Genomic DNA, 67,079 nt, shown 5'->3' with positions numbered 1-67,079 from the left:
ATGGTGATTTCTCTGGCAACTCTCATAAATTCTCTGAACTTTCCAAAGCACGTTTTAATGTATGGAACATAAAGATTTATACTGATTTAGGGTAGAGAAAAATAAGCTTAACTGAAAACATTTTCACTGGAGAGTCTACCCTAGTTCCATATGGGTCCATTCAGATAAGTGAGGGGTAAAGATTAGAATATCTTGACTTCAACATAACACTTTTTGTAAGAAGATTTTGGCACACAGATCCCAAGTTTTTAACCCCTGCAAATCAAGAGGAAGAATGAAACAAAGAGGAGAACTGCATTTTCTTCTTATCCAAACCATTGAAGTCCATATAAACGAGGAAATATCACTGTATCACATAGTACAACAGTTACAATGCCTATAACATGGTAACAAAACTTCTTTTTCTCTGAAGTGTTGTTGTTTTATCAATTAATTCATGCTTGCAAGATACGCATAAGCTACAATAATATATCACAAAAATACCCATGAGTAAAAAACAAGTGGTGTGAGAATTCATTTAAAAACCTTCCCATGTATATCATGACAGTTTATTCAGACTCCCTTATGAAACTGAGCTTTTCACGATCCTTTTTTTGCCTTCAGAAAATTTGGTAATACATATAAACCTAATTATTTATCACAGCAAGTCTTCAATAATAAGGATAGTATATTTGTTACATCAGTAAGAGTTCTTTGACCCAGATTATTAACAAACATCATTAACTAATCTAGTAGAAGAAAGCACTGAAATGTAAAAAATTACTTCAATCCTCTTTTAAGACAAATTAAAATGTAGTGATGAATGAACTTCAGAAAAGTTTTACTCATCTATTTTGACACAAAATACTCTGACACTTAAAAGTATCATTCTCTAGCCAAGCCTGTCCAAACCTATTATATCCATAAAGCCAGCAGCCAAAACATAAACTAGACTTTCCATTTTCCTTTCTTTTTTTCTGAGAGACACCAATCTTTCCAGTACCACCAAACACCAATACAACAACTGCTTATTTTGCTTTCCAGGAACACTCACCTTATTTGCTAAAAATTTAACTTCCAAGTTCATCTATGTCACAACACTGAATTATGCTTTCACTTACTCATTTCATGACATTCCATCCCAGATATGCAAGTTAAGAATCTGTTTAAGTTCCCTACAGCAGCTTCTTACCTGGACATTATAGTCCTCTAAATATAAATGACTTCAAAGCTAGATAGGCAAAATGAGAGAAGCAATGTCTACTAGTGGATACCAAACAACCTAGCCACAAGCTCCAGGTAAGCTACTAGAACAAGCTAGGGAGCAACATAAGGATGAAGGCTTCCTAATGCATCCCCAGATCCTATGCCCCTCCCTAGGCTCCATCAGAGTGAATGGCTGAATGGACCTTCAAACCGATGGAGTATTTTTTGTTCGGTTGGCTCTCAAACCCCAATAGACATCTCTCAATTATTTATCAGGGCACACATCACAAATCTTTAGAATGCATAAAGAGATGTATCTTTACATAGCGAATTTCCAAAACATTACACTTCCAGAAGAATATTCAGCACCATTCTCAGAAGAAAGACCTGAAATCAAACTTTGCACAGTCACAACACATCCTACTATTTACAGCAGGTGTGTTACTCACACTGTGCATGAGGCCTGGCCAAGCCTGTCCTGCTGCTGCCCCCTACCCCGTGCCACTATGGTGGTGGTTCTGCTTTTGTCATCGCTTTCTGGCAGCACATACACGCGTGAACAACTGTTTTCGAGGATGAAGTACAAGAATAGTCAAATTTCATTAAAAATCTCTGACAAACACCTTGAGAGCTCACTAAGAATGGCGACCACTGCCACTAAACCAGTCTGATGCACTTGTTTCACAAAAACAAGGTAAAACTATTTTTAGTGCTTTGTTGCTCTCCATTTTTAATCAAAAATATGAAAAAGCAAAACGTTTTGTTGCTTATATTCATTAATTATATGACATAACTCATGAGGCCAGCTCAAAAAATAACGCCATCCATTTTATGATGTTGTCCCATGACATCAGAGGCAGGTGTTGGTGGTATGGCAGTAGAGGTTGAACCTTCCCATCAACATTCTGTTACGTGTTGTTGCTGTGGGGTAGATGGCAGCACAGGGGCAGTCTGACACATTGGTGTCTAACATGAAAATGTGTATCAAGCAGGGTGTGTCACTGAATTACCCAGGTGGAAATAATGGCAGCCAGTGACATTTGTTGATGCTTGCTGAACACTGATGGAGATCCAACATGGATGTCAGTGCAGTCAGGGTAGATGGTGCATTGCAGCAGTGGAGACAGCAACACTGGGCACTGGTAAGTCTTTCAAACACGTCCATGAGCGGCTGCAGCGCTGGGCACCGGGCAGCTATTACTCACATGCTACAGTGTGTCACTGGTGTAACAGTTTTATGTTATGACATCTGCTCAGAGCCGCTTATGAATAAAACGGTCTTTTTCTACGGAAGGTTCTTTGTGACCTAAAGTGGCCATTAATGGCAGAACCTCCTCAAGTAAGATATTCTGGTTTAAGCACAATTGCTTTTAATACCCGCCAGTTACAAGTGCAGAATTCTCCACAAACTTAATTCCCAACAAGGGAGAGAATGCACGTGTGCACACCTGCTTTCTCTAAAACCCAAGATACTCTGCTGGCATTCCCAAGCACCAGGGATAAGATAGGAATATGTATCTAGAGAGTTAGCGACACTTGATAGATGGTCTGTCTGCTCATATGTTACAAGTTTTAAGTGCAATTTAAAGATTTAAAAATCAATATTGCAGTCCTTTGTTATGACAGAGGAAAAACCTTAACTTTATAATTCTAAATACAAGCGCTTCCCCTTGAATATGAAATGATGTATCACACACTTCAAACAGGGAGTTCTATAATCATAAAGCTTTTTGTTACCGTTAAAACTGCAGTTCGGGTTTTCTGAGGCAGTAAAATGCAGTACTATGTGACATAGGTTAGAAAAGCTTTTAAAAATCAGGCTAGGAAAAATCATTCCAGCTGACATTAAAGTACAACAAGTGATAAGTGAGGTCCTGGAACAGGCTGCCCAGGGAGGTTGTGGATGCCCCATACTTGGAGGTGTTCAAGACCAGGTTGGATGGGGCCTTGGGCAACCTGATCTAGTCATTGTGGAAGTTTGGTGGCCCTGCCAGGCAGGGGGTTGCAGCTTCATGATCCTTGAGGTCCCTTCCAACCCAGGTCATTCTATGATTCTATGATAGGAGAGGATTCAAAAAGCACATGTTGCAGAAACCTAAATAACAGTGTTACATAAGAGAAAACGTCCTTGCTTAATGAAATTAATATTGCGACACCTAACTCACTGTTCCCAGCTTCAGCAGGCACTTATTCCCAATTTTAAGCCTATTCCTAGCAAATAATCCTATCCTGGATGTGTTTAAGAGCTGTATGGATGTGGTGCTCAGGGATAAGAATTAGCAGAGGGTTGTTAGAGTTAGGGTACTGGTTAGGCTTCAATTGGACTTGATGATCTTCAAGGTCTTTTCCAACCTGGGTAATTCTATGATTCTATGATTCTATCAAGTCTTTCTTCTGCATGTGTCTCTATTTACTTTGTTCTTGTTCCACAGCAGCTTGCTCCAAGAATAGCAGCATTAAAAAAGCAGTACAAAACTGGCAGGAAAATCTTACAGTGAAATGTACAGTAATTATCAGCTACAGCATTATAGTCATCAACAGGAGAAGAAAGATACTGTTTTTCCCCATTTCCTGATGCTACAGAGAGAAACATTCTCACTTCTGTTTGTGAATTGAGTTTCTAAGCTCACCCATCTCCCTTAGATTCAGTGGATGACATGTTGTGATGGGCAAAATGCCCTTCTATCTAATCAATACTTTCTTCTGCACAATACTTAGTTGTCTTACGTACAGCCTTAAAGCACAATCCGTATAAAAATAGGATACTTTGCAAGTAATTTTAGGTAAAGACAATAAAATGGTAAATTACACTGGTTTTAGCTGCCTAACTCATCACATACTGCATACTCATTTGCATATATCATGTTTCAGTCAACACAGTAGGTTCTAAAAATGCAAAGCAAAAAACACACAGTTCTGAGAGGATGGGCACATGGGTTCTACGTTACAGTCAAGAAATGAGGAACACTCCTGTTCAAGGATTCATAAAACAATCCACGCCATAAAGACAATATCGTAACGTTGGCATTTCTAAGTTGGATTGTAGTGAACAAAACTTTTTGTCAGTAGAACTACAAACATCAGCATTATTGCTTGTGCATCTTCACTAATGCATTCCAGGTAAGAGACAAAGGATTAAGTTTCTGTACAAAGTAAACTTCCTCTTGAATTGCTGAAGAATGAGAAGTTTAAATAGGCAGCGTGACAACTTTGAGATCTTTAATATTTGCACTGCCTCCGCTTGTGATGTACAATATCTATTTCCTGGATAAACAGAGAAGTTAAGTCCCCGGAGTCTGAATTGAGTTCCTTTCATAAGCCCTAACTTCATTTTTAAAAGTGATAAAAGAAAATGTAATTTGCTTTCCAGTTTTACCAGTAATCCATACATGTTCATACTGCAGACTGCAGAAACATCTGTGAGATCAATAATAAGCATCCTACTCATGCTTCATTTTTCTGCTTTGTTTAAAGAGAACAATCTCCAGCATTCACTCTACTCCACACTTTCTACAGTTTGAATAATGGAATACAGATAATGGAAATAGAAAAATGGATTGCAAGTGAAAAAATGCATGTTCTTTACACACAGAGAGGAGTCCCTCTGAGACAAAATCAAGCAGACTAATGTATGTATTTCTGAATGAAATAGTAAGACAGCAACGAGACTTCAAATTCTCAAATGTGATGGAACATCAGAACTACATTTGTCAGCGTGCCTCTCCTCAGCACTCCTCCTTGTCAATGGCCCCAAGCCCTTCATTCCCATCACAGGTTACTTAGCCAGCCTTAATTAGCAGTATGACTTGAACTTTCCTCCTACCTGCTGGCTTCCACTGAGGCATCCATTCTACTCCCTTCTTCGGCACTGGGTTCAAATCTTGCCTCCTATGTATTTTAACTTGCCACCAAACATCACAAAGGTGAGAGAGAGCTTTGCTGCTATTGCTCTGTTCCTTTTGATACCTACTTCGCACCTGAAAAAAACAACAAACATAAACATCATAGAGAAGTAATCACTCTGTTAACATACACAATAATAAAGTTTATTGCAGTCGACATGTCTAGAAAATTTACTTGAAGCTAAAAAATTGCCAGTGACCATGTGCAAGCTTGTATTTATTCGCTTATTAGTAGCTGTTTCTTTCATGGAGACTTAATAAATACTCTAAACAAGTTATAATGCTGATGCATTTTCAAACTTCTATCCATAATACACACATATGAACCTTCCCACCTATATTCCATTATATGTTGATGCCATGTAACAGATGGCAGCAGAGGGGCAGGCTGACAAAATGGCGTCTGACATACCGTGTATGACATGGCGTGTATGAAGCAAAGGTGTGTCACTGAATTCCTCCATGTGGAAAAAAATGGCATCCATTGACATTCACTGATGTTTGCTGAATGTTGATGGAGACCAAACAGTGGAGATAAGCGCAGTGAGGTGGTGGGTGGTGCATTTTGGTAGTGGAGATGGCAATAGTGGGTCACCTCCAGTGGTGTAGGTTATTACCAGCAAGACATGCAGGCTTTTGTTCACAGTGGGTGAAAATGCAGTGCTGCTGGTGGTGACTATGTTTAAAAGTAGTGTTTTGTAGCTGAGAATCTGCTCCATCAAATGACATTATTGTGTCCTTTGTATGTGTATGCAGATAAATAGAAGGCACTACATATTGGAAGTAACATGTAATTATGATATTGCCTTTATCTATCTTCCCTTTCTAAGCTTTTTACCTGATGTTTATGCTGCGATATTCCCTATGCGCTTTGCTATCACTGCTCTCATTAAGCCAGAGCAGAAACTCCTTTCACGGCTGCAAAGCACTTTAGTTTCCACGCTCCGCTTTCACAGACACCCCTTCTCCCACAGATTCACAGAATGACCCGGGTTGGAAGGGACCTCAAGGATCATGTAGTTCCAACCCCCTGCCTGGCAGGGCCACCAAACATACACCTTTACTAGATCAGGTTGCCCAGGACCCCGTCCAACCTGGTCTTGAACACCTCCAAGGACGGGGCATCCACACCCTCCCTGGGCAGCCTGTTCCAGGGCCTAACCACTCTCCTAGTGAAGAACTTCCCCCTAACATCCACCGTCACTCGATTTCAAACTCCATTTCACACACGTAAGAACCGGAGGCAGCACACAGCAGAGCTCCACCGCCTCAGGACGAGGAGCAGATCGCCGAACTCTCGGCTCCATGCGATCGGTGCTCGCACCGTGCCTCCCCTTCCGGAGTGCGGGGAGGGTGCGGGGCCGCATCGTTGCTTCCTGTCCGGGTGTCCTCCTCCCTTTCCCCGCAGGTACGCGGTGGGAGTGAGCGGGGAGGAAGCTGAACGTGACGGTGAGTAGCGGGGGGAAACGGGGCGGTGTTGGTCCTGTCAGCGACGAGAACCTCCGGCCGTAGCTCGCTGCTGTGAGGGGCGGCCTGTTGCTGCTCTGGAGCTCCGGTTGTGGCTGGAGGTCTCGCTTTTTCTCCAGTCACTAAATAATGTGGACTGAGGGAGCTGGGCTTGTTCAGCCTGGAGAAAAGAAAGCTTCGGGGTGACCTCATTGCAGCCTTTCAGTACCTGAAACAGTACACCTATAAACAGTACACCTATAAACAGGTGGGGAGTCAGCTCTTTACAAGGGTTGATAACGGCAGGATAAGGGGAAATCAGATTATTTCTGCAGCTTTTGATATTGCTGAGAAAAATGTGGCATTAAAAAGCACTTTTCCTGATACTGGTCAGGAAAGATCTGAATGGGCTGTAACATAAATAGAAGTTCTGCTATGATGTCTTACCTTGCTAGGGAGTTTGCTCCTTAGGATTGACATTTAGAGTCCTAACTTAGCTCAGTTCTTTAAGCAAGAGTAGTAACTTGTATCCTGATCTAGTGATTTCTCTCGGTGATCAAGGATCACCAAGCGTCTAATAGCAGGACATGGGGAAATGGTTTTACATTAAAAGAGGGAAGATTTAGGTTGGATGTTAGGGGGAAGTTCTTCACTAGGAGAGTGGTTAGGCTGCCCAGGGAGGTTGTGGATGCCCCGTCCTTGGAGGTGTTCAAGACCAGGTTGGACGGGGCCCTGGGCAACCTGATCTAGTAAATGTGTATGTTTGGTGGCCCTGCCAGGCAGGGGGGTTGGAACTACATGATCCTTGAGGTCTCTTCTTACCCAGGTCATTCTGTGATTCTGTGATTTTTCTATCATGACAGTCTTTTCTGTAGTCATTCTTTACACTCATCTCTGAGAGGGATCAGAAACATGCACAAGGTTGTATCAAAAAGTTTGCTGCTGCCTTCTAGGGTGCCATCCATACATTTGTATCTACTGAACAAGCATGTTTAACCTTTTTCCATTTTTATGGCTGCCCCACTTTGTGATTAACTAACAGTCCACAAGGGAGAAATTCCTACCTTCTACTTCTGGTTTTTCATCTGAAGAGCTTTGAATTTAAGCATAGTTTCTATGGTCCCTAAGCTACTGTTACAGTCCTCAAAGCTATTCTTTCAGAACTTTAATAGGAATCTTGGTAGTATCCAGGTTTAAAGAAAAAAAAAGAAAAAGAGCATGGACACAATGTCAGTTTTATGCATTTCCTTCCTTTTCAAGCTAAACTTCTTGTTCCTTGTATTGCATAATTGTTGAAGTCAATGCAGGTTATGTTTGCTACACTTACTGTGTTATCTAGCCTCCATATGCTAGTACGTTTTCCATTTGGAAGTGGTGGGAAGAGTATTTTTCATGTATAGCAAGTATTTTTAAGGGGAGGATCACAACCAATTAAATAGCTGAGACCAACTTAATGTGATTATTTACTGCTGGCTGAATTAGATTCTCAACAATGCTTAAAAATGTGGGGACTACTGATGGACCAGTGTGCTTATTTTTGAGGCTGAGAACAAGAAGAAAAGTCAAAAGTCATAATCTGCCCTGAACTTGGAATTAAAAATTATTTGCCCGTCAGTCTAATAAGCTGCTAACTTCATTTGCCAGGCTTCCCTTATCTAATTTTGTTTTCTGTTGCACGTAGAAATGGCTGCATGCATTTAATATTCAGTGGATTGCCAGTCGTGTATACTTAGTTAGAGAATCAGGTTCACTTTTGAGACTGACTTCTTTCTCTTCTTGTTTTAATCTTCAAATTCTTTCCATCAGAAGTTTGTGAGAAATAGTGTGTAAACGTGACAGTTGAGGAATAATTTCTTTCACTTCAATACTTAGCCAATAACCGTTCGAATCTGTAGCTTTTAGCAAATTCTCACTGGTAATGGACTAGTCTGCTCTATTTCCTTGTGAAAATGAAGTAAATTAGGCAGAGCCTAGTGCCTTCATACCACTGTTTTCACTGGGATTTGATCATGGGGATCACTCTTGCCAAGCAGCCACTGGTATAGAAAGGCCAGTTTGGGATACTCTGCAATTGATATTAGTTTTCAGTGTGCTGCAAATAAGACAGTCCAGCTAAACTCTTAAACCTTTCTACACTCCGTGTAAATTTCACGTTTCACAGAATCACAGAATGACCCGGGTTGGAAGGGACCTCAAGGATCATGTGGTTCCAACCCCCCTGCCTGGCAGGGCCACCAAACATACACATTTACTAGATCAGGTTGCCCAGGGCCCCATCCAACCTGGCCTTGAACACCTCCAAGGACGGGGCATCCACAACCTCCCTGGGCAAACAATGCGTTTGGACAAACACACTTTTGTTTACTGTTATTGTTGGAAAGCAATCTATGATGTCTTATCTGACACTAGTGTTTCTTTCAGTTTTCAGTCAGAGGACACAAGGAAAAAGGAGGACAGAAAGAAGATCACAGCAGCACCGAATGCAGCGAATGAGGAGTCATGGATCTGAAATTCACTTCAGCAAGAAAATACGTTTCCATCAGTGTACCTTCCAAATCTCAGACTATGTCACCCCATATCAAATCAGTAGATGATGTTATAGTCCTTGGCATTAATCTTAGCAAGTTTAACAAGCCGGCTCAATTTTTCATCTGTGTTTCCGGAGTTTTTATGTTTTATCTAATCTATGGATATTTACAGGTAAATGCTATGAATTTGTGTCTTATTGTACTTCTCCCTGTTTAAAAGAAATTCTTTCAAAGTAGTAATATGCTACTATTTTAACATGTAAAGGCATATGAAATAGATACTCGCTGCAGAATCAAGCTCTTAGAATATAAGAGCAGTTTAAAGCACATTTAATAGCAATTTATAAGCAATTATAATCTAACATTCTACAAAAATTCACATGGGGTTGAGGTTTGGCTCAGTTCATTTTTATAATTTGTTTCTTCTGTGCTCAAGACATACTGCACAATACGTAATTATTTTTAATGTGTGTTTTGATATGTGATTTTATCGTCTTCTCTAAACAAATTCTAGAACCATTCAGGCTGATTGAACCATAGAATGGCTTGGATTGGAAGGGACCTCAAGGATCATCAGGTTCCAAGCCCTGTGTCGCAGGCAGGGTTGCCAGCTGCTGGATCACGTACTAGTTCAGGCTGCTCAGGGCCTCATCCAACCTGGCCTTGAATGCCTCCCGGGATGGGGGGCATCCACAGCCTGTCTGGCAGCGCTCACCACTCTTTCAGTGGAAAGCTTCTCTGACATCAATTTTCCATTGGCACCTCTGTATCCACTTGAGTTCAGTGACTGCAGTACAGTAGTAACTCTGTTCTCTCTGCTCATCCTTCAGGACAAGGCTGAAGTGTATGTTACTGTTATTTGTTAAACAGAAGCATAGAGTTCAGGGAAATGCTAGGTATTTTATTATTTTCATTAATAATTCCTTCTCCTGACACCTTTTTTTTGCTTCTATCTTGGCCAGTTATGTTTCTGTTCCTATTTTTATTTTTTCTTGTAGTTCAAATGAGTCTTCTCAATAAAGCAGTGACTGAAAAGGATTAAATCATGTTTTCAGTGTGGTTTTCCAAAAGACCTAAGAAGACTGTTCAAATGAAAAGTTTACTTCCAGATAGTTAGGGAGTTATCAGTGAGTAAAAGCAGAATCTCAAAAGGGAAATACTAAGCAGATTCTGTTGTTGTTCTTGATGCACCTACAATTAACACATGTGCAACGCTTGTGTTTTTTCCATTGCAAATCATTCCAGTTTAAAATGTCCCTGTAGCCCACAAATTTATAAGCTCACAAGTTCTGTTAATTTAGGCACTCAAAATTTGAGTTCCACACTTCAAAGTGATGAGAATTACCAGTAAATATGTCTCTTAGTGGAAATATGCATTTAATGTATTTTGAGCTATTTACAGGTTCTCGCTAAAAAGAATTTGCTCAAGTAAATGAACTGGGAAGGAGACAGGAAACCATCTATAATTCGAGATAAATATTAATGGATCAAGTGTATTTCCCTGATGAATCGATCCATTAATTTCAGTGGATTTAAACCAGCAGTACATTTATTTACTGCATTTTGGAGAAACTAAATTGTCTTCTTCAGTACTGTGCAAGTTGTATGAGACAAGTGAATTCTAGTTAATTCTAGTAAGGGCTAGATTTGCATAAAGTAAAATACTATTTTGAACATGACATTTTGCTGTATGTATGTGACATTGGTGGGGTTTTGTTTTTATAGGAATTGATATTTTCAGTGGAAGGTTTTAAACCTTTTGGTTGGTACCTCACTTTAGTGCAATTTGGATTTTATTCCGTTTTTGGACTAATAGAATTGCAGTTGATTCAGGACAAAAGGAGAAGGTATGTGGTTTTTTCCAAACGTTTTGCATGCTATCAGTCAAAAAAAGAAATATTTTGATGCTTATGGTAAATTTATCTTCTGTTGCGTCATTGTAAATGTGTTGAGGCTTTGTTAGAAGATTCATTATTAAAAATAATCTTATTATTTTTATAATAATATAAACTTAAAGGGTAGTGTTAAGAAATATTTTGTAAGCAACCATTTAGAACTCAGGCCTGTTAATGGTCTTGTTGACTTGTACTGTTGCTTTGTCCCATTTAAGGATAGTATTCAGTCTCAAAGTGAATTGATACAGGCTGACCATGCTGCTTGGTATTGGCATGTCTAGAATACCCCAAGTGCAACTGGGGTTAACTGCAGTAAACCCAGGAGATTCTTGCAATCTTAAATCCTAAGCATATGGGTTAGATTGATATGAGTCAGTGTGGCTGTTCTGTGGCTCTCTGTCCAAGTACTGCCTTTGCAAATTGCACACTGAAGCACTCTGGAAGCTTGGATAGAAGTTGTTGTGCACAGATGTTAAAACTACATTAAAACGTTATTTCCTAGTTGAGCATAACCATTGTTGCTTACAAGTAGTCACCATTGGTTGACTTATTGTATACTGATTTTAGTTAATAGAATTATTTTACAACCAATATAATTGAGAATATTTCAAGGCAGCTGACTTTCAGACGTGTATCAGATAATACATTGTCTACCAGGTAACTGCACGTTAACTAGTATTAATGTTTTCATTACCAAAACATTTGGTATTGGTTATAGTACTTGCCCTGGTATGTAAGTTATGTTGCAAATGTAGGCCCTCAATATATTTTTACCTTTTGTTTTATGTAATCCAGGCAACTTCTTGCAGATATTAAGAATCTGTTTCCTAATTTTTAGTCTGTATCTACACTTAAATTTTATTAAACAAATTGTTTGTTAATGCCTCAGAGTATGCCTGCGTCATATAATGAGTTATGGATAAGACAGCATTACCACAAGACATGTTGCTAACTGTGGCTTTGAGTATGCATGAGAAATAGGAGAACGAACACAACAGTTAGCTCTGAAAAATCACCAAGTGAACACAGTGATTGGTAGGTAAAAGCTAGTTCTGGATCATACGTTATCAGATGATAATTTCATCAAGCTGAAAAGAACAAACCTGAGAATATTCAAGGAGGATCTCCTCATAGCATCTGAATTGACTTTTCATTTCTGTTGAGTTTTTCAGTGGCACTTTTTCAAAGTTCTTCATTTGTAGGCCATCAGTGTTAGTATGAAAGCTAAGACAAATTGACATGGTGACAATGAAAAGATTACGATTCAGGTTACCTAGGTGTACTGATCTTTTGTGTTTCCTTTGACAAGTAACCTAGAGCCTTTGTCTTGTTCCTTGTGTGATATACCTTCTCAGAAGGAGGTTAAAACATTCTTGTTTGGACACTTTGAGCCATGAAGTTTGTGTCTTCCATTTGAACAAAATTTATTGGCTTCCAGTGAAAGAAAAAGTTTGAAACCAGTCTTTTATGTGCATTATAAAATTCCTGTTATGGAACAAAAATGAGTGAGAAAAATGATCAAGCTCTATTATGGACATACTCCTTTGTAAGAATTTTTTTAAGCTTAGTCTCTTCTAGATGTCTCTGTAATACCAACTTTCATATGTTTATATTTTGTAGAATTCCTGGCAAAACCTACATGATAATAGCCTTCTTGACAGTGGGAACTATGGGTTTGTCAAATACCTCGTTAGGATATCTTAATTACCCTACTCAAGTCATCTTCAAGTGCTGTAAACTGATTCCGGTTATGGTAGGAGGGGTTTTTATACAAGGTAAGAATTGGTCTTGCTGTTTTATTATTTATTTATCTTTGAGGGTGCAGTTGTATCTGGAATCCTGTACTTTGCTAAATCCCACTGACTAGGGAGGAACAGCTACCATTGCTCCTATAGGAGCTAGAATGTACATTTCTAAAGCATCTTCTCAGAGAAGGTGGTAAAAAAAAAAGTTGTATGGATTACTTGCAAAATTCCAGCTTTACGTAGACTATTAAAGTTAGTATTACTTTTTCTTAACAGAAGCACTTCATAAATGAACCATTTTTAGTGCTGAGATGAAAAAAAAATCAATTAGCATTTAATAATTCGTGAAGAAATCTACTCTTTTTGTTTGAAAATCTTAATTCATAACTTCTATGTATTATTCGAAGTAAAAGGATTTAGTTGGGTGTATATCTGACTTCAGTCATCCTTGGCTAATCCAAAATCATTGTTTGTATCTGAAGAACAGAAATGGGAATCTGGAGTACAGTGGATAAGACTGTAGTTGTGTGAATAAATTTCAGTGTTTCTGGAGTTAGTAGGTTTAAGTATATTATAAAAGGTTAACGTTTATTTGATACACAAGGATTCATTAAATCAGTTAAGTTCTGTAATGAAAATGTTATGGAACACTGTCAATAGTTACTTGTTTCTGTTACTTTGTGAGGTTATAGTTGCCTTAGAGTGAGCTTGTATAGTGCTTTTCTCTAAACAATAAAGGTAAACAAAATCCTTTGAATAAGAGAAAAATTAAGAAAATATCCAAATTCTCCTGAGTATGCTCAGATGCTGATTTGTTAGGGAGGAATGTGTGTAAGGAGTAAAATTATTATCTGATTCTTGTGATCAATTGTAGTCTGTTAAGATCCTTCTCTGCTTTAGGAACTGCTGCTGTAGAAGCAACTGATTTCAGTCATGAAAGGTTGGAGCATTAAGACTTCTGCTGGAGTGAATGACATCTAAACAGTTTTTCCGTTGCCTTCTAGTCTGCTGACAGGAGAAATACAAAATGCTGAGAGTATTAGAGTCTTATTCATGTTGTTTTTATTGCTTTTGCAGGAAAACGTTACAACATTGCAGACGTGTCTGCTGCCCTGTGTATGAGTCTTGGATTAATATGGTTTACTTTAGCTGACAGCACAGTTGCACCAAACTTCAACTTGACAGGTAAAGATACATTTTTCTAGTATAATAAAATGCAGACTTTTTATACTGTAGGCGTTCCATAAAACTTTTAAGAGCTCTTGGTGCCTCATGTATCCTGCTGAAAATACAGGTTATTTTCTGTATTTGTACTGGCAGAAACGTATCTGTGGAGGTAGAGACATTTACTCCAAGCCTTAGTTTTCAGGGCTTTAAAGCTAGGGAAATAACCACCCCTTATGTTGTAATATTACATACTTGTTCTCAAGAAATATTTACTTCCCTGTGGATGCCTTACAATAAATAGGATAAAAATTCAGTCTGAGGGTTTTAAAATTGCACAAGACTGTCTTCTCCAGTTCAACCTTTCAGTCTTGTTACATTTCAGAACCCTTATACGTATTGATGTTTTAACTCTTAGAGCATAGACACTGTCAATTCTACTGCTCACCTTCTGCATTTTTGCTATTCCTTCTTGTCTGTTTTGTTTTATTCACACTTAAGAGAATGCATAGTCTTTATCCAATGCAAATACTAAAACAGAGCATGAGCAAACATAAGTTTTGCCCATGTCATACCTTCAAGAATGTTACAGGTTGTTTGCTTTTCTGCTATTGACTTCCAGCCTCGGTATTGCTGGGTCATTAAAGGAATCTACACAGGTTATGTTTTCACATGAAAGAGTTCAGAAAAGAAAACAAAAACTGTCTTCTGCCAGAACAGGTACATATTTGTAACTAAGGAAGAAATACATTTGTTGTGGATGCCCCATCCCTGGAGGCATTCAAGGCCAGGCTGGATGTGGCTCTGGGTGGCCTGGTCTGGTGGTTGGCAACCCTGCACATAGCAGGAGTGTTGAAACAGAATGATCATCGTGGTCCTTTTCAACCCAGGCCATTCTATGATTCTATGATCTTATCTGTTTCAGAGCTAGCATAGAACCAGTGCTTCCAATCCTTTTTATTTTTGCTTTCTGTGGTATACAATGTTACTGCTCTCATTCATGATTTTCCTGCTGCTGCTTGGCATGTTCAATGCTGTTGCAATGAGCATAACAACTCCTGTTTTCATGCCCCCCAGCATCTGCCTGTAAAGTTTAAATGCATCTTGTCTCTACATCTCTTCATTCAGATGCACTTTCACTACAGATTCCGTATAGCTTTTCTCATATCAATCCAGTACTGAACCCATGTATTTGTCCTGTGATGTGCCCACGTCATTAAGTACTGCTTGGAGGCGGCATGCTAGCACGGATGGAGACATGCTTGGTCAAAAGTGTCACTCAGCTGGAGCTGATGCACCTTTCCTCTAGAAAGTTATTATCTGTATATACTGTGGTCTGTAGCATAGCCAATACTATTCTGGTACACTTTCTGTGAGATCTCCAATCTTAAAAACATAAGATTAAGAAAATTCAGCACTACTTCTTTTGAGTCTCCCACTCCTCATTCTTCAGGATAATCGTGTTCTTTTAAGGGACCAAGACTAGAACAGGCAGTAAACATGATTTTGGTGACAAAATTATTCGGCTCAACAAGTTTATATAATGTTTTACTTCTAGAACAGTGGTGTTTTAATCTATACATATCATTAATTTCTAACTCTTGCGATATTAAATGTAACACTTCCTACAGTCAGGAGAGAATGGGAATTTAGAGATTGAGAAATGAATTGTGACTGACATGAATAGAGAGTTATTATTTTTAGTTATTGGAAAGCTGATGATGGTATTGATTCTGTAATGACTTTGTTGTTGCCAGGTATGTAGCATAAAAGCAAAGCGTCTATACCTGAATAGAATTCCAGCAATGAAGGATTTTCACAGTGAATCCTCTTGCATTTTTCTTATCACTCTATTATTACTCTATTACCTGCTTTATGTTTCTGAGCTTTTTCAGGATAAGTATGGAGTGATTTTTATCACTATTCTGCTTTGATGTTAAATATTCTTAACAGGTTTTTGTTTTTCCTTTATTAGGTGTGGTCCTAATATCCCTTGCACTCTGTGCAGATGCAGTCATAGGAAATGTACAGGAAAAAGCTATGAAGTTGCACAATGGTTCTAATTCAGAAATGGTAAATATTAGTTTTTCATTTAGTTTTCTGTCTCACAGACTTCAAGAGCATTTAAATAATCCAACTAATATTGTTATCTGGGCAGGATAAAGGCTGAATTAATACAGAATTAACATCCTTTGCAATTTTGAAATATGTTCTGTCACAGACAACGTATACAATGGCAAAAGAAGGAATTATATCTGCTTTTCTCTTTGATATGTGAACAGTTACTTTATGAGTACACATCCTTTTTTGGTTTTTGGGTGTGGTTTTTTTGGTTTGTTTTTGTTTTTTTGGAGGGTTGTTTAGTTTGGGTTTTTTTGTTTGTTTGTTTTGTTTTTTCTTGTATGGCTTTTTATTCAAGGGTGCTGTTTTCTGTATCCAATTTCAAATGTATATTGGAGCTAGAAAAAACAGTCATAGAATCATAAAATGGTTTGGGTTGGAAGGGACCTTTAAGATCATCTAATTACAACTCCTTACTTTAGACAGGACCACCACCCTCTAGAGCAGGTTGCTCAAAGCCTCATCCAGCTGGGCCTCGAACACTTCCAGAGAGGGGACATCCACAGCCTCATGGGCAACATGTGCAGTTTCTTACCACCCTCACTGTAAAGAATATATTGCTTATATCTAGTCTAAATCTACCCTCTTCCATTTTAAAGCCATTTTCCTTTATCCTGTCTCTATATGCCCTTATAAAAATTCTCTCCTCGGCTTTCCTGTAGGCCCCCTTCAGGTACTGGAAGGCCAATATAACAATCCCTCCGTGGACTTCTCCAGGCTGAAGAGCTCCAGTTCTCTCAGCCTGTCTTTGTAGTGGAGGTTCTCCAGCCCTCTGATAATCTTCGTGCCCCTCCTTTGTACTTGCTCCAACACTGAGATGTCTTTCCTGTGTTGGGGGCTCCAGAACTGAATGCAGTACACCAGCTGGGGTCTCACAAGAGCAGAGTAGAGGGATAGAATTACCTCCCTCGACCTGCTGGTCATGCTTCTCTTGATGCAGCCCAGGGCCTTCTGGGCTTCAGTGCACATTGCTGGCTGATCTTTCATCAGCCATCACCCCCAAATCCTTCTCCTTAGGGCTGCTCTCAAGCCATTCTTTACCCAGCCTGTATTTCTGCTTGGGATTACCCCAACCCAGATGCAGGACCTTGTGCTTTGGCTTTGTTGAACTTCATGAGGGTGGATGGGCCCACGTCTCAAGCTTGTCCACATCCCTCTGGATGGCATTCCTTCAATGCTATATAAATGATTTATTTCAAGATACAATTTATTTTTGTATATACAGGGAAGAATCTGCCCTGCAGGCCTGAAGTCAGTGGGGAGTTTTCTATATGATCATGATCTTCATTTCTGAAAAATTACATACTGTTCTTCTAGCACATATAGTGTCTGTTGCATAGAATGCATTGCTTTTTCTCCTTAATGGGTTTCTGATTCTAGTGTGCTAGTGCTTAAAAGTCAGTCTTTTATGGAACATGTTCTGTTGTGCTGAAGTCAGAAAAAAATTGTCTTTTGGAACAAGTGGATGTATGTGCTCCTAATTCTGTGAAATACATGATTTTAGTATTATTATTATTGAAGTCTTATTCGTGTATTTCATATGCTTCTTGGGAACGTGGATTATACGTTCTTAGCCTGTGACATTTTCCTTTTAGGTAAACTGCTGTTTGAAGTTGGCATCTTTTTCTCTAAAGTTGAGTCAGGATTTTATTATGACAAACACTATTTGAATATGCCACAAATAAAAAGAGCTACGTGGAATGAAATTTCACTATACGTCAGCTGATGTGACTAGTTAATCTGGTTCTTCATTTATGAGTACAGCTTAAGAAATAGAGAAGAAATTAGAAGTAAGCTTCGTTTATGCATGCGACAAAAGAAGTTCAACATGCAATTTCTGGAAAATGGAGTATACTGAGAAGATATCACTGTACTCTTGAATTTAAGTCTGTACTTCTTAGTATCTTCTGTTTGCTGCTGCCAGAGGCAGAGATCTTAGCAGGGAGAACCTTATGTGACTCAGCACAGCCTTTTATAGCTATGATCTCTGAAATAGAAAACTCTACACAGCTGCTTTCTCACCCAATTTGTGTCTCATAATCAGTCATCTGACATTTGTTGCCTGTCTTAGAATTTCTCCAAAACTTTGCTTTTCATTCTCTATTAAATGAACAGATGTAGGTCTTGGTATTTTCTTCCGCTTATGGAAAATCAGTGTAGTGATTAAGGACATTGAATTCTCTCTTTGAGGCCTAGATTCTGCTTTCTTGGCTCCATCCATGGGATCTCTTGGAAAAGTTGGAGCTCACTCTGGATTAAGCAGTTATGAAAAGAGAAAAGATGTCTTGTAGATAAAATCATTTTCTAGAAGAGTGGTTACAGTATCTGATTTTGCCTTATGTTTGACTCTAAGGAGGACTTACTTTACCCTTCCTTATGAGGAACTAGCTACGTGTTGTTGAGTCCTTGTTCTATAGTTCTGTCACAGGAACATATACTGATCCTTATTTACTGTAATAAACTGCAAGTGTTTCATCATCTCGTGGCACTATTATCGATTGTTAGCGTGTTTATTTTTGCAAATTACTGAGATACTGCAAGGAAACAACTGATAAAGCCCTTGGCAGAAGAATCAAGTCTGTAATTGACACTGTGTTTTGAAACTGTACTAAGTCAATGTTTTCTGTTCAGTAACATGTAAAGTATTTTTGTTTGCTGCCTCCCTTTCATAAGGAAAAGGGCCACTGCCCTCTGCACCAGCGTGTGTATAGAAGGGCAGCTCCAGCTTCTGAACTATGCCAGAGCTACACATAGGTCAAGATTTGGTATCCTATAGCTATAATGCAAGTGTGTAGTATAGATGAACTGAAGTGACACAGGGGACACTTTGTGACACATATTGTGGTAGCTTATGGTAATTAAGTGCACATTTAATGTAATTTAAAAGCTTCTTAATGTGTAGCATAAATAGCAGAAATCTATCTGTCTTTGGCGTATTATTCAAGGTAATTATATAGTTTTCAGAAGCTTTACTTGGACTGTGAAATCCTGAACTTGGAGGATTTAACAGTCAGCACTGACTTCAAGATACCATCTAGCTTAGAAAACTCTTGCATGTAGTTGTGGATAGAAAGAATGGTTAATGCTTACTACTTTCATATGATATCACCTGGTAATTATTTTCTCATAAACTCTTCTAGGTTTTATACTCCTACTCAATAGGTTTTCTGTATATTTTGTTTGGATTAACTTGCACTAGCGGATTAAGCCCTGCAGTAGCATTTTGCTCACAGGTAGGTGTAAAAATTCCCTTTTTTTTTTCCTGCAGACAACCTCAATAGTGAATGTTGCTCTGCTTAGTTTAGAAAATCTCACCACTTCTCTAATATTGTTTTCATTGTGTAGCCTGGTTGACTCGTGTATTTCATACATTAAATATCTTGTTACGGTCTTTATCATATAAGATAATGTGATGATGTTTAAAAAACAAAGACAATGAAATCACAAAACCAAACTTGTAAGCTTCTAATTTCATAATTATTTTTCCATTATTTAACTAAAATTAAATAAGTATATTTGCATGAATGCATTGTCGAACAGCTTATTATTGCTCAAGCGGTTGATTAAAGTCTGAAGTTTTGTCATTTTTTAATCCCTCGGGGTTTGTTTTACATTTTCCTAACAGGCTTTTGTTGTTGTTGTTGCAGCATCCAATTCAGACTTACGGTTACGCATTCCTTTTCTCCCTGACTGGATATTTTGGAATATCCTTTGTTCTAGCTTTGATTAAAATCTTTGGTGCCCTTTTGGCTGTAACAGGTAAGAACGAATGATGTCTTTGCTGCTTTTGGGATAAAAACATGAAGTATTTTATCATTTAGGAAGGCTTCTGAGAATTATTGTTTCTCTGGCCTTTTTTTCTTTTGTTCACGCTGATGTTGGTTTGTTTAGTACGCATCTTTTCTTGTGTGTATTTGGGAACTTCCTCCTTCTTTTCCTGCTGCAGTTTGAATATAGCAGAGCATGTTAAATAGCATTGTGCAGGTGGCCTATGCTGTGTTATAACACAGAAACAGCACTATTCTAAACTGAGGAATGCAGCCAAGATATAAGGAAAAGATGAGTATTACTTGAAGCATGGAAGAAAAACATATTCAAGTAAGGTATGGCAGACACCTTAAGCATAGAATTTCTGGAGATTTCCAACAAATAATGACATTAGGAAAGGTACAAAGGATTTCTCTGAAGATTTTGTGCATATCTACACACTTTTAGTTAAGCAAACACTAAAAGTCAGTTCAAAATAAACTCAAGTGGAACAAGTTTTGACTCTTGCAACAGTTTATTCAGGTTTTTTTTATTAAATGGAATGGATTAATGAGTATTTGTTTTGGAAGTCAGGATATAAACTAAACAGACTTCTCCTGGACTGCAATGTCAATGGCAGAAGCAGACTGTCTGGCCTTTTGGTTTTCCTTTTAGGCTGACAGAGCAATTGGCCCAAAGAAACGGTCATATTTTCTGTTGAATCTTAATGCAGCACGTAACTATATCAACTATGTCAAGAAAAAAAAGATGTAAAGTACAGATGCAGGCTATCAGTAATGTATTAAAAACATTTTTCCCAGTTACCAGTGTGACGTATATGTATGACAAAATGAATCTCTCAAGTGTGTTAAAGGCTCCTGTAATCCTCTCCAAGTTAAGAAACTCACTAATTGCTGTTGTACCTGTTCTTCTGACAGTTCATATCCAATTAAAAAGTTTGTGATATGATGTTCTGACTTTAATATTTTTCTGTAAGTAAATGCAAGCCAGACCTAACCGTGCTGACAATCTCCAGGTTACATATCCCAATATCCAGATACATATCCCAATAACTGAGGAAAAAGTGGACTTGAAACAAGAGGCAGTCACAACTGTTATAGATTTTCAATCTCCATAGACAGTCAGACTTAACTCTTACCCCATCTATAAATGGGCGTAACCTTCATATTGAGTAATAGGTCATTTGGAAAAGTCACATAGAGAGACTGAAATCTTAATAGCTAGAGTTGTAAGGCTCTGTATGAGTGAGTAGACAGCTAGTACCAGTCTCAGCACCGCACTGGCAAGTAATGTCATCTAGTTATACATGGTCTTTATTAATATGTTAGCTGATACGTGTGCCTTAGAAACAATGATAAGTATTAAATATATTCAGTTTTGAAGGCCAACTGTATTGCTTCATAGAAGGAAGCGAGTTTATTGATAACTTTGTCTACCTTAAAGGAGGAACAGTATGTAGTTAAATCAAAGAAACTGCTGATAAGACAAATAACAGGAATTGTTTGCATTAGTCCGTTGTGTGTTGCATTTGTGTGTGTGAAGCTTTGACAAATTTTAGCATGAGATGATTGCTACCTGAGTGTGCCAAAGCTACAGCAAAATGATGAAGTTGTTGCAAGTGAAGGATTGTTTTCAACTTGAATCACAGTGAGTTTGTAAACAGTCAGCTGAAGTGTTTACCTATTGGAATATCCTCAACCATCAGGGTAAACAAAAATGACCCCGCTGTTAATTTTAGCAGTAGTTAATTGTAATGTCGACATTTTCAATGTATCTCACAACACTGAAGGAAAAGTCGTAATGTCTACTTTCAGACTACCCCTAAAATTCTTACTCTACTATGTGCAGCTGCTGGAATAGTGAATGGTTTGTCTGAATAGAACTTCCAAATTTAAAGTCACCTGTGTGAGTTTTCCAAAGAACAGGCCATTGCCTATCTAGCTTCTCTTGTTGCATGTGTAGTTGTTACAGCATTCTGTCAAGAATGGTTATATCAGGATCATTCCTTCCTCAGGTTACCTTTTCTTAAAACTTCAAACATCAGTCACAAGGGACTGGGGTGGGGAGGTGTAGCAAGATGCCATGGAACTACTTTGCTCTCCTCCCTCTCCCCACAAAAGCTGGTTTCTGTCAGGTAACGCTCTACTTCATTTGCATTAGCACAGAGGAAGATACGAACAGTTATTTTCTGGCCTGAAAATTGCATGCTCTGATATTCTATTAATTCTTCTCTGTAGCACTACCATTTCGTATTTGTTTTTATTGAAGTTTAGGGCATCTAGTAGCTGGAAGTTGGCCCAGATAAGAGGCTTGGTTCATGTGTTAAAGCAGCTCTTAAAAAAATTTTAGAAGAAGTATCTACCTGTGGTAAAAATTGTTTGAGAGTGCTGTGGAATGGTTGAACCTTCCCAGATTTCCCAGTGCCTAACCTTGACAATCCTAACACTTGAGCCCTTTCTGTGTTGGCCGTAGCAATGTGAGAAGGTTTACCACGCCTTGGAAGAACAACCGTATTCATTACTGTCCCCCTGTCAACCTTCTTCCTTAGTGGAGAGAGTGGGGTGATGGAGTTTAATGAAAATTGCGTTTCTATGAGCAGAATGAGAAATTATCAGACTTAATCGGGGGAAAAAGAAGAAAAGGCACTTAATTTAGAAGGAAATTGCTACATAAATATTTTAATTAATAACTGATTTGAAAGAACAGAAATAATCATGATTAGAAAAACTGAATTTAACCATTTTTTTAAATTATTAATCTGCGAACTGTTTTCTAATTAAAACTCAATATTTTTTTTCCACTCGTGTTTCATTTTTCATGTTATACAAAATTGTTCTATTTGATGTACATAAATTTCTTAAAATGTATAGAAATTCTTACCAAGCGGTCAAGGCTGGGGCAGATGAAGCAGTGATGAAGGCTGTTTCTTCCAGTGTTAAACTTGCTTTTACGAGGAAAAATATTGAGTGGGAGATGCTTGTGGAGGGTGAAACTTGCTTTACTGGAGAAAAAAATAAGCATGAAGATGCATAGAATCATAGAATCACCAAGGTTGGAAAAGACCTAAAAGATCATCCAGTCCAACCATTAGCCTATTACCAATAGCTCCCACTAAACCATGTCCCTCAGCACAACATCCAGTCAATCCTTGAACACCCCCATGGTCAGTGACTCCACCACCTCCCTGTGCAGCCCATTCCAGTGCCTGACCACCCTTTCTGAGAAGTAATACTTCCTAATATCCAGCCTGAATCTCCCCTGCCGCATCTTGAAACCGTTCCCTCTAGTCCTAATAACATGCGTAGTTATTGGTTCCTTTTGTCATGGTGTTAAGTTAATGCTAATATGACTGTAGTAATGAGAAAAGATTCCTTGTTATAGCAAAAAGTACTTTGTGCTCATCAAAATATTTTCTGCTGCTAAAAAACCTGGTTTTCTACTGTAGTTGTTCAAGATTATTTAATAAATGGAAGCCTGTGCTGTCATGTAACATCTTATCTGGCCCTTCATAGCTGAATTTGTACACCTGGCTGCGCTGTTAACATTTTTCAAGGTTTTCATAATACTTTTACTTGTTTACTGTTTGCATGTTTCAGTGCTAAATGATACACGTTTCCAAATAAGCAGTTTACTAGCAACATTTCATTCATAATCGTAGCAAAATAGCAGATTGCTTGCAGAATTGTGTTCCCAGCTTTTCTTACAGCCTTGTTTTTGCTAGTGATGAGATCACATGTGGGAGAAGGCCTACTAAGAACTTAAGGAAAGCTTATTAATGCATAGTCATTGAAGTCAGGCATCTTACGGTCTTCTAGATTCCTAGTCAAAGTTACGTTTCTCTGCACTGCTATATAGCTGAAATTGCATTAACTTCAAAAGAATTACAATATGGCTGCTCTCATTCCACTTAAAAATAAAGCTCAAAGCAACTGTCTAGACTTCTGGACTGTGATAAAATCACATGAGAATGGCAAGAGATTTGGAGTGTCCAAGTCCCGTTGGATCCGAATCCACTTCTTTCAGCTTTAACAGACCAAAGGTTTTAGTTCACATTATCAGTTACTTGCAGGGAGTGTTCATTGCTTTCAGATATTACAAGTTGATTAGAGTAAAGCTGTTAAACACCAAGTCTTGTTCTGGGAGATTTTGTGCTGCAGATTCTGGGACTAGAGATGATACTACTTGGATGGTGTACTTGTTTTCCTTAACATAGAATCATATAATCTTTGCTAGAGTTGGAAGGGCCCTTTAAAGGTCATCTGGTCCAATTCCCCTGCAGTGAACAGGGGCATCCACAGCTAGATCAGGTTGCTTAGAGCCTGATCCAGCCTGGCATCTGGGGATGGAGCATCCACCCCATCTCTGGGTAGCCTGCTCCAGTGCCTCACCACTATTATTGTAGAGGCTTTTTTCTTACATGCTACCTAAATTTACCCTTGCTAAGTTTGAAACCATTTCCCTTTGTCCTGATTCATGATTTTAACGTTACTTTACACTGGAGAGGTGCATCTACACTTCGCCTTTGCACCAGGGATGACAATGAGTGTAGCCAGATCCCTAACTGTTTAGCGAAGGTGTCTACTAATATCGGAGACTGTCTTGCGTTCTTATGCTGTCAGTGGATTCTTAAAGAAATAATTTTCTGTTTTTTCTCTGCAGTAACAACAGGAAGAAAAGCAATGACAATTGTGCTTTCTTTTTTGTTCTTTGCGAAGCCATTCACATTCCAGTAAGTATTTGTAATTTTAAGTGTATTTTTATATATTTTATTTTATATATTCTATTTAAGAAAAAAGTTGATCGTGGCTTTATAACAGTAGTTAATAGTATTCAGGCTTCAATGGTTTTTGTTCTATATTTATGATTTATGTTTAGGATTTATGATACTGATACTTAATGAATTGTTTGGGTACTTCCTCTGGGAAGGTTTAGATAAAGGGAGGCCTTTCTTCAGTATTACATCTTCTCTGAGAACAAGCTTGAATTCCTAGCTAGCTTTAAATGACAAGTGGAAGCCTCTCCTATCTGGGGAGAAATTTAAAATTAAAATGAAGATAGAGCTCAATGCCCAAATGCTGTTTATTACAGGTAAAAATGTTGAGGCTTAAAATACCAGGGCTTAAACAAGAAGTGTGCATTGGGAAGTATAGACATAAGACACCGAGTGAGTGTGTTTTAGACCACTAGTAGAGAGAATAGCTCTCTTAAATGTAGACGAGGAAAATATACTAAAACCTCTCTGTACTTTAACAGATCTTTCTTATATGAATAATGTTGTTTGTTTTTTTAACCATAAAACCACCTTAAAAAACTGTCCATTCAGTACAAGGAAAGAAAGGATTGCAGCACGGTAGTAATGGATATTCAAGGACGTTCTTTCTCCAAGTCCACTAACTTGTTTGTTACTGTGTTTTCTAGTGTTTTCTTTTTAACTTCTTCTCTCATAAATTAGGATATTTATTTTAATCTCTAAATCATAAATGCTGTTCAGTATAAAGTCCTAATGGTAACCTCTTTTCCTTCCTTTCTCTCCCCTTCAGATACGTGTGGTCAGGCTTACTGGTTGTCCTTGGGATATTTCTTAATGTTTACAGTAAGAATATGGATAAAATCAAGCTGCCTTCCCTGCATGGTATTTGGAAAAGAAATGTGGAAGAAAGAAAAACAAGGACGTTGTCACAAACTGTATAGAGAATGGTTGATGCCATGTCTAGACTCTGACTTCCTGTTTTATTGGAACGGTCTTCAACTGATTCGCTTTCCAAAGGGAACATTATTAAAACCAAAGGAGCTGAAGGCACAGTCTCTGCTTGCAGATGGCTGGAAATGCACATTTTTGTGAGCCCTTTCTCCAGAGCACTTGAATTCATCGTGAAAGGCATTATAGGCCTTAACCAGGTGGCATTATCAGGCAATGAAGGACAGCAGCTCCTTGCAAACTGCTGAGAAGCTGCACTCTGAATGTGACACAGTAGAAGACTTACTTGGGCATTTTAATGATATTGGCCACGTGTCTGATTCCAGATTAGTGTTTCTTAGTCTTCGTTAATTGTCTGGCTGAGGTAATTTAAATGTTAATTCACTGTATTCACATTTAATGGAACCTAATTATCAACTGGTTGACCAAATTGCAGTTTTAAAGGTGCAAGATTTAGAATATGGTATGTTGTCACTCTTTGTCACGTTAAATAAAAATGCTGTGTTTTTAATAAGTTACTGATCAGGTCATCACAAAACTTATTGTCATAACTCCCGTTTTACTGGAAATCTTAAGGTGTCATTCTGCTCGGTGGTCATCACTTGCAAGAAATGAGAATAAGACTCTGTTTGAGCAGTCAACACCCGTGCTTTTACAACAGTGGAAGTGGACTTTGGACATCAAGTAGCTGAGAACAGAAAATGAAAATGTCGTGATTGAAATAGTGGTGTAAGAGATTGTAGTTCGCTTATTCTATGGGGAAGCAGGAAAATTTCCATGGCCTATGGCCCTCTTTGTCAAAGTGGTGTGATGAGATACGAAAGAAGGTTCTCTGAACTAGTATCATCAAATTAAAATTCTCTATTTTCAGTATTGGCCTAAAGAATAACAGCATCTGATACTGGATTTGAGATATGGATCATGTCGGTCTCTGTGTGGTAATGAATTTAAGAAGGTTAGTGTTCAGACCACAATTTCCTTTGTTTTGTGATAGGAGGAGGCAATTTACTTCCAGTCTTTTCATTGTGAATTTGAGAAGATTGAGTCCATTTTTCTTTCCAGCTTTCCTTTTTGACTCATTTTGAATCACTTGCCTTCTCTTTCATTGTATGTATTTAACACTAGCACTTTAAAAATACAGATCACTTTACAGTTCATTGTTCTCACACAGTCATGGTAGTGTTTGTTGTCGCATCCTTTGCATCTTGTTTTCTTTTGTTTCATAAAAAAAATTGATGACTTATTCAACTTAGACAACTGGAGCTTTGATAATAAGAACTGTGCGGTCAGAAATTTCTAGTTGCTACATTATTTATTGCGGGCTGGATTAGGTGGAAAGGTGTGAATTTGACACATAGGCACCTTGAAACAAAGAGAGGAAGGACCTGCCATGGTTAGCATCAGTGTCCATACTGCAATCAGAGTTGTACATAAGAGATGAAAAAGGGTTATAATTTCAGGTTTGGTGCAAGAGGGGATTTTAGACCAAGTCTTTCCCCTGGAACTCCTTTATTCCCATGCATTCTTTTCCCTAAATTAGGTTACTCTTTGCAGTGGGGTTATCTATCAGGCTTAAAAGGGAGGTGGCTTTTGAGCCAGTGAAAAGGAAGCAATTACAGACCACTGGCATCTCAATTCATCCTGATGGAACTTGGTGATTAGAATTCGAGCTGCAGTTTGGACAATGTTTCAGTCTCAATTGTGCCATCTGTAACCTGTGTCTGTTACTAAACTCTACTGAACTTCCAGGAACCAAATGATGTGAAAGCTACATACATACATAAGATCAAAAGAAGCATATAAAGGTCAAAAAAAGCATAAAAGAAACAAGAAGCTATCTGTTTGACATAAATGTTTGAGGAAGTCCCTCCCAAAGTTTCTCAGAGGAATTAAGGTACAGTGTATAGGTTGCAGAACTTCTATCAACCTGACCTACTGAGTTCCATCACTAAACCAAGACCCATCATTCCGCTTCCACACATCTGATAATGCAGTTTTGGCTTTGTTTTATCTGGAGTACATCAAGTTCACGATTGTGAACTATATTTATTGTTCACAGCATATATTATACTGGGGCGTTGTTAACTTTTCTTCTTGTTGCTGTGCAGGTTAATCAAAATAACTGTTGTGATTTCAGATTCATCAGCTCCTGGACTCCTAACAGTAAGTGTTATGAAACTACAGAAGAAAGATTGATTCTGTCACCATAAAATTTACTGCCTGAACAGGATGTGAAGTGGTTGTTTGCTGTTCTTACGCTGCACATCTTTCTCCTCTTTGCACAAAAACTGTGTTACAAGATACAGCCATGAGACTGAAGGTCATGCTAAGATTTAGGGCAGCCTGAGGTGCTTCTGATGTCAGCTATCTACTACTGTGATACCATCCAATTCTGCCTCCTTCCTAGGACTAAGGAAGCTCTAATTTCCTAAATTAATATGCATTTGCAGTTGCTTTCATGTTACATTTTTGCATTTATTTGGTACGCTTGAATAGAAAAGTAATTGACTGTGCCATGGATTTTTTCAGTATTTCACTAAATCGGTACCATTAAACTGCTAATTATTCTAATATTAATATATATAAATGGTGTAGAACTAATGCTCAAAGCCCTTTCCTAAACCTACAGTGTTTCCTGATGCTGAATTCAGCTTTTGGGGGGGTAATGCCTTAATTTGCATTACCAAGTCCAGCAGAATAGTTGACCCTCATGAGTGAAACAGCAATAGCAACAGAATCACAGAATTACCAAGGTTGGAAAAGACCTAGAAGATCATCTAGTCCAACCTTTACCAATACTTCCCAGCTAAATCATATTCCTCAACACAACATCCAAACATTTCTTGAACACTCCCATGGTCGGTGACTCCACCACCTCCCTGGGCAGTGCATTCCAATGCCTGACTACCCTTTCTGAGAAGTAATACTTCCTAATGTCCAGCCTGAATCTCCCCTGGGGCAGCTTAAAACCATTCCCTCTAGTTCTATCACTGTCAACAGGAATTGAACATATCCCTTCTGTAACTTAAAACATAGCTTAAAATTTAAAAGTACTCTTTCGGAAGAGAGTTGAGGGGGAGCCATGGCTCTCATCTACTCTGACTGAGAAAAGCGACATTATCCAGTGGAGAACAGTGTTGTTGTGAGATAAATGGCTTCACTGCTGCTCTCTGTGTCTTTAAATGTAGCCTGTCATATCAGTACCCTAATGCCTAATCCCATAAATCTGCTTATTCTTGCATGCAGGTAAAGGTACACCCATTTATGTTGAACTCGATGGGTGTTTCAGTTTGAAATAAACAAGATTTGGACAATCGTGGACATTTCTACAAGGGGGATTTGGGGCCCCTGAAAGGCTTTAATGCATAAAGCAAAGTTCACCTAGGCTTCAGGCACAACTACGTAGTATTTAAGCTCTTTAATGTGCCTTTAATCTTTTGTAGAACTAGCCTAAAGTTAGGATTATTTACTTTGCCTACTATCCCAATTTTAGTACTGGAAAAATCACTTTAGTGAGAAATAGGCTAAAACCTGTCCTTAGTATGCAGTTCAAGTTAACAGCTGGTGGTGTCCTATGCCTGCTTTACACTACCCAGTGCAGTACATCTGACACTGTGTTCAAACTTCTTCATCTAAAGATCATATTCTTGCTGTTAGGCAATATCAGCATCTAATTCTACCAAAAGAAAACAAACACTACATAGTGATATATGTAGGGGAAAAACAAAAAAAAAAAAAAAAAAAGGTTTAAAAGTAGTTAATCCTGAGTATGAATCACACCTAATTTCCCTAAACTCCTTTTTTCTTACTAAGGTTTGCAGACCCCATCTCTCCTGGAATTAAAGCAGCCCAATATTAAGCAGTCCCAGGAGCCTGCACCAGGTCCAACCACCCTCTGGTGAAGACACTTTTCCTGATATCCAACCTGAACCTCCCCTGACACAACCCATGCCGTTCCCTTCAATTCTACTGCTGTCATGAGAGGGCAGCACATTATTGAGACTCATGGGAAGAGCCATCTGCACCTCTTCTTCCATGTCTTCATTTCTATTATCACAACAGTTCTTGAATAGAATTGGTAACCTGTGTTATTTTCTCAGCCTCATGGAGTAAATAATGGTACATGCCGGAAGCTCATCAAAACAGCAAATAGAACAGCATATAACACATCATCCTTTCAAAATTGCCATGGCAGGGAGGGATGGCAGTGCATCCATTACCTCTGTTATTTCTTACAATGAAGGCTTATCTTTTCTGCTTGCAGATGCCAAGGCAGCTATAGAAGAAGATGGGAGCTTCCAGAAACTGCTCCTTCTGAAGAATATTGTTTCTTTTTGCCCAAAGAGTAAACTGCACCAGGTTGTTCACAGTGTTATCTCTGTATTTGTGCCTCTGTTCACACCCCTTTTTTTTCTCTTTATTCCAACTGGAGAACACCACTTTAAAGCCTGCTATTATGGTTGCTACTCTACAAGAAATTTCTCTATAATTAAGCACCACAACTTAGCCACTTTTTTTTTTTTCACAGGCTTATCTTTACATTATCATTTTGAGATAAGGGTATATGACTGTTTATGCAAAGACAGTCTTCAATTACTGGATCCCCTAAAGTACTTTGCTCCTTCACGTAGATGTCAGACACATAAGTTTGCCTCCATGATTTTCTGTGACACGAAGTCTCAGAAAGTTGCCACACAGTAAATTCAATTGAAACCACTTGTGTACACACACTTACTCACTGAAAAAGTTGAGTAGTTGAGTATGTATCAGCACATAGGTTGTTCCTGAGGATAACCTGAACCTACATGATCACATTCTTCCCTGTCCTACAATCACTTTCACATCTGCAGATTTCCCTCACAGATTTATTTTTGTAAGAGGCTGAATGTGGGACTGAGCAAAAGAGATACAGCTGTACTTGATTGAATACTCTGAACTCTTTGCAAGAAAAGACAGAAAGTGCTTTTGTCTGTAGAGTTAATGTCCAGCTCTCAAAGCATTGGTAGCAGTAGCTGGTGAGCTGCACTCTGCTGAGATGAATAACATTGTCCTCTCTCTCCTAAACAAGCTAATACTAAGCATGGATTTATACTTGTTTTATTCTTCTTGTGATAAATAAAAGCAACACCTTTTTCTAACAGGTGTAATATCATCTCGGTTAATGTGTGAGCTGCATCTTCAATGAGTGTGTGTAGGCAAGTGTTGATTTATTTTGGCTGCGTGGAATAACTGACACTTATGACTCTAACCTAATTTAGTCTCTTTGCCTCTGGAGTGCTGGCATCCAAAAGCAAACCAAGTGATTTTTTAGAGCTGACAGTACTACAGGTTTTCGTTATGTTAGTTTGCAATATGTGCGATAACTACAACTTTGTCCAAATTCTCTTGGATGTAATGCATTGCAAAACATACCTTAAAGCCTGTTGACTGTTGTGAGCTACATGAACTGCAGATCTATTGCTGTTTCACTGCAAAAAGACTGTAAGTGCAGCTTACTTTTGAGAGGAGAACAGAAATCTCTGAATACCAGAATCTCATCAGTTTCAGTTTTTGTTTTGAAATAGATAAGTCAGTGCTTCTGTTGTGCCAATAAAACATATTAAAGAATAGAAGACAAGAGAAGGCATCATTCCCAAAGAAAACGTATGTACGAGAAGAGACATTTCTCTTCTAAACCAAGGACAGAGGGCTGCTATCAGCTCATGTCTAAAATGCACAGGATTTGGTTCTGAGGCTGAATAACTAATAATCATTTTTAAAGAAAATGTGAAGAGAAGTGTGTAGAAATTAATGAAAAGTAAGGATGGGCAGAGTGTTGGGAAAGATCACATTTTTCCTCCTCATGACTGGGTTTCAGTAAACGTGCTCAAATTCTATGAGCTGGTGGTAGAAATGGACAAGATTTCTACAGGAAAACAAAACCTGAAGAATATGACCAGTTTGTGCCTAACAGAAACAGGGAGAAAAGAAAAAAGAAACACCTTTGATCTAAGATGAGATGCTACATTTATAGTTAATGATAGCATGATAAGTATAAATAAAATAGAGGGAGGAGATTGCCCCCCTCTGCTCTGCCCTCATGAGGCCCCATCTGGAGTACTGCATCCAGGCCTGGGCCCTCAGCACAAGAAAGACATGGAGGTCTTGGAGAGGATCCAGAGGAGGGTTACTAAGATGATCAAAGGACTAGAGCACCTCTCCAAAGAAGACATACTGAGAAAGTTGGTCTTGTTCAGCCTGGAGAAGAAAAATCTCCAGGAAGACCGACTATGTCCTTCCAGTATTAAAAGGAGATTATAAACAATGGGGAGAACAACTCTGTACACAGATAGTGATAGGACAAGGGGAATGGTTTTAAACTAAATGAGGGGAGATTTAGCTTAGGTGTTAGGAGGAAATTCAGCTACCCAGAGATGCTGTGGGTGCCCCATCCCTGGAGGTGTTTAAGGCCAGGGTGGATGGGACTCTGGGCAGCTGAGCTGGTGCAGTTTACAACCCTGTCCATGGCAGTGGAGTTGGAACCCGGTGATCTCTGAGGTCCCTCCCAACCTCTAAATCCAAATATAATACTAAATACTGGCTCGTGTTTAACTCACACTTGCCTACTCTAAAAGTCCTCCAAAATAGTATGTCAAATGCAAGTAAAGAGGAAAAACTGTCAAAATACTAACTTGTTTTTGTGGGTTTTTTTGCTCTAACTCTACATGCTTTTGGAGTTGGGGCTGACGTGAACATGTTGTCCTTTTATTTTTTTAATGGTGCCTTTGTGCAAAATATCATATCACCATATACTAGAACTTCACTTGAATTTCTAAATTGGCGTTCATGTAAGTAATCTATGATAGCTTATACTAAGGAAATTCTTGAGTTAAATTAAAGTTGAGTTAAGGTTTTGATAATGTCCTTATGTTTTGATAATGTCCTTATCTAAATATTACAGGGAAGCTTTAACGGTCACCAGCCTTAACAGTATTGTTGTGCCACTTCCCCTGTGGAGTGAAGAAACATTTCTCCCCCATTTTGCAGGTAGAGAAAAGCTGACACAAGAACTCCACGTGGGGTGACTCCTGCTAAAACCCAATCAGGTGCCTTTATACTGGGGCTACTTATTATACACTGTATTTCCCTTCCTTTGTCTTAGCGCTGCGTGTTCAGGCGGTGGCCTTATGCTACCGTTACAGGAAGTGGCAGTGCATTAGCTCTATTCCCACCAGCTGACAGAGGTGTAAGAATTTCATTAGCGTGATAACTGCTCTCATTCTGGCTGATATCCCATGAAAATGTAGTTTGAAAATACCTTCCAGGGCTGCTGTGGTGGCCCAGATACAGCCGTGTCAGAGACCCCAATTCATTTCAAAGCCTTTCAGTTCTCTAGGTGCCACGTTTGCTAAGTAGGCTCCCACAGGTTTCTCAACAACAGGCAGAAGGGCAGCTGGGCAAAGAGCTTAGTCCTTCAGCAAGTTGGACATTTGCTGGAGATTCATCAAGGAATGCTTCCAATGCAGTACTTCCTAAGGGTACTTTAATTAGCACAAGGGCTTGCAACCTTTTTTGTGCCAGGAAGTTATCTCACAGCAGCAAAGTAGATATTTCTTTTTCCTCGCTTGAGCTGCAAGTCTCTTATGCAACATGACTGCAAAAACAAAGAACTGCCTCGTGTGAGTTACAGATTAAAACGCGCGGGCACTCAACTTTATTTAGAGGAAACAAAGTTCAATTCTATAAAGCCTGAGAAGTCACAAAATAAAATCCATCTGAACATCCCATTTCCCAGACAGAGAGTACAGTCATGCCCTGTGACTTCTGTATCCGCTCAGAATGCCCTGACTAGCTACCATGGAGCACTCAGCTCCTCCTGGATAAACAACAGGCAACAAATTCATCAGAAAAATTGGCAAATAATGTGTAATAATAAATATATTTGAGACAATTGCACTGTGTTGGCTGACAGTTCATTAGAAAAGAAGAGTTGAAATTGATCAAATGAATTGTTTGTTACTAATTATTTGCCTAATACTAGCTGTGATGTGAGACCTTGAGGGGGAGAATAAATTATCTTAATGAGGGATTAGGTTAAGGCATGTTATAAATTCTCATTTCAAGAGCTAACCCCACCATTAATGCATTTGCCTATAACTGTGAATCTTCTTTAATAGCTGCCTGTCTCCTTTTGCATTCCATGGAACGTACCTCCCTTCTAAACCTATGTTCTGTATAGGAAGCACGTGGCCTCTGGATTCTACCTTTGTTAGAAACACCTGTGAGGAAACAACACTAATATGTAGGCTCCAGGGTGTATTTCATTATGGAGAAATAAATGTTTACATTATAAGAGCAGATGGAGTTCCAGTTAACTTTTCCTGTGGGCTGACCACATCCCCGCTCAGTTTCTGACAACCACATTTATGTACTGCACATGACTTTAGAGAGGTGGTTTTCCGAGTGAAATTAGTGGAGAAATGGGGATAAACTGCCTTATATACATTGGAAGAGAAAGAGGAACAAGGATGCATACACTGTTTTTCATGTAGTAGAGTTCCATCTTATGATCGGAAAGCTGTACAAGCCCATGAAGGTAATGTTAGCCTCACACAATCCAAGAAGCAAGCATTTAAAACCCAATCTTCAACTGAGGATCTGTAGCCACATTACTATTGCATTTAATTACTCTAAGTGCTCTTAATATTTCATAGAAAAATGAGAGAAAGGTAGATCACAGGGCAATTGAGGTAGGGACCATTCCTCTTTCTGTATTTTATGTCCACTCCCTCTCAGGCACTGCTTCATATAATACCAATTATATGAATGCTGGTTATTGTGTAAACTGAGGGAGAAGAAATGGGAGGGCATGTCAGTTCTTGCCTTTCCATGAACTAAAGTTGGTTTAGAGTTTATTTAATCAAAGGTCCTCTGTATTTTTAAGACCTGGTATAATGCTTCCGTTTGCCAACACCATTGTAGTGTTTTACAAATGGTCTTTTACTTACCTTCTGTTTGTTCTGGCAGATGCACATGGCTGGTTTTTCCCAGTTACCTGTCTCCTCCTTTCTTCAGCATCTGGTGGGCAATCACCCAGGCCATGGAAGGGGCTGATGCACACGGCCAGAGCCCCCTGGAGATGCTGTGCCTTTCACTATAAACAAAGACTGGCCCTCCATACTTTCCAGACAGACGTGTTTCAGGGCACCCTGGAACCCCTCACTATTGAGATTCAGAGCAAAAAACAAACTTCCCAGCATTCATTATCCTATTCTGTATCAATTCAGAGGCAGCACTTGAGTGTTTGTGTTTGTACTCAAAGATTCATCACATTTAGGGGTCAGCTACCTTGTCAGCTCCACAAACTCCGGCGCGTACACAGACACAGAGGGAAGGAAAAATGAGCTTCATGTACTCCATTCATGTCAGAACTCAACAACTTTAAGAGCACAAATATTCTGCAGTCACTCATGAAAAGAAATTTTTAATAATAAATATCTAACAATTAATGGGCTGGTAGCTGCAGTTGTCTTCAGGGCATAATATCTAATTTCCTTGCAATGTTTCATATCCTTACTTTTCACGCTGCAACAGTCTATCATTAAAACCGAATGCAGGTTTCTATCACTTTTATTTATTTTTCAAATCAACTTATAAATCAGTGCCAGGCCTTGTTACAGATGAGTTCCAATAAATTATCGGCTGCGGACAAATCCTGAATGTTAAACATCCTCCGCTTCTTCCTCTCTTCCACTGCCTGTGCTGCAGCGTAGCGTTCTGAGCCTGGAGCACATGGCAGGTGGGGATTTTGCAGGATGTTAAACCAGATGAAAACCTGGCTACTTAATTAAATGTTGTTTAGATAATGTATTTTAAAATGTATTTGCGTTTTCAGAGGAAAAAAAGGAAGGAAAGGGAAGGGAAGGGAAGGGAAGGGAGGGAAGGGAGGAAGGAAGGGAAAGGGAAGGGAGGGAAGGGAAGGGAAGGGAAGAAAGGGAAGGGAAGGGAAGGGAAGGGCAAGGGAAGGGAAGGAAGGGAAGGGAAGGGACAGGAAGGAAGGGAAGGGAAGGAAGGGAAGGGAAAGGAAAGGAAAGAAAGAAAGCATCAAAACCTAAGTACAGTTTCACAACACAACTAATATATCTGAACTTAAGTAAGAAAGATATCAGCTCTTTTACTTCTACCTGACAGGTAATTCCCAGAGCCAATGTGAACCCTAATCTAAATCATGTTAATCTTTCTCCCAAAATGCCACAGTTTGTCTTTGGAAACAGGCCGTAAGTGCATTTGTGACCTAATGCTAACTTTTCCTTAAGTGGTCCATCACTTCTAAATTGGATTACTGAAATAGTGATGGCAATGGCACAGGCTGCCCAGAGAGGTTCTGGGTGCCCCATCCATGGGGGTGGTCAAGGCTATGTTGGATGGGGCTCTGAGCAGCCTGAGCTGGTGCCTGATATAGTGGCTGGCAGCTTAGAACCTGATGATCCTTGAGGTCCCTTCCAACTGAAGTCATTCTGTGATCCCATTTTTAGTTTCAGCTTGATGCTACCAGCAAAGCACATTTCTAGCTCTGCCATTAGGCTGAGGTAAACACAGTGAACTACGGTGACACATGGAAAACTACTGTAATGAGTAAAGCCATCTTTAAAATATTTAAGAATGCAATTGTTTAGGCTGTGATGTGACAGCAAATGATATAGCTGCAGTCCTTAGCCTTGAAGAACTCTGCATCAGATGAACACAGGCATGAAGTAAACACGCCTCCAAAGCCATAGATTTATACAAAGTCCACTCAAAAATGTTGCCTTTTCTCCTATTTCTCCTTATTTTGTGTGTTCTCCATTCTCCTTTTTTATCTTCCATTTTGGGTTTTTTTTTGTCTTTCACACCTTCCAGGTTTCCAATCCTCTTTGCCTGTTGCTAGGCATCACAACTTCCAGTCCACAGAGTCAGACTTGTTTAATTTGACTGCCATGAACTCAAGGAAACTCAAGCCCATTACTTAAACAATAAAGAGAAGCAAGTGAGAATTGCTCGGTATTCCATCTGTTCTCCTTTCTTATTTCCCATTTTGTTTTGGTGTAAATCAAACTAAAACAATGCAAACAATTGAAAACAAACAAACAAACAAACAAAACGCATAAACCTGTTCTGCTACTAGATTCACTGATAATTTATCAGGAGATATTTCTAGGTGTTGCCTGACATTTACTTTGCTGGATAAATTAATTCATGTGGGGTACTGTTGAGTGGCAGACAACCTTAAACTATGGCAAAGTAAAAGGAAAACCTTGAAATCCTAGAAGAAAAATTAGTTTCTGTGTAGCCTGGATAAATCTTGATTCAGATGAGAACCAGAAGCATGCAGCCTTTTTAGATGCTTTTTCCCTTTCCATCTGAACATAGCAGTATACCATACCTTGTAACTATATGTGCCAACTTCTAGCTTCATCTGAATGCAGTGAGGAAATGCTTGCTGTGTGTTCCAGGTCTCTTTTTATTCCTACCCAAATAACTAGTCATCTTTTTAGTGCATCTTTTTTTTTTTTTTTTTTTTCCAGATACCTGCCATTATTTCAGTAAAGCAAGTTGCTTTCTTCCCATAAATTCTTGCTCAGTGTGTTCTTGTAATTTGCCAGATGAAGCTCTATCATTCCTAAGGCAAAGTAATTATATATATGTTCTTTCTCATTTCTCTTCAGATTTGATGCTCTTTGTGGCAAAGACGCTGTCTTGTGGTTTGTTCTGCACCCCTTGTGAGCACAGTAGGAAGCACACAGATGAACAGTGGCACAGATATGAGCCACATACTCTCCCTCTGATGAAAGATGTAACTTTCTACTATGCACGAGCAACTACCTTGCTCTATTTATCAGTTTACAGGAATGACTGGCAAGGGAAATTAAGAGTATTTTGACCTACAAAAAATGCAAACTTGAGGATGGAGCAAAAACACAAGATGGACTTTGCTCTCTTGCCCCAATGTACAAAGTTTAATTCAACTAATTTACACTGTTAATGCAATACGACAAGCTGTCTACAAGTACTAAACTAGGACTTCACAGATGTTTTACATTTGGATCCCATAAGATAAAGCCGTTGTTTTTGCTTCCTTCCCCATGATTCTATGTAAGTGATAAGCAAAAAGTATTTTCCAGTATTTTCCATTCTCTTCAGCGAACCTTTTGAGATCATTTCAAACACACTTAATAGCACTGAATGGAGAGCACTTCACTAAGGAGTAAATTACTTCCTGTAGAAGTTAAGCTAGACAGGGCAAGGCAGATATTCTTATCACCCACTACGGGTACAATTCTGGGCTTACAGAAGGATTTAATATGACTGAAAAATAATAACTGACGTGACTTTTGTTGGAAAGAAATTTCTTTCTTGATCTTCTAAAACCACTACGCTACTTTTCACTGCACACAGCAGTACTGCCTTATAGAGTATATGTGTCAGGACTGCAGTCTATCTTCACAAGCTCTCCCCCATTGACTCCATAGGAAGCGTGGGACAAATCTCTCTCCTTTCGCATCTCCACTCAATGAGTTCCTGAGGTACATCAGTTAGGGACGCCTCTGCCCAGAATTGCTGTGAGGCCTAATTAATTTGCAGGGCGCTTGCATTTGTTTGAATGAAAGGCACTACAGAAGTGGAAAAGTATTAATTATTATTATTATTTCACAAGAGTCCTTTTCAATGTCCTAATGAACAATCTGTGTCTGGCAGAAGACCGCCTTCAAATCTTTCTAGACATGAGTTCTATTAACATACAAACGAACAGGTCACACTGCTCGTGCAGCAGAACTCTTTAGCATGTTAATGACAAATTCACACCAGTGGCCCCTCAGTGCTCTGGAGAAATACAGGTTTTGCTCAGCACTTAATAAAAAAGGCCATCATAAAATATGTCACTTGGGGCCGATTAATATTGTCGCAAGAGATAAAATTGAAGAGGAAAATGGCATAAATTTATTTTTTCATGGGTGCCAAATTTGCACACTAGAGTCATAGAATATCCCAAGTTATAAGGGACCCATAAGGAACACTGAGTCCACCTCCTGGCCCCTCACAGCATCTCCCAAAATCCAGCCCCTATGTCTGAGAGCATTGTCCAAGTGCTCCTTGAACTCTGGCATCTGTGCAGCCCCAAAGTAACCTTATTTATTGTAACATGCGGTTTCCACATGTGTTGTCATCTCACCGCCAACATAGCATTCGTGGGGGGATGCTCTGCAAACAAGTCTGTGGGGCCAAATTTGCAAGAGAAAGCTCACAAAAAGGCACCCACAATGCCTGTCAGTTTATATGACTTTGAAATAAGCTCAGAGTGAAGATGCACTGATGTGCCAAGAGCCTCCAGAAGCCTCAGGAGATGCAGGGTTGGCATCTACCAGACACCACCAGAGAACTGTAGCTCTGCATGTCTGCGACCTGAGCGTCCACCTCATGGTGCCAGTCACTTTGTTTAAGTCTTCAGTGGAAAAAGAGCATCTCTCACAAGCTGGCCCAGCCTGTCAACAGGGGGTCTCACATTGAGATTGTGACCACTGCTTTACTTCACAGTTCTTGATGATAAGAAAAGAAACTGTGCTCTTAAGACTTGACCCATGTCCTGACATCAGCAAAAAGTGCTCTCCTTGACTCTCTGGGGCTTTGGATCAAGGCCTTAGTTTGAAAACATTTTATTCTTGTAAGCCATAGTTCAGTAGCAAGATTTTTATATATGCCTTTAGAAGCAGTCCTCTTGTTACATATACTTCATTCACTTCCCTTTGCCATTTTTAATTTAGAAGCCAACAGCTACAATGGGGTACTGTAGTTCACAGTGGCATTACCGTAAGTCAGTGCAGGTTCTCATGGCATTGTTCATGACGTATGCAGGAGAAAAGGTGAATTGATCCATAGGGAGAAAACATTTCTGGGCTAACAGCCGCAAAGCAGAGCAATCACACCGAGCCCTGCACCAGCTGAAGGCTGTCCACCTGCTGCTGCACTCAGAAACTCTCTGTACACACACTGAAAACCACGGCAGGGATTTGGAGGCATCATGCCGGCACAAATGTTGCCATTTGAAATTCAATCAATTCATATTATGGAGTGGTAAAATCATTACTATAGCAGATATACCGCTGTTGCCCTCATAGAGCTAAACACTGTACCAAGTTTCAGTACAAGTGGTTTTCTGTATCCTATAAAGGTTAGATTCTATCTTTGAGGATTTCATGCTATTCTCTTTCTGATTAGTTCTTATTTTATTCTAGGTTTAGCAAGGAAGTTTATAGAGGAGTAAAGGACAAAATGAAACAGAAAAAAATATGTATAATTGGTATTTTAATTGCACAGATACCAGCTTCAGTATTCCAGTGGCAAACCAAAGTTATAATCTTACAATGAAAAGAGCAAAAGGGATATTTCCTTACAGGCTTTTAATAGGAATGCAGATTAAATCAGTTTATGAAGGTGCAAGACACCTGAAGCATGCACGTGATGGACAGGAAGGTGACTTTGTGCACCAGCATCTGGAAAATACACAGCCTGTGGCATGGTTAGACGCAGTTCACTCAAAGATTCCTATGTCAGGGGAAGGTAAATTTTGCCACTCCAGGAATGGAAAGCTTAGCCTTGGGCCTAGGAAATGGAAGGGACAATGCTGTGATGTTTGAGAGCATGATAGAAACATGCTTTTTGCACTTGCTGCCCAAGGAGAAATGGGAGGGATGGGAGACAGCTCCGCCTCTTGAGTCTACAGGGAAGGGGGATAGTTGCCAAATGTCTCAGATCCATCACGTTCTCCGTCATCTAACCTTTCCACGGCAGCAGCATGAGAAGCAGTACCAGTGAGCTTTGTTTGCTAGAAAAATCAATCCACCATGCTTGTGTTGTTTTACTTTTCCTAACAGCTAACCACCCTAGGAAGCTGCCTCCTTGCCTGTGCCTGCAGCAAGCCCCGCTGTGAGAACATTCTGCCTGTATCCCTGCCCATGATGGCACTGCACCAAACAGACTGGAACAGACAAACTGCTGCTACTGACACCAGTGTGAGTGCTGTGGCTGAATGATCGTCTCTAGATCTGCATGTGGGCAGAGAGGATGGTGAGCTGTTCACAGGCATTGAGGTTGGCCTAGCAAAGAAAGACTAAACCTCTGCAAGCTCCCACTGTGGTCCACAGGGAAAGAGAGATTCCTCCAATGGGTAGTGGTTACTACATGCAAGTACTTCCGTGTGCTAAGACACACAGAAGCTGGGTTTTAACAAGCAAGCCAGCACATAGAACATAGAACCATCAAATGTCTTGTGCCCATCTCCATCTGAGTTCCACTGAGCTCAGGAAGAAGATGGAAGGAGCAGAGTGCTAAGCTGATGGAAATAGGCAAATATTGCAAAGTTATTTGGGATTTATGGGAGTTCAAAAGCCCACGTATATATATATGATCTTATCCCAGTGTGAAAAGCAGCAGAATGGTGACAAAGTAAGAACATATATGGGAATTACTGAGTGACATTTTGTGGCTTATTTTACACGGGAGATCACGATATTCCATTCCAATCTTAGAATCTCCTACCCATATTAACATTCCTTCCTTCTCTCTCTCCGCATTTACATGAGGTATCTGCATATATGATATCTGCGTTCTCCAAATATGAAAAAGAAAGAATTGAGACAATCAAATTTAACTATAGATTCAATAACTCCGCCTTTCAGACAGAGATCAGATAAGCAACCTTTTGTTACAGTAGTACCTATCTACTTGTTGGTGAATATTCTGCAAGAAACAGGCACTTTCTTTCATTTGAATAAATCCATTTGTACACAGATTCAGGGCATTCTACCATAAGTATTCAAGCAAATCATGCTAGAAATTAGTAAAGAAAATTCAAAACTTTACCTGCTAGAATAAAGCTGACTAGAGTGTTTGGAGAGGTTGACAGTCAGTGTGACACTGTATTAAGGGAAAAATCCTGGTTTTCTCTTGATGAGACAGACTGAAAACATGTGGAAGTGAGTAAGAAAGTGTCCATTAACTTTGTTAAGCTATGGATGAAGATTCTGATCTAAGAAGAAGGATGCTGCTGCTTTGCAATAAGCCTAGCAGTTATCTCTTCCCCTACACGTATCCAAAAAGCAATTTAACGCACCAGCAGCAGTTGCCTATTAATCGGGCCAGAAAAAAGGTAGCCTGGGAGGGTGGGTTTAAAAGAAGAATGCGGCACCATTATGTATTGCTTGCAAAGTAAACAAGCAACATCAGTATAGTCATTTCCTAATTATGAGCTGTTTCATAAACTGTAAATGCTAACATGGGAGAGGTAAATCATAGCAATTTAATTAATAAAACACTTTAGACAATTAAATCCATATGTGCATGTCCGGGGGCACAACATCAATAATAGAAGCTTGCAGGCATATTTTGGAAATTTTATGCAATCATTTGCAGATCTGGTAGTCAATAATTGGCACAAACTATTTTAACTCTTCCTTGCCTAGTCTGCTAAAGGGAAATGCATTATTAATTATTATTATTGTTATTGATCTCATTGCTGTTATTATGTTACCTATTCTCTTTCCATACTATGTGTCTAATCTAAAATGATTTCTGTACGGTCTGCAAGAGGAGTCTGATCTCTTCCTTAGGACTATATGGGCTCAGTTAGCAGTATAATGAATTAACTATATCCTATCGAGGCAGTAAAATTGTCTTCCCAGTCTATTGAACTAGACTGTAAATGGCAGACACACTGGAACTTCAAGGCTCTGAAGTCTGAATCCAGTTTCCAAACAAAGTGCCCTGTGCCCTGGAGGATCTTTCCATGATGAAAGCTGTCTTAAAAACTTCTTGGGGACCTTAAGCATATGTTGCTGAATGGAGTGTATGCCAACTATCCAAAAAAGCAACTGGTAACTGTAACCAAAGACTTGTACAGTTCTCCTGTGAGATACAGCTGTTAGTTATAGGATATAAGTTGGAATACCTAGCACCCTACAGTGCCTGTTAAGACCAAGGGTCCATTTACCCTCAATAGCAGCCACATGCTCTGGAGAAGTGGTCATTTTCACACAGACAAACTGCCAGAAATAACCATAACTTAAAAGATGCTGAAAACCTCTGAGGAGATAGATAGCTTTGGGATGAAGTTGGCTGTGGCTAAACTCAGGCAATACTCAAAGAAGTGGCCAAGAACTGTGTTCCCACCAGCCAAAGACAAACTCCCTTTTCATCAAGAAAATGCTAGAGTTTTCTAAGGCTCACGAAGCTTGGAGAAGGAAATGGTATCACGTTTTGGAAGAACTTGCTGTCATCCTCCAACCAAAGAAAAAATCCTATCCCTTCCTACTAGATGAGGATCTGTCCACTGGTAAATACTCAGGTAACAGATACTCAACAGACCTTCCCATTCAGAGAGTGGATGGGCTGAAGCTGACAGAGAGTGTAACTGTGAAATCTCTGGGTTCTTTCTGCTGTGAGCACTGCATGACAGCAGTCACATCCTTCCACTGGCTCCCAACTAATTTCCATCGTCCGTGTAAAGCTTTGTTCTTAAAACCTCGAGCTTTAATTGAATCCAACCCTGGTAACATCAAAGCATGGTATGATCTTTGAACCACTGTAACTGCATGTCTTCTGGGACAATGCAAATCATAAAGACTTCTAAAGCAATTAATGGATTCAGCCCCATTTACATCAAAGTTCCAGTTCTGATTTATGCACTGCCATGACAGCAGTGCTCCTCTGGGACAAGGCAGCTAACAAAATCCCAAAGTTGCACATAAATGCTGGGAACATCTTCAACTAAGTGGATCTTATAAAGGGACAATCTTTTACACTGGGACAGCCTTCCAAACAGGAGTTAAACAGACATTTAGTTCTCCAGGAAAAACAGTCAAGCCTTAAGAGAAATGCTTTTCCCACACAGTTTAAGCTTCTGGACCTTAACTGTCTACCTGTTCTGAACCATAAATGTTCACCTACTTCCTGATTAGAACCAAAAAAGAGATGTAACCCAAAAAGGAAGGCTTGCCAAAGACTTAAGGAAATGCACCAGTGACTCCTCTCATGATTTCTCATGAAAAAAAAAGAAAAATGGATGATGACTTAAAATTGTTGAGCAGGTAAGTAGGGAGTTGAATTAGCTGGCAAGTCACTGCTTACTTATAAAAATAACATGGAGAAGAATCCATCCTATATTTGAGAGCAAACTACCAGTTTCCATGAATTACAACTTCTCTTGCATTCTTGTTGTCACGAGTTTTGGAGGTATTGCTCTTACCTTTCTCATAGCAGAAAGTCAAGAATATGAACATTTGTCCCTCCTCTTGATCTTTAGGGATAATGATTTCACTGCCTACTGTTACTTGAAGGGTTGGGATTTCATACATTACAATCTGCTGAGTATTTCGGGTGTTCTGAGAGAATAAATCACGAATCACTGTTACAGGTACCGATAATGATGCAAAAAAATGGTTGTCTGCTGGCTGGGAGGGAAGTTCAGTACCATTCTATTTTAGAAATATGCATTACAGGAAGAGATTTTAAAATGTCTTTGTTCAGCTGAGAATAATTGTCAATTAAAAATTGGCTTTTTCAAGTTCCTTCTTAGTTATTACTATTCAGATACTTGGTAATTCAACACACTCTACCACAGCAGTTTAATTTTAATCTGTGAAGGCATTTGCAGCATGAAATTCTATCACTGGGGATGTTAGTTATAATTGTGCCAACCTTTATTAGGTTGTTGATACTTGATGATGAGTATTTGCTTTTTATTCTTATTTAGATATTTTTTTTCTACCCAGTAGAACACAGTAAAACTATTGGTTCATATGCAATGTCACAGCATAGGCTAATATAAAAAAGAATAATGCTGAGGGGATTACTGGTAAAGCATTATGGCAAGTATACTCAAATGACATCATTTATATGTAAATCCCACTCCAGTTCATCAGATATTAATCAGTTTCAAAGTCACTGCATTTGTGACGTGTTTAAAATAGTTTCTTCTAATGTACTTTGATTTCTGTCCAACTTCTGCTGATGAGAGGTCAGCAAATGTCTTCACTACATATCAAGTCCCACTGCACAGCCATGTTAGCAAATGTTGCCTCTGAAATCACTACTGCTGGTTCATGTTGCTTCAGCTCTAAGACTGTCTTGACACTGGGCATCAGTTTTCCCATATGTGGTTCACTGGCTTCTATACTACAGAAAATCTCAATTGAAAGGACAAAACAAGCACGCAGTCTCTAGAACAGGCACACATACGGGACAGCTGCTTTCTCCAGTTTGGAGATGAGATGTTACCTCATATGGCAAAACTTAAGCGCCACAGAAAAGTCCTTATAAGAGACTTAAAAGTACTACTTTAAATTGTTCCAGGTCAGTAGTGAATTTCACACCTAGTGTGATGAGCTGGGATAATCACCCCATGGGCACTCATCCAAAGTTTTCTGAGGCCAACAGAAAAATAACAGTAGAACAAAGATCCGCCGTGTCCTTCATCACTGCAAACTTAAATCACCACATGGTTCAGATACAATAGAGAATGCTGTCTCCTTCTACGTATTCACATTATTATGAAGATTATCATCTTATTTTGACATTATTTTACTTCTTTTAGTGGTATACCGTACAGCAATACTGGTTAGTCCAAAGGGTGGTTGTTGGGTTGTTGTCCTTTTAATGTTGTTTAAGTTTGTATATTGAGGTGAATCATTGTGCTTTTAGAATCAACTCTTTCTTTCTAAATGAGTAAATGATACATTAAAAACTGAATCTATGTTAAATATTGCATCACTATATGCTTTCAGAATGACCATAAGTGTCTTATATTCATAAAATAACGATAAATTGTGTTTTATCAGTGAAATATATCACTGGTTGTTTTAGCACTTTCTTTTTGATAGGCAAAAAAGCCTTGAATTTTAAAGGCTACATATTCTTCAAAAATTAGAGATAGTATCAACCACAGCTCTACTTTTAATTTAAGCCAACAAATAGTCCAAAAGGTTGTGATATTGTTCTGTTAATGAACAAGAAACTACTCTCTATGTTATCCCTTTTGTTCCCAGAATTTTTGTTACAGAATGTGCTACACATTTTAATGGAATGCAGAAGAAATTAAGGTTCACTATTGAATACTGATAGTTTTGAAAGCAGGGGAGATCTTGATTTTCAATTCCACTGTGCTCTTCCAGATGGATCTCTTCTGTGGAAACAATGCACACATTTCAAATTAGAGATGTCGTACATGAAAAAAAGCAATTTCAGTGTGAAATGTAGTTGCTCTCCCATTTCCAGTTAAAAAGATTGTTATTCTTCCAATTTTATAGAGTAAACTATAAATATCTAGATTGGGTGCAATTTTTATTTTCTTGATTTTTCCAGCCAATTTACCAGTGCTATAGGATGATGCTACAGGTAGACTTTGATATCTCTGATATTGTATGTTATTATGCAATTATATTTCTTTGCTGAAATTATACCCAAAACAATTCACAGAAGGTTATTTCACAGAAACTGTTAAAATTTATTATGATTTTTTTAATCCATTCCTTCATCATAGTTGTGGATTTGATTTTTATTGAGTGATTTATAGCAGAAAGCTATCCTGCATTATTTAATGTGTGATAGACAAGCTGTGTTAAGTATTGGGCTTAATGTGAGATATGAACTATAAAATGCTGATGCCAACGTGGCACACTGACACGTTAAAAATAAGTGAATGGCTGGGAGACTCTTAAGCAGGAATAACATCACACTACATGAATGCGCTGTCATATTATCTGGAAAACATACCTGTAAGTAGACAGAAATATATTCTCTTTCTTACAGGGGAGAAGCTTCATGGCCTTGCGTGAATGTAGAAGGAAACACTGAACATGTTAGACAGTCTTCCTTGGGGCCCTTGAGCAGCTGCAGTTGTGCCACATCCAAAAGAAGTGATTAGAGCCTGCTTGACATGTGGAATATTGTCTGCCCAAGCTGGGTTCCCTCCCATTATTAGTAGACTGATATAAGACTTGATAGTTATTGTGAATATTGAGCACTTTCATGGGGCTGTGAGTATAATGGTGGGGCATGATCATCATCATCATCATCACAACAATAATAACAAAGAAAAAAAATAACAACAAAGCCAACAAAATCTACTGTTTGAAAATTAAGTTATGTGGCCAGATCACGCAGATCTAAGAGAACACAGGAAGTTTGTAGTGTGTAATGGTGTGAAATGCTTTTTTTAAAGGAAAGAAATTAACTGTCGTTACTAGAGAAGGAAAGTGGTGTGAATATGAGCAGCTCATTGATATGTACAAACATGAACACAGTCAAAAATTAGAGTTGCCACTGAGAGAACAGAAGTTTTACTTAGAAATATTATTTAAATCTATGAAAGCTCACTAGCTGTCAGAATTCAATGTTTTTCCTCTCTTCGCTGCATTTGGTAATAATAAAAACATATTTTCAGAAGATTGCATGAGATCATGGTCCTTTTTTTTGGTAATAATAGCTACATGGCTTTAGATATCTCCCCAGTAAATTATAATTTAATTTTCAGCTATTTAAAGGTCACCCTGAATAATATATACGCTGCTTAATAATCAGCTAAAATAATGGCACCTTTCAGGAGGGGAGGCTAATAGCACTATTGCCTTTGTGCAAGCCTTTGCTGTTTTCATTTGTTGTATGATCGGTGAAGCACGAGAGAAGTTCCTCTCATGTGCTGGAGCCAGATCTTCAGTCTCTCTTTCTTTCTTTTTTAAATGGAAGAAACAAAAACCTTTCTGCAATCAGCAGTAATCTCTCCAAAGGTCTTTTAATTTAAAAAGTCATAAGTGTTAATTAGCTATTATTAAGTGCCCCCTGTATAAATTAACGTGATTGATGAAAAAATTAAGGGTAATGAAAAATGTAGCAATGCATGTATTTTTAAGAGACTATATTAAAGATGAAAGTCCCCAAAGACAGAAACTAAGGCCTGCTGCACCCGTGCCCTGCCTTTATTAGTATTAATAATAAAAAATATGTAGATATGTATCTCTGGAATGCACATGGACACTTTGGATATACCAGTTTTAACAAATTTCTTACTTCATTGTGCAGTGAATACCAATTTGTGACAAAGACTTATTCCAATGTGATGTAATGGTACTATTTTCTTGTTTTGTGGATCAAAAGAAGGCTGTTTGAAAATGGAAACTGGAATCCAGATGTACAGAGAAAATATAATTGAACTGATTGACTGACTGCTTTTCTCATAAATGTTATATGTATCTTGACAGTATGCTGCTATGGTTTACAAAATATTGATTCTCTGAATACAGTTCTCTTTTTATCTGTTATCAGAACCCAAACCAAAAGTATAAAGAAGAGAAAGATCAATTTCTCGAGAGGGCTGATTTTATTCAGTGTTAAAAACTGTTCTTGATTCTGCATGCTTTGGTTACATGAAGGTAATTCAACCACCATTCATTTTAGATGGGATGGTTGGTCTGGATGATGTTGGAGGACTTTTCCAACCTTGGTGATTCTATAATTCTGAGATTAAGCCACAGCCACTTCTCATCAAGAGATTTCTCCCAAAAGAGAATGTTTGAATAAATAGTATCAGACCTGAACATTTTATTTGCTTCTTACTCACCCACTCAAAACATATTACCTATATCACATAGTTGCTAGTTTACTTATATTTTTGTTTTATATAATGGCCTTATGTTAAATCATAATAATAATGTGATATATACTACATGAATATCCATTAAGTAACAGCTCCCACCAAAATATGGATTTGCAGCAAGAAAAGGACTAGGAGTAACTGATCATCAGTATTCTTGCATGATATAAATGCCCTCTCAAAATGCCAGGAATTTAAACCTACCCTCCAGGATGTTTCTGCAGCAAGCAATTCCACAATTTCAGCTGTAATGAAGCATGGTTTTCTATGATGTCATCTTGTTGTGAGACTGAAAGCCTTGCTTGTTGCTCTGCATCTCTTGGCTTGGTTTGCAACTAGAAAAGAATCTGCCTTTCTGCGGGCTGTGAGAAAACTGTGGGGATAGGGAACGGCTGGTAACACCGTGTATGATAACTAGATTTAATCTAAAGCAATGGTAACCTTGAATATCCACTATATTTCTGAAAATGTGGAACTCTCGTACTTCCAGATTCAGAGATATTTTCTGTTTATGAAATCTTCGCTGAATTTTTTCCTCTGTGATCTTGTCTAGATCTTGAATCCTTCTAAGCCTCAATCTTTGATGCTATCTTAAGGCAAGAAATTTAGAGAGGAAAAAAACATCACTTTGTTTTGAATTTGTTCAATTTCTTTATTATTATAAGAGTTCTAATACCAGAAGATGAAGTGAGGACTCAACCACTATCCAATCAGCATTAATAGCATTATTCAGGTCAGTACTCTTGAGACATCATCTAGATGAACTTCGTCCCCAAAGCAGGGCAGGCTAGTCAGAGCTTTGTTCAAGCTGTTACAGAAAAACTCCAAGGAAGGAGACTGTAGAGCTCTCTGGGCAGCCTATTCCACTACTTGGATTTGCTTATGGGGAAAATATTTCAGTGGGGAGAAGCAAGAGCCAGTCTGGGGTGCCATCAACCACGGTGCCTACCTCAGAGGGCTGGAGGCTGGGGTGGGCAGACCAGGGTGGTGATAAGTTCTATAAACTGGTGCAGAGAACAGAAAGGAGATAAGTCAGGTTCCAAGGTCCAACCATCCAGAATCCTACTTGGAGTTCCATTCAGGAGCATCAAGAGATTCAGCTGGAGAGGAAACTGGAGATAAGTCCACAAAGCTTAAGTCTGAAGACCATGCAGGAGACAAGCTCATAGAGAGAGTCCCAGAAAGGGAATAACCTGAACTTAAATCAAACTCCTGAACTAATGTACTTTGTCATGATTCAGTTGCCCTCATATTTGTTTCTAACTCCAGCTTTGTAGATAGATCCTAGCTGCCATATCAAAATACCGTACATACCAATTTCTTTCTTCTGTCTGCTAGCAATAGATGAATGTGTTGACTAATCAAACATATCTCAGCTAGTTCTAGATAATTCTGTGTAGGTACGTGAACAAGTTTTCTGATATTCCCTGTACAGGCATTCCATATCTTTTCATGCTTGTCAGCCTCTAGACACCCGCCAACTCTGCAGGATTCTTTCAAAAGTAGTCAGTAGAGACCAGAACTCCACATAACGATACAAACATGCAGGGGCCTATTAACATTCTCTGGTTTTGTATCTAAGGCTAACATTTGGTTTCTCTGACCACTTGGGAACTGTTCTGGTGTTTTTATGTAAATACAGATTTTGTCGTCATCGTATCTGGTTCCTGAGAGATATCAAGCTGAACATTTTATGTATGAATCTGGGGCAGTTTTTCTCCTGCATGTCAGAAATGTGTATCTACTCTTATAGAAAAATCTGCCTATAGTCTTTATTTTCATTCTACACAACCCATACACATTACTAGTACTTTTTAACTCCAAAGCAATTCATTTTATAGCCTTAACTTTGTACATATGCTGTATGCATCATTTGGATAACGTTTTTTTTTTTTTGTGCATGAGAAAAAAACAAAACTGTTAACAAGGCTCATCTTATACTCTCAATAATTTATTCTTTGAAAAACTTAATGCTTATGGCATAGTACAAAATGAATAGCAACATTTAATTACAAACCCAGCTACTGTTGAGAAGAAAATACAGTAAAGAATAGTTAAACAGAACTCAAATCTAGAGAAAACTTACCATATGAACATCTGTTGTTATTTCAATTCATTATAATGTACGAAAACAGTGTAAAAATTTCAGTTATAGCAAATCTCATCTTGTGAGATGAAAAACACTTACACAGAGCTATAGAATAACATAGCTTTGAGCAGTTCTCTGAGACAAGTTGGTTTAAGCACAGCTCAAAGCAGATTGAGCTAGAGCTTTGACCTGGCAAGTTCATAGTACCTGCAAGGGCAGACAGTGTGCAGTTTCTCTGGCAATCTGTTTCAGTATTTGACTGTTCTCATTGCGGGTTGTTTGTGTTGGTTTTTTTTCCTAGTATCTAATCAGAATTCTCCGTATTTCAAGTTAGACTTCCACCAAGTCTTGACTGTCCGTTGAACATCTTGTAATGTATTAAAATCTTTCTGGGAAGACCAAAACAGGAAAGAATGCTACGGATGCAGTGTTCTGATACTTATAGAGCTATAGTCTTTATTTGTATTTCAAGGTAGTTTCACAGGACTCCTAGACCACTGGACGAAAGTTTCATGCTTGTTGGCATGATACAAGCACAAGATGGCAGTTTCTTGATTTGAGAACTAGTGGAGGCTAGTTTCTGAGGATCCATCAGTCCCTGAGCCTTATCTAGTATTCATCAATAGCACAAAGACTAAAGAAGTATACTGACTCATACAAGTTTAGAAGATGCCTTGCTCCACAGGCCACAAGTGTGCTTTAGAGTCAGTTACAAAGGGCTTGTAGTGTAGCTCCATTCTCAGTAATCCCAGAACAGAATAAATTATGATTTCTTTTCTTTTAAATGTATAAAATATTCTGTGAAGAGATAATGTCTCTGTTGACTTGTTTTAAATTCCACCACATCAGCAGAAATATTCTCAATTATTTCAGCAGATTATATTTGATATTCCATGAAATACGCTCAGCTTACAGGTCTGATCATTCTTTGTGATTTATAGCTGAAATAATAAATCTGGCACACATTTTATGCTACTTGTCTGCATGGAACCTCTCTATTATTCAAGAAAAAAAGCTTTTTTTCTCTTGTTTAATAGATACCAAAAACAATTCAGCACCCATCATCTAACCTAATACTTATAAGTGAAAACATTTTTGTTTCTATTCAGAAAAAAAACAAAAGTTCCCCTTCATCTCACTAAAATTAATGGATACATTTAATTGCACGTGGCCATCCTCTGTGAAAAAATACCTTTGGATTCTGTTTAAACATGTACAAAAAAATCTAAAAATGTTGTGCTGTTCTATTCCATAAATCACTCCTCCATAATAATGCCTTCCTGTTCAAGCACACTAATCAAATCTCTTCCCTGTCACTGAAATTATTACATTTTAACAAGCACAGGATTTAATCATCAGTGCAGGGTTTTCATGCATTTACTTCATTCAGGACTTGACAGCAAACCTTTACTCATGAGTTGTCCTTACTGTGGTGGTTTGATTACTATTTTGACTATTCATGTGAGTAATACTTTCCTGTTTCAGGCCTTTAATTAGCTGAATGCTTTCAGAGATATTTCTGTATAAAGCATTTTCTCTGTGCATTAACCATGGTATCCTTCCTCCCTCCCTCATGTTAATTACTTGGGCAGGTATGTATTTGTCTAATGTATCAATCACTTTCTCCTCACTTTCTACACATCTAAAATCTTTCTGATTGCTTCTCATGAATTTTAAGATGCATCCCTGATAGGCTTTGGCATCTATATTACGTGTCACATAGGATTTGATCTTTTGTGATCAAAATAAAAGGCAGTGTCCATATGTAAAAATAGCCCACATTGCTTTCAAGCTTGGCAGCTGCTTTGCTTCTTTGCCTTTCTGATGCCCTTTCTATCCTTTTGCAGCTTGAAGGTCATCAGCGCATGTTCACAGGTCTCCATCACATCCAGGAATGACTACAGATGCTGCTGAGGTGATTTCTTTAATTAGACATATAGCTGCTCATTGGCAGAATATTGTGCACCTGGGACTAGCAATGGCTTTGTGTGATATATTAACCTATTCCTGATAGAGACACATGGAGAGACAGGAGAATGAATTTATAAAAGAAAACAAATTGCCCCCATTAATTTGTTATTCAAAACGTTCCCTTTTTAGTATAAACTCTCAAAGATAATTAGAAGTTAAAACTCATCTGCAATATAGGTGCTCTCCTGCAGCCAGAAGTTTATTTACAGACTTATTCTTCACTTCCATATGTGGAGAGAAATCCAAAGTAACAAGGTTTTACAAGGAAAAGTGTCATGTAATGAAGAAGTCTAGCCTTTGTATGGTTAACTGTTTCTTTTATTATTATGGCCCCAATCCTGTACGTGTTTCTGAAAAGTCTGTCATATTCACTGATTTCAGATTAAGTCTGTGCAATTAATGTGGCCTATCTGAGTGATGGAATTTGGACTAATACTGCCTGGGATTCACTCAGCTGGGTTTTGCATAACTTCTCTTAGCAGACAGCTAGAGGGATTTAACACTCTTTTGTCCACTGGGTGTTTGTTACTCTGGAAATGATTGTTCCCAGAGCAAAGCCAGAAGAATGCAGTATGTGCTCACCCGACAGCTTTTGTCCCACAGAGGTGAGTGCTTTAGTTCATTGGATTTTGCAGGAAAGCAGCTGAGGTGCATGCACATTAAAGCTTGCTAACTCCTTGTGGGAACAGTAGTATCTGAAGATGGTTGAAATGGACAACCTGCAAGGTAACTTATTAGGCTCAGTTAGGTTAGTCAGTGCTTACCTGTCATCATGCTTGAATTAGAAGCAAGAACAGCAACTAAAAGTAAGAAAGTCTGACACAAAAATTCCCCTTGTGTTCTGCTCCGTTTCTCCTAAACCCCTGTGATGCATTCTTTTACAACAGATTATGACATATGATGAAGATATGGAGCTTTCAGGACCATCCTGGGGCTATTCTGTATTCTACGCTTACAGGGAGAATGAAAAGAGAACATAACCTGTTTGCCTATAAACTGTTTAATTTATACTCAAATGTGATACACAGTTTAAAATACAAGGCATTCAAACCCCATTCAACTTAAAGAGAAGGGAATCCAAGTTTTCACTTTCAGACAGGATCCTGTAGGTTTGTGGTTTTGTTTTTTTTCAAAAAAGTTTCAGAACTGTACCCAAACAACACAGGACAGTATCTAAGTAATGAAATTAATTTTCTAATGTATCTATTTCTATTTTACTGCTATCACTGCTCCTAGTGAGGATTTAAGGTCATCTCAAGCTGACTGGTCAGTCCATACCCTCGGATCAGATACAACTTCATCAAATTCCAAGTCCACCCTTGGGTATTGCAGATCATATGGGAAACAAGATAATTGAATGTTCTGAGAACCCTGGAAGCTGATGCAAGCAACTGCCCTAGATAAAACTGATAGGTGAAATGAGGAGAGAGTTTTAGCCTTAACTCTGAATGTCCTGGCTTTCACCATTTGTACAGATGATACCTTACTATGTAGTAACTGCAGTCTTGGGAATGCACAGGGGAATCTCAGCAGATAGTATGGGTTATTTCCCTTGACTTGGGTGAATGAAGATCTGCCACTTTATAAACACCCTCGCAAACAGTATTGGAAGGGTTCATTTTCCTTCTGTAAATACCAGCAGTTGCCATGAACATACACAAACAAAAAATTCAGTACTTGACTCTCCCCATTATTTTCAATTTGTATGTGCCCATTCTTCTAATACTAAATAATTGTGCCATCAAATCACAAAGAGAGATGTTACTAAAAGACAAAACACACTAGTATAATTTCTGCATCCAACAATAAAGAGTCCCCATGGGTGATTTTCACTGTCATCAAGTTCTCTTTCAAACTTCTCCCAGAAACTCTGGAGACAATTACACATTATCCCTCTGTAGATCTTCTCATAAGGCTTTGGAAATCACAGATGTGTGAGGAAAAAGTGTAGGAAACTGCCTTGCTAAAGGACAAAAGCAGGGAAAATCACTCACTTACATGGAAAGCCCCTCCCTGTCAATAAAGTGATTTTACACCAAAATATCTTATTTTATTTTGTTTTTAATCTGTTTTTAGCAAGTGCTCGCTGTCTTCAGGAAAAGAATGAATTTGACAGTTTTGTGTTGACTCTTACATTTCCCATTACTGACTCTTTTCATCTCTGTCCTGAAGCAAAAATAAATTTCCCTTTTTAAGCTTTTGATGATAAAAATCTCATCTGTAGCCTCATAAATGATCCTTTATTATCTATATTAATAATGAATAAATGTCTGTTGAATATCCCCGATCCTTTGCATTAATAGTGCCAGATGTATTATAGATAACCTTTTGATTTAACAGCACAAACTGTGAAACAATATTAAACCAGTAAAAGACTGATCTTACTGGAGTCAGTAAGGTCAAAATTATAAACATTTCTTTCATTTCTATTTGTAAATTTTCCCATTATGCAGCATCGGTCCCCATCATTTATTTTGGAGAGAGGTACCAGACTTGCTGCAGTCCTAGAAATAGAACTCATAAATAATACCTTGAATAATTTTTTTAAACATTTCCGTTTCTTCCACTTTTTCCTTCCTAATGCCTCCTGATGGTGTTAATTAATAGAGCATTACTACACAATCAGGTTCACTTCCGCTTACTGTACTATCATTAAAAAATGCATTGTTCGCCTCTTTTCCCAGTAGTCCTGTCAGAATCAGGCACAAACTTCATTCAATCATCTTTCAAGATGACACTGAGAGAACTGTAGTTATTCCTGAACAAAGGAATGAAGAACCCTTTAGCTTAGCACAAACGCATTCCATAAGTACGACCAGTTTCCTCGTACATACCTGTTGTCCCTCCCATTACTATAATTTGGGAGCTATTAGTAATAGGTGAGCGGTTGGACTGGATGATCTTTTAGGTCTTTTCCAACCTTGGTGATTCTATGATTCTATGATTTTCAAATCATTTAGTTAGATAGCCATAACACCTGACAACCCACTTGTATGTAAATCAGGATAATGTCCTCCATACACGCTCCTTTCTTCCTTCCACCTTGTGACTTCTATTCCAACTTCCAACGCCCCTGACAAAACTGAAGTTCATTGTTCTATACTGGGTAACAAATTATGTGGTACCTCTTTCAGTGAAAATTAAGGCCCAATGGTTCCCACGGAAATCAAGGGGGAAATATCCTGCTTCCGTGCTTTTTTTTTCAAGTGTGTCTTCTAAAATGAATTATGCCAGGCTATGGAGGCTAGAGCGCAGAGTCTGCAACCACATACCTGTAGCAATAATTGTAGCTGCACTGTTGTCAGGCCAATTCAAAAACACTTAGCAGTTTAAATTACCCACGCAGCGCTCTTATTCTAGGATAGACACGCTTACAAATCACCTGACAAATGTTAGCATAACTGAAAATGTAGACGAGATATATGGTGGCAGCCTTAGTGACGCCCAGCTTTTTTTTTTCCCCAGCTACACTCAGCCAAGTTTGCCTTACAACTGTCTTTAGGAATACACTTCTAAACTGTCAGAATACAATTTATGACAATATACCTAAGGCTTTCTTAGAATCATTACAATAACATTCTTCAGTAATAAATTGACTACAAGCAGGGTTCGATATCTACTGGCTCAATAGCTAAACAGAACACAGATTGGTGATTCCTTACACTCTATTCAGGAACATAGAGTAGCTGGATTTTGCTGCTGATTTAACCAAAATTCAAGATGAAATTCATGTAAAATGAAAAGTTAGGCTTTGGAGCCCACATTAAAGTGTATTGCAGCAGCTGTCTTAGAATTGTAGAGAGAAAAATATTGTTTTTCATACAGCAAAAATGTATCAGATGTAAATGATGGAATATGATGATAAACAGGATAGGAAAAAAAAAATGCTTCACAATTACTTAGTTTAACTGTTGGGCAATTTTTAAAGATTCCTTACCAGAATTCCATTCAAGTCTGTGATGTGCAATTATGTACGTTGTAACAAAAGCTTACATCTAAGGATTATTCTCAGATTTTATCACTGATGAAGTTACCCAGGCACAAGAAAGCGCAAAGGGTCTCAAACATTTCTACAGACTAGTCTACTAGAAAGTAGCTCTCTCTGTGCAGTTTAGCCATCTCTAAGCTGACAAAAGACTCTTACTTATAGCTGAATTTGTATTTGCATGTCACCTTTCAAACCATGCTGGAAATGAAGCTGAAACCCTCATCCATCTCACTGAGGTTAACAGCAGTTCGAGTGCAGAGTTTCACACAGAGCAGATGACAATTTACCTGATATGGTTATCTGGCTGAAACTTAAGGGTCTTTCCTTGCAAATAATAAAACAAAAACGTCAGCAGCAAAAAAGAAGAAGACAAAACAAACAAACAAACAAACAAACAAAATTTAAATAAAGCTAAATTGCTTAGAAAAGAGTATCCAAAGCTGACATAAAAATTTATGGTGTTTGCTATCTATGTGAAAGCAGTAAAAAAAAAGTACCTCTCTTCATCCAGCACTGTAACATTATCATACATCAACTAATTCCATTTGATTCATGACTTACATCTACAACTGTTATGGCTGTTAGGCAAGATCCACTTTAAAGGTCTAATCTACAAAACACCTGCATGCTTAATCACTTTAGTCACATGCACAAGTTTTTTTCTGTCTTGCAGACTTGTTTTCAATACTACATGCACATAGCTGCCAGGAAATGCATGTAAGGCATATCTGGCCAAGTTCCCAGTTAATCTGCTCTGGAAAGTGGCATGGCAATGTTCTGACATTAAATATCATCTCCTAGCATCACTGGGTGATTTCTCTTTTAGCTGTATTGGTGAAAATCCAGAGGGCAGCAGAAGTAGATGAACACATTTAAAAATATTGAAATTAAACTGTATAAAATCCTGGCTCAAAGAATTCAAAAGTGACTTTTGTTGCCAACGTGGAATGGACAGTAAACACAGCTGCTAGTACTTGTTAGTTGAGACCCTCTCCAAAAGTAATGCCTCCTGTTTTATTATGTTGCCCATGGCATCAGAGGCATATGCCAGTGGTATGGCACTAGAGGCTGTACCCTCTACCAGTCACTGACATTCATCAATGCTTTCTGGACATTTATGGAGACCAAAAATGGGATGTGAGCACAGTGAAATGGGGCGTTATGTGTTTCAGCAGTGATGATAGTGACAGTAAGTAACCTCTGCTGGTGCAGACTTTTACAAGCACGGCATGCAGGCTCTTGTTCATCACTAGTGAAAATGCATAGCTAATGGTGGTGACTGTGTTGTAAAACAGTGCTTTGTTGTTGAGAAATTGCTCTATCCAACAGCGTTATTTTGCTCTTTGTATCTGTTGCACATAAACATATGTATATACTTTAAGCATTTCAATAGTTCCTATTTTATACCTCCCTGTAAACTCAAATCCTGGACAAAGTAACAAACATAAGATAAAGAGATTTTCCAGTTTATATAACTAATTAAGGAAGAGCTCAAACATATGTGCAGCATAATTAAGTTAGGCTAATCTCTGAAAGAAGGACTTGTATCAAAATGCTTATTTTTGGTGTATTTTCTCTTAACTGCATGACTAACCACTGCGTAGGACATCCTTTACTTTCTTATTGAATGACAAATAATGCCTCAAATTAAACAAAATTGTTCCCTGTGAAACTAAACTACAGCTCCTCAAAGGCAGTAACAGCACTTCCTCTTTCTGTTACAGTTCTCTCAGTTTCCTGCTGATGAAAGCCACTGTCTGGATTGCCAAGTTTGGGTATTTCAGCTGGATTGCTAACATCAAATTTATTTCTTGCCTTTCCTTTATCACTGTGTTACATGACAGTGATACACAATGTACACTCTTGTGTATGGTTCACAGCACCTCTAACTTCATTTTATTTCTCTAAATTAACCTGTATTTCAGTTTAATGGCCCAGTCATCCAGGTGACTAAAATACTTTCAAATCTGTTACCATTTTCCTTGCTTTTGGTGCACGTACCCTGTTTGTAACATTAGCAACTACTGATCTCAAGCTATTTTTTAATATTAGTCTTCCTCATACTAAGTAGCCTCAACTCTTCAAGGACTCTTAACAAAATCACTTAGAGATGTTCTGCAGATTTATTTAATAATAAACTCATGACCCACTGCAGAATTTCTACTGACAACTAATAGAATTCTTATTATCTCTGAACTTTAACAAAACGGAAGTTCTCTTTTATCCCTGTTCACATACAACAGTATATTCTGCTTTCAGTTAGAAGAAGAAATACAAGTATGTTGTGAAAAAGCTTTTCTGCTTCCAGAACGCAGAATGCATGGCTAAACAGCCGCTATTCTTTCCAGAGATACTGACACAATGGGTGCACTTTAATAAAATAATGAAATAATGAAAATGAAATATCAGTTGTTGACAGAGGTAGATTTCTAGCTCAGGAATTTTGAATGTTGGATAAACCCAATAAAATAGTTTTCCAAGAGGGACCTTGGAATTTTAATGATGAGTCTCCAATATAACCACTACTAAAATTCATAGTTTGCAGCTGATTTAAGAGAACAGCACCACCTTCATACAAATGTTTAAGCAACTGGATGCAAAATTCCTGGACTTATTTTCTGTCTTTGAACATTTTCCCACAGTGCAGCACTGGAAATAAGTTGGGCTTACTCTATTCTTTATTATATTCTTCCCTATCCATAAGAGAAGAACTTTATTGGCATTCAGCATCTTATGCATCCTTGAGCAGGTACAGGTAAAATTTGTTCCTGAACATACAAAAACCACCCTGTAAAATATACATATGCCAGCTGTTAGCATTTGATAGAGTTTTTTACTATCATAAAATATTTTTGAGATGTCATTTAAATGAGATGGCCTAAGACTGGCCTAAGTGGCGGTATATATTAGAATGAAATTCCATAATTGACAATGAATAAATCAGAAAAGCATGATTTTACTGTTACTGACATGTAGTGCTGCCACACAAAGAATAACACATAGTCCTTTACCAGGGAAAGCAGAGGCAAGATGACAAATCCTCTTCCAATTCTGAGCCAATTTATGGTAGCATGTCCTTAATGGTGCCTGATTAGAAATGGTCCTATGTCCTTTTTTGCTAGTTTTTGAGAAACCTAACTCATTTCCTGCAGTGAACAAGCACATTTTCTGTCTGCACTCCTACAAACACAATGGGTTTCTTTTTTAGCCTCCTTCATAGGCCTCACCCTCTCCCCTTCTGTCAGACTGGGATATTATTTTAGCCACTGCCAAAGAATGCATCACTGTGGAGAAAAATGAGGGGAAAGGAGGAGAAATAGTGCAGTTAGTATGTGTAATAATTGTTCTTCAATGAAGAAAAAGGTAGGAGAAAAAATATTCAGGCTCATCAGTAATGCAGGCCCTGCCATCCCCAGATGTTACAGAAGCATCAGAATTGCTCCCTGCAAGAAAAATTGGATTAGTCACAATCTTGTCGACTAATGGGCACACTCTGTGATCTTTAGAGCTTCATTTACTGGGTTAATAGTGCTTTGCCTGAGTTCCTTTGCAATAGGGAAAAAAGAAAAAAGAAAAAAAAAAACCAAAAAAAAAAAACTGTAAGAAGAAATATTCTGGGTGCAGTCCACAGCCACTGACACGAGTAATATCATATTCATCACAGACAGACCTCGTATCTCATTACTGCTGAAGAGTTTGCCCCCAAGGCATTTGAGCTCAGTCAGGCCAGGCCCCTCATGTGGAACCGTTCAGGTATATTGTGAAATGATTTAATGCGATAATAATGTCCACTTTGTGAGATAGATTATGTTTTTTATAGTGGCTGATGGTTAATGAATGATACATTAGCAAACATCACTAAAAGATTATTGAGAAAATGCAGATAAGAGATAGTTACTCTCTCATTCTCCACCCCCATCCTTTTCCAAACGCATAGAAATGAAAAGCAGAACTTACAGAAAACGAGGCATTCTTTGTGAAGATACCAACTTACATTGTCTCTTGCTTGCTCGCTCTCTAGAGAAAGGAGAAAAGAGATATTTAAAAATGTTATAAACGCAAACTGAAATCTCTCTTCTTAAATCAAATGAGAATCAATGAAAGTGCAAACCTGGACAAATACATTATATGTTGACCCAGTTTATTAGATGAAGCCGTTTACCCTGATTTGATTTATCTGGCAATACACTGCTCAGCTGTGAAATGAGATAAGAAGAGCCTATTCACCTTATTTACAATATTATAGTGACTCCCGCTAGCACTTCTATGGTTAAAGATCTGTCAGCAATTCCATTACAAACACCATTTTTTTAAAAGTTTGTAACATGGCTGTATATTCATGCTTAGCTTGAACACAGCAATCCAAAACCTATAGATTCAATTAGAATCTCCTATAGTATACAAAGGATTTTAGATTAATGCAGTATGCCCCCCAAAGTGGGAAAATCTCAACACACATTTCTGCATTTTTTTAGTCATTATTGCTGTGTCTTTGGTAGAAATAGAAAGACAGCCATATTCCCTGATAGTGCAAGTTTACTGAAGTCAATAGAGTTGCAATGATTTACAGTAGCTGAACAGCTGATCCTTCTGTTTGGTTTGACATACACTTGAAAGAAGCTCCTGTTGTTCTTTTTGTGTTATTTTGTTTTTTTGTAATGTTTGGTTTATACACATTTGTAAAACCTTTCTGTTTTTTTTAACAAGTGTGAAGGTAAAATTAGGATTAAGTTCCACGTGATTTCAGTGGGGCTAAGTAATACTTCTGAACTTGCACTCTAAACTTCACACTGCTGTATATTCCCATAAAACTCCTGAAATGGTTTCTAGCTTGTGTCTTTCTGCACAAAAAGAACCTTTCCTACTCAGGCTTTTGTTCTGTTCAGTTTTGCTTTAAAGCCCAAATCTCCACAGAAATGCCCTGTCCTGTTTTCCTTCATTTTAAAAGACTTTAAAGACTTCGTGAAAGTCTTAACAGCTTGAACTGGAAATCATTTTCCCCTGTACAGAAAGAAAATTAAGTACATTGCCATGCATTTTCTACAAAGCACAGTCTGTATTCATAACAGATAAATGAATTTCGTTGTTTTTTTTTTTTTAATGTAGAGTATTGCCAGCATTTTTTCTGTCATATGCGGGCATACACACATGATTCTTAGGCAGTGTAAAGCAGCATAGGTTCATCAGTTGCATGGTTTTACTGATTTACTGCTGCTGGAGGCCTAGTCCACCACATGCATAGCCCACACCTAACACAGCTCCTAGTGCTGATATGCATACGAACAAGCATACAGATGTCACATCAATGTCATTTCTGCTACTGAACACGTAAGTTAATATTTTCAACTATATCCTTTCAGTTTTACGTTCCTCTTTTGTACGAGAATCATATCTTTACAAGAAATTAGCATAACACTTCTCACATATATTTTACCTTCCATACGCACTCTTCTGCTCACTGAGGAGGAGGGGGCCCAAGATGGTGGCGGTGGGAGGTTTGAGGCCTAAAGCCCACTTCACTTAAATTGTTTCTAAACAAACAAAAAGACAAGTAGCATTATGGCAGTAAGGTTGTGCAAAGATACAGTTCTATCAGGACTTGTGCTGGCAGGGCTCTGTCTCCATACTGGCCCTCTGAGAAATGGGTAGACTTCATGTTTGGCACTGAGGCCCAGCCATATCCATGAAGGTAAAAACACTTTAAGCCAGGCATGTCTTGTGGAAAAATAACTTGCAAGAAGATAAATTCTGAACTTTATAGGGGGAAAGAAAGAAGGTGATTTAGAAATGCAGTGTTGAGCCACTTCTCTGTGATAAGGGATATCTGGATTTGAGTTTCCAGGATGAGATAGTATATGGGTAGAGGAAATTTTTTCCTTTTTTAAACTGGACTTTGACAGAAAAATGGTACAGAATATCCCAGGGCACAGTCCAGCACTGAAGCACTTCTGCTTCTTCCAGGTGGGACCTGCCTCAGTGAAACATGTGGGAAGCAGATACAGTTCTGGCTGCAAGCTGCAATCAGAGGTCAAGTTCTTTTTTCTGTATTGGTAAGATTTTCACTTTTCTTGCTTACCAAATCTTTTATTACCAAAGCTTTTATTTCTTGCTTGTCTTCATTTCTAATGATGTGAAACTTAGTATGCAGATTATCTGTGCTACTAAAATGCATCCATATACATCTCAAAATGTGTTTGTAAGCTCCAGCACATGTGAACTGTGTACTACATTGAAAACACTGTGCAGAATTTGGTGGCTGTAGAAAGTAATCATTTTTTGGTTTTTTTTCCCCTGCACTTACCATCTCATTAATCATTGCTGCCACCATGATTTCTTACTTGTGATGGGTTTATTGTCTCTTTCTTGCATGGAATGTTCATAAATAACACATATAGTACTTTTCTATATCTTGTTCAGAGTCAGAGAGAAACACACTTCTTGTATTTTTAACTTTCCTTTGATCCTGCCAGTATACACCAGCAAAATTTAGTCTGTCTTTATTAATATTCATGAAACCCAAAACTCATATAAAAACTTTAGGGAAATATGACTCATCTATTGTTACATTGTTTTGATGGATATAGACTAACTGGATGGTAAAAACAAAGGACTTGCAGTACTTGTTTTTATCTGTGTAATAAAATTCACGTGAGTCAGGTTTGATAACCATTGCAAGTTTGCACACATGTAAAAGATTCCAAATCATAATTCAGAAATGTGTGAGATTTATCCACTGTGGCAGGAAGCTTGAAGAATATTCATAATATCTGGAAATTAGATGGAACATACCTGAAATTTGACTCCCAAAATCATAGTCTGCTGATTTACATGGGTATCACTTCACTTATTCTCCTGGTGTATGGCACTATCAGAAATAAGATTTTTTGTTTTTTACTGGTTATCATGGGAAGAAATTGGAAATAAAACAAGAATTTATGTTAGTGATAGGATATAATAGGCAGATAGGAGAGGCCTGAAATGGGAAATTAAGATGGCCTGTAAAAGCTAAGTTAAAAACATGGCATTTTTCCTCTCCAAATATGGACACTAATTATTGTCAGTCTGTTTGCTGCTTCCATGTTTCATTAATCATTTGAATTGGGCATTTCCAGATTGTTAGGTAGAGTTGCAGATTTGTCTTAGTTAATGATACAGGAAACGAGTTTTTTAAATCTCACAGTAATATACTTGTCTTGCTCTTCAAGTGAAACAATATGATAAATTAATTGCATGTCTACACACTGACTTAAAATACTTAAACAATCAGCATTTCTGATACACACATTACCATGGCTGTTATCTTTGAAAATACATTTTGTGAAGTGTGACTATTTTCCTTCATTTCCCAAAAGATAGTGGTATGTATGTGCAGAGAAATGGACTGCAACTGGGGCCACCATCATTAAAAATAGCATGTTAAATAACAGTCTGAGCAGTTAGAGAACATTCTGAACTTGTAATGTTTGCAGTACTTTGGAAATATCATTGCTGTACCTGCTTTCTATTAATATCTGGAAGTATTAATACTCTTGGATTGATACTATACTGTATCAAAGACTGAAAACACATAGAACAGAAAATACGTTCTGCCTCAGTTTGTAAAATGAGAACAGAAGAAGTGAAATTTAGAAACTGGCATGTTAGGGAGCACATGAAACTGTTGCATGATATGATAAAAATGCTCTGGGGAATCTTCCTGCTCACTGCTGATGCGACATAAGTGAAAGGCATTCTGAAACCTACTAATTCAGGACCAGTCAACAGGACGGAGAAACACATACCCGCATCCTTTGCAACCAGGAGGAAGCCTTCAGGCTGCGTTTGAAGGTAGACATACATAATTTTTGCACTATATGGTGGCTGCGTGAAGGATTTTCATTTGCCTTTTCCCCCAAAACCTGCTGTTACATAATTAATTTTTAGAAAGCCTCTGTCTATTTACAGTAAACGCAAGAGAAATGGGTGGATGTCTTCAAGTAATAGTATGAGCTAGTTAGTGAGACATTACCCCTTCTACAGAGTTATAGCTATAGAGACCCATTTTTCTGTTGTCTTGTTGTTGGTTTGCCCACGTTAGTTGTCTCCAGGTGTTTGATGTTACTCTGTGCTTTTCAAGAGGATAGGAAAGGGAGGATGTTTCTAAATAATACGTTGCCCTGACTTCATAACGCTTGTTTTGTCTGGCAAATGAATTATGTAAACCTTCTCCACCCGAAACTGTTTCAAGTCAATTAATTGTTGTAATTACTTAAGATTTCTTTTTAATGAATATGACTCTCCGGGGATTTGATGATATCCTGTCATCTGTAGACCTGATAAATGAAATGTGATTTGTGGCTTGCTGCAAACTGAACCCTTGTACTTGAACAATGTCTCTCTTTCTTATGCGCTCATTTAATGGAAGAAATGCCCTTGATGGAACTAGGAACATTTGCTTTTGTTGGTCCGGAAGATAAATTTTGGCTTTAACCCATTTTGTTTTCCCTTTCTTTAAATGCAGGCCTTGTTAACACATTGACAATTAGGCCAAACACATGACCCCAGTGTGGCTGCCTATTGTAAATTAGACTTGCTTAGCTGTTTCATCTCTCATCTCCATTAGGTGCACTGAAATGTGAAAGATTAGCAGTGACCAATGGCGTATGATGATTTCTTATATTACCTTTTTTACTACCTGCTTCTCCCCTCCGATACCTTGCAGGCAAAACAGACAGATTAAACGAATAAGGAACCCTTCCTTTGTTTGTGTTCAATACCTAATTTCCAGTGTTTCTGAACAAAAACAGTGCTGCAGATAAAGACAAACAATCTGGGACAGCATGACAAAGAACCATGAAGTCTGCACAGAGTTCCTGAAAACAGTGCAACTGCTTAAATACCATTTTCAGCTAGTCTATTCTCCCTTAAACTGTTGTGTACATAATATCATCTGATCACCAAAGCTTGGAAAATATAAAGCAGGTAGATTTATTGAAATTCCATGGATGAAATAAGGATTACTTCTTTTACTGCAAGACCTTTCCTGAACACCACGTGGGTACATTAAACATTGTAAAATACATTGCATCAGGCTTGATCATAGTTTGAAATGTAAAGACAGAATTACTGTGTATCACAAGTAAAGATCACTTTGACCTTTCTCCATTCAAGAGGGGGTGTCTCAGACATGTGTAGCTGTCTAAATCTGAAGTTACGGGTGGTGAAAATATATAGAAGGGTCCACAAGCCTGATAATAGAACTGAATTAGCTAACAACATAAGCTGCCATGTGTATTAGTTATTTAGGTGAAACAAAAGAACAGGGATAAACAATAATTGTGAGGAAAGAGTGAGGAAGCAACACAGTAGGATCTGGGAGAGAAAAAAAAAATATCACAGGAAAGGAGAAAACATTGGATTTTCACAGAGAGGGATCTTGAACTGAGGGGTTCAGAGCCTGAGAATGCTTGCAGTAATTTAGACAAAATGACTTTAAGCCTTAAATCTTTCCTACACTCTAAACCGACTTCCTTAATTTGGCAAATAATAATAATATCAATAAAATATAATAATAATAATAATAATAATAATAATAATAATAATAATAATAATAATAATAATAATAATAATAAAACCTCTTCACCTTCTTTTTACTTTGAGTTGGAAGGAACAATAAACAAGAATACAGACGAGGAATAAAGTACAAGAAACTGGTTTTCCTGGCTTGATGGATCCAGCTGAAAAGGCAGTATATAGAAATATTATGAAACTGATTGTCTTTGGTGTAGTAATTGGATGGAAGACATTCAGATCAACTTTGATTAGATAAACTTCTGAAACTACTGAGATTTATCAGTGCACAGATCTTATTCTCAGAGGATTCAAGAGAAAGTGTCCCATTAACTTAATGAATCAGGCCGCAAGAGAACAACTGCTCTTGAAGCCAGAATGAGAGATTTCCCATCAGTAGTGCAAATTCTTCCAATAAAGGCAATCGGATTTCTCAAGTGAAATGAGATTAGAATGTGTTTCCCCCAATTTTCAGTAGTTAAATGACTGACTATCCTGTAATAGTCTAATTATTAGATTTTCTTGCAATTTTTGTGCTGTAAGAAGGAATGAAAGTTTTCTTTCTCTACTTCGGCTGTGTTGCAGCCGTGGCAATGGTTCACTCCTGCTTTTGCACAGTCCTGACCTTTGAAAAGTGGCATGGTGCATTCATCTTTCCCAACCTCATCTGCCTTTAGCAAGGTGTCCCCAGCTTTGGAACTTCTGGCAATTTGACAAAGGCGTCTTCTTACATGTCAGTTCTTGTTATCTACTCTGTCTTCTTGACATATGACACACATGTCAGGTCTCATTGTTTCACTGCTTGCTTTGTTAGCCCCTTCACAGGTGCAAGATTCCACATCTTCTTTTTTTGATCCATTCCCAGGTTACTTCTTATTTTCCTGAATTACCCTTATGGCTTTTCTTGACAACTTCAAAAATCCTTTTTGTCACTGTTGGTTTGCTGTTTGTTCTTCACAAAGGAAAACAGCTTTTCGGAGCCCTATTTATCTGGCCAAGATAAATTATTTCCATACCTCCTTTAAAAATTATACTTTTCCAGCTAGGGCTCTAGGAAAAAACAAACAAACATGAGGGGTTAACTTAATATGAAGAATGTCTGAAGGCTCAAAGAGGAAAGAAAGTGTTTTATTGACCCTGTTACTCACTACTTGTACACCTGCAGTAAAACATCCAATAGGAGATCAGGCAGTGAGTAGTTACTGTTGAAATTGTATATATTGGATGCACAGGCCACTCTTACTGAAAGCAATGAAATTAAAAAAGAAGCCTCGTAATTTAAATCACTTATTCCTCCCTTCATATGTGGCTTTTTGCACTACCTTACCATTGTAAAGGTTACATCAATCTGAAGTCAAACTGACATTGTTAAT

The 67,079-nt window shown here is 38.3% G+C and overlaps 1 protein-coding gene across 3 annotated transcripts; it reads left to right on the top strand.

Moving 5' to 3' along the window:
• Window positions 1-6,402: 6,402 nt before the first annotated feature.
• On the top strand, window positions 6,403-26,704 carry SLC35B3 (solute carrier family 35 member B3). 3 transcript variants are annotated; one of them, XR_004306108.1, is made up of 11 exons: window positions 6,403-6,536; window positions 8,955-9,233; window positions 10,787-10,908; window positions 12,577-12,731; window positions 13,779-13,886; window positions 15,841-15,938; window positions 19,127-19,219; window positions 19,634-19,745; window positions 21,769-21,888; window positions 24,414-24,483; window positions 25,295-26,614. XR_004306108.1 is itself a non-coding variant. In XM_015854630.2 (10 exons), exons 2-10 carry the CDS (start codon window positions 9,033-9,035, stop codon window positions 25,443-25,445), a joined length of 1,110 nt encoding a protein of 369 aa, XP_015710116.1. In that variant the 5' UTR covers window positions 6,403-6,536; window positions 8,955-9,032; the 3' UTR covers window positions 25,446-26,704. The 3 variants fall into 3 exon arrangements, 2 of the variants coding, with proteins under 2 accessions (XP_015710116.1, XP_015710118.1); XM_015854630.2 differs by lacking the exon at window positions 21,769-21,888 and having other exon boundaries at window positions 25,295-26,704; XM_015854632.2 differs by lacking the exons at window positions 21,769-21,888; window positions 25,295-26,614 and adding an exon at window positions 24,567-25,275 and having other exon boundaries at window positions 24,414-24,515.
• Window positions 26,705-67,079: the final 40,375 nt, after the last annotated feature.

Source organism: Coturnix japonica, chromosome 2, assembly GCF_001577835.2.
Source record: "Coturnix japonica isolate 7356 chromosome 2, Coturnix japonica 2.1, whole genome shotgun sequence".
Lineage (NCBI taxonomy): Eukaryota > Metazoa > Chordata > Aves > Galliformes > Phasianidae > Coturnix > Coturnix japonica.
This window is presented reverse-complemented; position numbering and strand designations above follow the sequence as displayed.

Bases quoted from the DNA above. Each gene is read 5' to 3' on its own strand.
- SLC35B3 (XM_015854630.2), top strand. From the start codon at position 9,033: ATGGATCTGAAATTCACTTCAGCAAGAAAATACGTTTCCATCAGTGTA. The intron at 15,939-19,126 runs GTAAATATTAGT...AAACTCTTCTAG, and splicing joins ATGGTTCTAATTCAGAAATG to GTTTTATACTCCTACTCAAT. The intron at 19,746-24,413 runs GTAAGAACGAAT...TTTTCTCTGCAG, and splicing joins TGCCCTTTTGGCTGTAACAG to TAACAACAGGAAGAAAAGCA.